The 72,089-nt window shown below is 39.5% G+C and overlaps 2 protein-coding genes across 3 annotated transcripts; one reads left to right on the top strand and one right to left on the bottom strand.

Annotated features, from left to right (window-relative positions):
• The first annotated feature begins 16,646 nt into the window (after window positions 1–16,646).
• On the top strand, window positions 16,647–22,436 carry LOC117809829. 2 transcript variants are annotated; one of them, XM_034679349.1, is made up of 5 exons: window positions 16,647–16,808; window positions 17,574–18,338; window positions 18,500–18,886; window positions 19,689–19,805; window positions 20,634–22,436. In XM_034679349.1, the coding sequence occupies exons 1-5, from the start codon at window positions 16,731–16,733 to the stop codon at window positions 21,708–21,710; spliced, it is 2,424 nt and encodes an 807-aa protein (XP_034535240.1). In that variant the 5' UTR covers window positions 16,647–16,730; the 3' UTR covers window positions 21,711–22,436. The 2 variants fall into 2 exon arrangements, with proteins under 2 accessions (XP_034535240.1, XP_034535248.1); XM_034679357.1 differs by lacking the exon at window positions 17,574–18,338 and having other exon boundaries at window positions 16,648–16,808.
• On the bottom strand, window positions 22,389–24,413 carry LOC117809843. Its single transcript, XM_034679367.1, has 2 exons — window positions 23,410–24,413; window positions 22,389–22,906 (listed from the first exon to the last, which is right to left on the bottom strand). Exons 1-2 carry the CDS (start codon window positions 24,244–24,246, stop codon window positions 22,580–22,582), a joined length of 1,164 nt encoding a protein of 387 aa, XP_034535258.1. The 5' UTR covers window positions 24,247–24,413; the 3' UTR covers window positions 22,389–22,579.
• Window positions 24,414–72,089: the final 47,676 nt, after the last annotated feature.

Here is a 72,089-nt window from a genome sequence, read left to right on the forward strand (position 1 = left end):
TGGCAATCAATACATAATGTGTTCTTAAAAAAGAGGTAAAAAAAGCTGCTATCTACAGCCAGAGTAAACCTGGGAAAACAACAACCAATCACTGTTTTTTGGGTGCCAAAATTTTAAACCATTCAAATCCCGTCCTGCCGTTCTGCCCGCCTCCTGCGTGTACATTTCCCCGGCGTGTACTCCTCGTCCCCGTCTCCTGCCTCTGCTTCCCCTGACTCTATTTACTGCCCCTCTCGCTCGACCTCGGGCCTGTCCCCTCTGACCCGATGAGGTGCTTTGCTCAGGACTGTAGTCCGGATCAGAGTCTAAAAAGCTCTCACCACGGGGGCTCTGACAAGCAGAAGAATGAATGACATTTAGTAAGTCCTACAGAAAATGTAGATGTTGTAGCGTCCGTCCGGAAGCTGTAGGGATGAAGAGCCGATTCGTGAACACGTTGAGTTTTACTAACCGGTCACTGTCGGCCGTGATCACGCCAACCAACAAAGCAACAATCAATGTTTGAATGACTGAAAAACTTCCCCTCTTGTCTCTTCTCTCCCCTGCTCGCACTCTCTACACCTCTCCTGATGCCTTCACTAACCGTCAACACTGTAGGAATTAAGAGCATCTACACTGAACACGTTTAACAAACAGTGGAGCTGTTACAGTATTATATGTGTTATAACTTTTCTCCTGATATCGTGTCACCGGTACAACTGGATAATGCTAGAATGACAGTTGTAAGTACTAACAGCAGCCATATTTGTTTGTGTTTTTAACTTTCACTATGATAATGTTTTGGTGAGGACCGGTTTTGAATCAGTCACCATCATATGGTCGCAAGTCAGTGGCGCTCATGCATGGGAGCGGGGGGGGGGGGCGTCATTTTGGAGGAGGTCCGAGGGAGGAGGGGAGGGGTTAGATGGAGTCATGAGGAAATGCTACATTAAAATTCATGCTAGTTTTCCGAGACTACCAACCCCAGCTTTAAAAGCTAATTAAAAAAGTAACACCGATAATTAACAATTAAAGGATTCAAAAATATGTACTCAACTTACAATTTTAGCTAGCATGTTGGCAAGTATAGTTTTTGGAAAAACTGCCGAACTGATCAAAATTGTAATGCTAGTTAGCAGATTGGTGATTGGGCTAAAACTTTAGTAAATGGTCAAATTAGCGAAGACATTTCCAAGTGTAGACATTGCTACTATGATAACATGATAAGGATTTTATTTGAAGCATGTTGCAAGTATAGCTAATGTCAAATGTAGGACTTAAGCAAGATTGTATCATGAGCTAGCAAATGTAGCTAAGGTTGCAATTTGCAACACAAATTGAATTGTAAAATTAGCTAGCATATTTGCAAATGAAGCTCACGTTACATTCTTGGTCATTGTTGGTTATATTCTCAAGTCTTTCTAACCAGATGAGGCTGGTAAATGTGTAGAGCCAAGCTTTCTTTTATTTTATTCAGTTGCCTACAAATATTGCACAAAATCTTTAGGAGAATGACATCCCTGGCAGGTTTAATTTGTGCAGATTTTCTCATGTAGTTAATCTACTACACCTTCTGCAGTGATTTAAAAAAAACATTGCTCTGACTCTCCCAGCTTTTTTCCCAGCTGGAGAAACAACTGTTTACAACAGTTACAGCAGACCTTTTTGACCTTTTTGCACACACATATGATGAGATGTGTGGGCGATCCAAAGGTCTGGAACCGAGCTAAATCATACCACCCTCTGGATGGACCCTCTTCTCCTCTTTGTCCATCTGTCCTTCTGTTTGTTCTCAAATTTGCTCACAGTGTCAGGGTGAAGGGTACTGTCATGTAGCTGAACAGCCAGATAAGTCCCACTGTCTGTGCACGATTCATTTAACAAATGGATCCTGCAGTCTGGCTCTGGGCTTACAGAGAGCTGGGAAAATAAGATATTTTCTGCAGTACAGGTGTAAAAAGTGTCAGGTGTGGATAGGTGAGGCAGACATTATTCTACTATTGTATGTAACTCAAAGAAGTCTTGTGTGTAATGGTAGGACATTATAACACAGTAAAAATAATTTACAGGTTTGAATAGGTCACATAACCTCTTTCAAACATAATCCTGCTCAGTCCAATTTATTCCGTCTGATAAAGCAGAAACGCAAGAAAAAAAATTTACATTTCTGAATAATGAGTCCTCCAATCTAGGCCTCTCAAATCTTTCCCATCTGTCTGCTTTCCTTTGCCCATCTTCCAACAGTGGATTGGCTTGGGCGATCTCCTCTGATCACATCTTTTTCTCCTTTTTCCGACCCGATATGCAGTCAGTATGAAGCTGTCGCCTGCTGCTTCTTCCCCAAATCTTCTTCTTCAAAAGCTGCATTGTTGCCATCTGTCTCTGGCACTCTTCTGCACCTTCACGTGCACACACACACACTGGCTTAGCACCAGATTCTGGTCTTATCTGTTCAAGTGTGTTTACCACTACAGCACACCTTGAGCTTACGCTGCAGGTGCCCAATATTTTGCTGAGAGATTATTTGAAGGATTTGTGCTGCAGGTATATTTTTTTCCAATTTGGTGAGCACATTGAGTATAAAGCAATTCCAATTTACTATCTGAGATGCTCTGTATTTTTTTCAGTGATTATCTAACCTGATATAAAAAAGACAAACAGAATTCAAGCTGTGACTTTGCGGTCATTTCTTCCAGAGTTGTCTATCTTTGGTGTCTCTGTTTGTCGGTTATCCTGGTACACATAAAAACACATGTACTGCTGTTTAAAAGCATATATGAAAACCAAAGGGCACATATAATGTACAAGAATATACATAATTATGTGTCTTTTCAGATGCTCTTTTACCTGAGGGATGGTGTCCATGATGATATCTTGAATGTTTCCACTCTCTATTTTCAGCAGCTGGTCAAGTTGCACATCTGCCTCCTAGAGAGTTCAGGGCCTCTGAGGATGCTCACAGACAAACATTTGCTGTTTATCTCAAAACAGTCAAAATAACAGACCTAAATATGCAGCTCAGCCAACATTTAATTAGACATGTAACATGAAAAAAGGAATTGAGCTCATGGGAGAGCTGCAGGGAAATGACAAGAGAGCATCTCAAAGATTCAAACTGATTTTCTCCTGGCTTTTGACCACTTTCTTAAATTAAATCATCTTATTGCTAAGTATCCTCATCAGTCATTTGCAGTGCAGCTGGTAAATCCTACTAATTCTGCTAAGATCTTAAATGTTACACCACCCTTTGTAAGAAATATGCAATACCAATAAAAGGGTCACTTCTACATTTATTCTTCCAACATCTTGAACTATTGATTAGGAACAAAGGGAACAGGGTATTATTCATTGAGACAACCCACCCAAGTTTTAATTCAACCATCTAAACTGCATTTTAAAAGTATTGTAATGATTAAAGCCATCTGAATATCATTCACTTCTACCACAGATTAATTTTGGGACTGATTTTAAACACAACTTCAATTCCATTTTCCAACAATGAAGTCTTCTAGCACCATGAAAGCAAAGTGAAAGTACAATTGTTTAATTTCACAGCACCCTTTCTTTGTTGTCACCTGAAATGAAACACCCATTTTCTTCACACATTACCTGATTGTGTTCCAACCTGTAAAAACATATCCTGTGAGTGAAACACAGCTTACCTCTGCAGGACTGTTTCAGAAACTCTAAAATCAAATCGTTTGTATCCATCTATGTCAAAGATAGATGTATTATCCTGACAAGGCAATATGAAGTGCAGCCAGCAGGGGCAGCTGTGGCTCAGTGGTAGGTAGTGGGAGGTCAAGGGGTCGATCTCAGGTCCTGCTGACCACATGCCGAAGTGTCCTGTGGCAAGACAGTTTACCCCTAGTGCTGTGCCATCGGTGTGGATGGAATTAGTTAACATTGATGGGTGCTTTACTGCCAGCAGTGTGATGTGAATGAATGTGAATTGTAATGTAAAAGCACTTTGAGTGGTTAGACTAGAGAAAGAGCAATATGGATTACCATTTACTTGTCCATTTAACTACACTCATAAAGGCCTGTAGTGAAAATTAAATACATTAAATGCAAATCATTAAATGTAAGTTATTTAAAAAAAGTCAGCAGCAGCAACAAGCAAGTTTTTAAGTTACCATCATCAAAGACTGGGTCTTCTGAAGGATCCTTGACTCATATAAGTGGGATACATTTCAAGGAAGCACCTGAAATTTACAGCCTACAATTTCAATACTTAATTACAAACTAAAACTTCTATGCTCAAATGTAGTAGACCATTAGTTTAAGCTGGCGCTTAAACTATTTAATGGCTACTGGCAGGTAACACTGGCAACAATAGTTAACTAGATTCTCTGAGAGAATGATAGTATAGTAATGATAAACTATTACTGATATTATTTAACTTGAGAAGTTTTATTTAACATTACTGTGTTATTGTCACAGTAACTACTAGTTTGTATGAGCTATTGTTGTTGTTATTGCTGTCATTGCTGTCATTGCTGTCGGTCTGTCCTAGCGCTCTGCATCTCCTTCTATCCTTCATTCCAAGCCCAACAGGTGTTTAGCAGAAAATTTTGAGTTTTCTTCTCAAAAATTCATTTTTTTTTTATCTCTCCATTGGCCCTAGTCCTATTCCATATTGGACTGCCCTTCCACTGGAGAAAACAGAAATCAGGGCCTTTAATGTGCCCTCCATCAGAGAAAATTATATTTTGGGCCCCAGTGATTCCCTTGAAATGAAGAAAAATAAATTAAAGACCACACATGATACCCCTTTTGTGATTAAATACTATTTTGCAGCCTCCAAGGGTGCACTTCCAGTAGAACAGATGTAATTCACAGCCATAAAGATTACCATCCAGTGGAGAAAATATAATTCAGAACTCAATACCGTCCAAGGGTACCCTTCCAGTGCAGCAATAGAGGTTTAAGCCCATCACTGTTGATCTTTTAATGCAGAAAAACTATTTTAAGACAATCAAGAAAATGGAAAATGGAGTTCAGGAGACTCCACTGTGCGAGTGGGCTCTATGGATGACTTTTTAATGGAGAAAACATGATGTTTGATTAAAATACTTCACACCATCATCCCCCGACAAAAACAGTCCAATATATTGAATCATGAAGCACTGAACCTAATTGAAAGTTTTCTTTTCCATTGAGACAGTTAAAAGTAGTGATAAAAAACTCTGTTACATTGTTACTCGTCTTACTTTGTTGTTGTCTAATCTAAGACCATCATGTTTATTATTAGGGTCAGTGCTCATGGGTCTGTTGATGTGCTGAAGTGAAACAGTGACGAGTCTGTGAAGATTGTTATTTCATTGCAAAATATATCTTTGAGATTGCACATTAGCACATCATGCATTTAAATAGGGAACCATCGGTAAATATCAATTGTTACATTTATTATTATTGATCACTGTACAGTGTCAAGAAATCCACTGGATTAGGAGGCTTCTGAAAGAGAGACAATCTCACTTGGGTCCTTGTTGGAATTACACAGTTGCCTGATTTACAGCACAAAAAGTAAGTAAGTAAGTCTCTGGAATGTGATGTTTCAAAGATGTCGAAGGAACAGTAGGCAGTTCCTTTAAATATTGTTAACACGTATAGACTGTTTAAAGAGATTTATATTTCTGAATGAGTCTTGTGTAATACAGGACATCACTCAGGGATGAACTAGCCTCATTGTTAAAATTCAAGAAAAGGACAGCACAAAGATTGATCGATTTTTATCGCTACCACAACTTGAACTACAAGAAAAATATGACAGGCCTCGGAGCTGAAAGTATGAAAATACCGTTTCTTACCAAAAAAAAAGTAATCACTCCACCAATGTGTCTGCATACAGAAACATAAAAGATTTGCATCTTGAACTGCCACTTGTGTAATGACTTGAGGTTTGACATGCCACACCCCAATGGACTCTTGTGATGCGATGGCAAATGAAGTAAGTGATAATTATATTGGAGACACCTGAGCTCAATCAGGCACTGTCGCATTTTATTACAAGTGATTGTCCCCAGACAGTGGTAAGATGCTGATAATGAAGGAGTAAAACTCTGGTTTAATCCCTTAGTTTTTTTTAAAGTTCTGTAAGTAAATCACCTGCACCAGCCACAACAGACACTAATGACTACGGTGGTCCTGAAGGGCAAAACACAACAACATTTCACAAAACACGACGTCATCTCACAAAACACAATGACATAAAGAAAACACAACAACATTTAACAGCACATGACGACATTTCACAAAACAGAAAAGGTAGGGACAACTCCTCTTGTTTCTGATTGGACAAAACCAACAGCTTGATGTCATTTCCTGTTTCTACAACTACCACTCAGCTGAGTCCCTGCACAAATTTAAACTGAGTTGGAGGGGATGGAAGAGATCAGTCTGATGGTTGTGTGTTCAAATCCCATTAAGGGCTTCCAATGTGAGATGAAATTGAAACAGTTTCCTCACAATGTTGTTGAGTTGTGCTTTTAAATCACAACAACAAAGTGATGGAATGAAAAGACAGAAAAAAGCAAGCACTTGTAAGCAGCTCTGTGGTGTGATAGACAGGGCTGAAAGAGGTCTACACCACGTCCAATGCAAAAGTTGTGATCTGTACAAACATTTGAACACTTGCAGAAACTCCAAACCATTAGTGTGAACATATTGGAGGCCATGTAGGGGACATTGAAAACACTGATTGAATTGAGATCAGATTGCATAACATGACGCTCATACAGTTTAATTATAAATTTTAATTATAAATCTATGCCATCATGGACTTAAACAGTGTTTACTTATCAAACTTCAAGTAATTTACCAGGATGGAGTATCACAGTATTTAAATATTGCAGGACTCAAAGTGTATAATGCTCATTGATGATGGATGCTCTGGCATTGTCCCAGTCCTATGCCAATATCAAGATTGAGAGTGAACAAGTGCTTAGCAGCTTAAGGTTATCTTGCCCAATGCTGTCTTGTTCATAGACTGTTTTTAAAACCATTCAGCAGTGCCCCTAGAACTTGAACTTAGAACGTACCCTGCTTACCGGGACAAATACAGGTATTATCCACTGTGGGGTTTCTGGCTACCGGCTGCTACCTGCAAAAATCAGCAGACAGGTATCTGTTGAAATGTTATTTAGTTTTCTGCCTTAAGTTTCTTTCGGGATTAGGGTTATTGTCTTGGTTGTTGCCCTGATTCTCCATAATGAAACAAAGAGCTGCAGACTAGTTGATATGCATCAACATCCATGAGCTTCTTTGTGTTCATTTAGTAGTTAAACGTAGGAATAAAGAGGGTGAAATAAAAGGCTGATCTACATATTCACATGTAATTTATAAAGGAAACAATACCTGCAAGTGCTTACACATCATTGTATGTACTTTTGGACACACATTTTTCAGATGTAATGTGCAGGATGTATTTTCTGTGTTCTAAAAGTGGAGGGGTTTTTCTGACTTGTTGTCAAAAATGCTGTATATTTGTTTTTTTAGATAGCTAGTTTGAGCTTGGACTGAAGTTCTGTCCAGGAAAAGCATTATCCATATGGAGTGATCCTAATGAATGACCCCGTTCTAAAAATAGCCTTTTAGGAAAGCTAGATCAAACTGTCCTCTCTTTTTCGGGATGAGGAAGAGCAAGCACTCTGCCCAAAAACCTGTTTTCCATTTATCTGTGCCATTCGTTTGAATGTCTGTTCAAGTTCCTGCAGCCTGCACATTTATAAAACAGCCATTCCCAACAAGAAATAACACTACATTTGCTTTCAATTGAGCTCCAGTCGAGAGCTGCCCAGATGGCCCAATCAGAAAAAAGTCTGGTAGTTGCATCTGGAGCCAGCAGGCCAGATGGAGAGCAGTGCAGATATGGGTTGAGTCATAAGACGAAGATAAAAAAAAACATCCAAGAGTGAAGGACAGACACTCCACCTTTTGTGATAGAGTTGCTTGTGTTTCCTTTTTGCTATGATGTTGACACCTGGCCAGATGGCAAGTTAAACTAAAGTAAGGAGAAGGTTTCAGCATTTCTTCTCTCCAAAAATCATGCCACTGAAATCTGGTTCGGCTTGAAATACCGTGATGTTCATTCTTGAGTTTTTATTATCACATCCAATGCATTGTGTTTTTAGTTGGGTACCATTATAATGCAGATTTATATTTTACTTTCCTTTACAAGCATCACAATACGACAGCCTCTGCACGGTATCTGCATGAGAACCCTAGGAAAAAAGTATCACCATCCCTGCATTTTAAACTAAACTAGGATTTGTAACAGAAATAATTAATATGTAAAGGCAATATTTTCATAGGGGGTCATGGATGTTCGCGATCATAGCAGTGATCTCTTAGGATATACAGAAGCCTATAGTGGTCGTCTCAGAGTGGGAGGCTGGCTAAGGATTGTACCGCAGGCTCAAGCTTGAGAGAACTTATAGAAAACTACTGAACTTTCTTTCTCAGTGCTGTTGAGATTGAAATTTAAGGTTTTTTTTTCTTTTGGAAAAGCAATGGCCAACAGCATTTAAGTGCTCGCAGACCTGAATGCAAGCTTGCGTGGCCTGCGAAAGGGTTTAAAGTGCAAGAGACTTAAAACATGACTTCTCCATCTATATACTGTGCTATAGCTACTGTTCTTCTCTATCTACACTACTGTTCAAAAGTTTGGGGTCACCCAGACAATTTTGTGTTTTTCATGAAAACTCACACTTTTATTTATCAAATGAGTTACAAAATGAATAGAAAATATAGTCAAGAAATTGAGAATGTTAGAAATAATGATTTTTAGTTGAAATAATAATTTTGTCCTTCAAACTTTGCTTTCATTAAAGAATGCTCCCTTCGCAGCAATTACAGCATTGCAGACCTTTGGCATTCTAGCTGTTAATTTGTTGAGGGAATCTGAAGACATTTCATCCCACGCTTCCTGAAGCACCTTCCACAAGTTGGATTGGCTTGATGGGCACTTCTTGCGTACCATACGGTCAAGCTGCTCCCACAACAGCTCAATGGGGTTGAGATCTGGTGACTGCGCTGTCCACTCCATTACAGACAGAATACCAGCTGCCTGCTTCTTCCCTAAATAGTTCTTGCATAATCTGGAAGTGTGCTTTGGGTCATTGTCCTGTTGTGGGAGGAAATTGGCTCCAATCAAGTGCTGTCCACAGGGTATGGCATGGCGTTGCAAAATTGAGTGATAGCCTTCATTATTCAAAATCCCTTTTATTTTTTTTACAAATCTCCCACTTTACCTGCACCAAAGCAGCCCCAGACCATCACATTACCTCTACCATGCTTGACATATGGCGTCAGGCACTCTTCCAGCATCTTTTCACTTGTTCTGCATCCCACTAATCTTCTTCTGTGTGATCCAAACACCTCAAACTTCGATTCGTTTGTCCAAAACACTTTTTTCCAATCTTCCTCTGTCCAATGTCTGTGTTCTTTTACCCATATTAATCTTTTCCTTTTATTGGCCAGTCTCAGATATGGCCTTTTCTTTGCCACTCTGCCTAGAAGGCCAGCATCCCGGAGTCGCCTCTTCACTGTAGACGTTGACACTGGCGTTTTGCGGGTACCATTTAATGAAACTGCCAGTTCAGGACCTGTGTGGTGTCTATTTCTCAAACTAGAGACTCTACTGTACTTGTCTTCTTGTACAGTTGTGCACCGCGGGCTCCCACTTCTCTTTCTACTCTGGTTAGAGCCTGTTTGTGCTGTTCTCTGAAGGGAGTAGTACACATCATTGTAGGAAATGTTCAGTTTCTTCGAAATTTCTCGTATGGAATAGCCTTCATTTCTAAGAACAAGAATAGACTGTGGAGTCTCATATGAAAGTTCTCTTTTTCTGGCCATTTTGAGAGTATAATCAAACCCACAAATGTGATGCTCCAGATACTCAACTAGGTCAAAGAAAGGCCAGTTTTACAGCTTCTTTAACCAGCAAAACCATTTTCAGCTGTGCTAACGTAACTGCACAAGGGTTTTAAAGATGTTTCTAATCATCCATTAGCTTTCTAACGCGATTAGCAAACACAATGTACCATTAGAACACTGGAGTGATGGTTGCTGGAAATGAGCCTCTATACACCTATGTAGATATTCCATAAAAAACCAGACGTTTGCAGCTAGAATAGTCATTTACCACATTAACAATGTATAGAGTGTATTTCTGATTAATTTAATGTTATCTTCATTGAAAAAAACAGTGCTTTTCTTTAAAAAATAAGGACATTTCTAAGTGACCCCAAACTTTTGAACGGTAGTGTACATACTGTACTGTATTATAGTTTCAACATCTATTCCAATGGCTGCATGAAGTTAAACAATGGGTCACTATCCACACAGCTTACACCAACTTTTGCTCATCCTGATAATATATGCAGTTAATAACAATAATGTAGCTTTGTATCTTGGTAGACAGCAATCTCAGTAGAAAATCATACAAAAAAAGAGGAGAAAGATAACCTGACAGTTGAGATCATGTTGCAATATATTTTGGTTGGTGAAATTTTCTGCTTGAGGCCTCCTTCAGTGTAGAAACTTTGACAAGTTGAAAAGAGATGCCCCCATTTTCACCATGATCATCTACAATAATCAAACAACACCAGTCACACACTTTCACAGAAGTCAGGATCGGTCAAACAAGGGATGATGTATAGTGAGTGGGTGGTTGTGTGGGTTTCTTATTTGCATAACCATTTGTTCACTTGACATTCTATGATTTATTACCCAGCTATAACTAAAGCTTTAAACCATTTGGCACAAAATGTGCATCCAGTTTCACAGTCGTTCAGCTTTAATGGCAATGGATTCTCAAGTTACCTGCTATAATTAAAATTGGACTGAACATTTTCATTGAGGGTAACTTCATTCCAGGCGAGCAGAAACTTGCGCAGGTATATTTATGTCAACATTTGTGTCCTCATTCAGCTCTCCTTCCTCTAAGAACTTGTCTTCAACTACTGCAGATGAAACATATTTCAACCTGAATGAGGCAAAAGTCCGAACTCTTAAATTGTTGTTATGACTACAGCTTATGGTTTAAGTGAATTAAGCAATCAACAGCTTAGAGATGCACTCAACAGCTTTTGCTGCCACTGCCTGAATTGCAGGACAGGATTTTGTTCCACTTTCTTATCAGAGATGGTTTGGGTCCAGTAGCTCCTCAGACTGCTCTCACATTTGTATCTGGTAACTAACATCACTAACTGAGTCTCAAGACCAGTCTGAGACAGAAACTTAAGTGTTCGCTGCAATTTAGAAAGATGAAAGAAGGAAAGTACTTTTTTGCCACAGTGTCAATAGGGAGAGGTGAAACGTGGCACACCCCTTTCCATGGATTAATTTGACATGACGTGTGATCAGGTTGTCCATAGCTTTGCTTATTGGCATTACAAGACATTTTAAATGCATTTTCAAACTTTCTGAAACCCCTCAGTCAGTTCATGTTCTTTCACTTAAAAACTATGAAACCATGTTCTGTCTATCTCCTTCCTCTCTGTATTCAGCAGAAGGAATATTTAAATACAACTTTGCAACACAGACAAACATCCACTTCATCTACTTTTGGTGCTATGAGATAAGGGAGCACAATACAAATTAGCGCTCGTTATTTGGGATCTTAGTAGATCAGGCCCGTTGTGTCTTATCATGTTGCAAAGCATGAAAAGCAAAAGTGAAGCAAATTTCACCTGAGTTACATACACAAGTTTCAGGGCCCCTGTACACTCTTGTTCTCTGGCTTGGCTTTCTGAAGCAATTCACAAGAACAAAGCCATAATCAGCATCATCATCTTTTTTAATACCACTTGTTCTTGAACTGTGATGACAAGTCGTCTGCAACAAAGAGGTCTATAGTGATCAGATCAATAGATCTCCTTCAACGGCTGCAGCTCATACAGAATGCTGCTGCTCGAGTCCTAACAAGGACCAAAAAAGTAGACCACATTACTCCAGTTCTTAGATCTCTACACTGGCTTCCTGTCTGTCAGAGAATAGACTTTAAAATCCTGCTGATGGTTTATAAAGCACTGAATGGTTTAGGCCCAAAATACATTGCTGATCTGCTACTACTTTATGAACCACCTCGACCTCTGAGGTCATCAGGTACTGGTCTGCTTTCAGTTCCTAGAGTCAGAAGGAAACATGGTGAAGCAGCGTTTAGTCATTATGCACCACATATCTGGAACAAGCTCCCTGAAAGCTGTAGGTCTGCTCAAACTCTCACCTCTTTTAAATCAAAGATTAAGACTTTTTTATTTACCTCTGCCTTCCTATCTTAGATTATTTTAACCCACTTTAAATTAAAATTTTAATGTAATTTTTAATATATTTCTAATTTTCCTTTTCTTTTCTGTTTTATCATATTTGTCATTTTAATTATGTTCTTTTATGCTTGTCTGAATGTCTCCAATGCTTTTAATGTGTTAATGTAAAGCACATTGAGTTGCCCTTGTGTATGAAATGCGCTATACAAATAAAGCTGCCTTGCCTTGCCTTGCCTTCAACATCTAAAGGCTGATTTATACTTCTGCGTTGAATCAACGGCCTACCCTACGCCGGGGGTCCGCGTAGCTCCCGTACCTACGCCGTGGCCTACGCACGTAGCTGACGTGCACCTCCTCCAAAATGTAACTCCCCGTAGAGCCGACGCGGACCGCAAGCTCTGGGATTGGTCCGCTCGGCGTCTTTGTCTTTCCTGCATTTACAACACTTCCGGGATCCCGGACATCGGCTGCACATCAGCCGTGTATTTCATCTCCTCCTCTCTATTCTTCATGTAATCATGTCTGTATGATAAACAGCAACATATATCAGCTGTAGATTAACATAACACGCTCTGAAACTCGGTGGAAAAGTAAACAGAGATCGTAGCGGGACCGGAAGCAGGCGGCCGGCTAATAGAGAGACCGCACTGCCCTCAGGCGTTTCAGCGGAGAATTGCTGCGCGACACGGACACATCGACGCACAAGTATGTGGGGCTCATGTCCGCGTCAGCCCCTGCTGCGTAGGGGAGACGCAGAAGTATAAATCAGCCTTTACGAGTGTTTTACAATGATTTGAACCACTTACTGCCTCATTACAACACCCTGAAACAGAGTGCACAAGCTGTATCCCGGCAATAACTAATGCCCCTAAAGCTCACTTATTAGCGCGCTATATTCAATTAGTTACTTTTGTAGCAAAGTTAAAGCCCAAAAGTTAAACTTCTGTGTTTTACAGGGGGAAATGTGCAGCTTGTAGCTTCCTAGCTGCTGATTGTTAATTATTGAGCAATCAGATGAGAGAAGTCATGGCTATCTTGCAAATTCAAAAATGAAAAGTAGAGTCAGACAGGTGTGTAACATGCACACTGTTACAGCAAACATGTCTAACAATTCATGTGTTACAAACAAAGTGAGCCAACTTGTCTACCACCGCACAAATAGCATCACACAGACCAAGAACACCTCACACACCGGAGCATTATATAACAAAGCAACACAGCTCATTCTCCATTCTCCTGGGAGAGGCCGACAGCATATAAAGAGACAGACATTTGTAGTGAACACCCCCCTCAGCAGGAACCAGCAACACATTCTCATTCTCCAAGGATCCCCTCATGATAACTGGTGTTTTTCTTTACCCCAGCTTAAAAAGGTCAGGGCCTGACTCCGTGCTTTACACGCCCACAGTCGTTGTATTTCCTGGAGCGTGGTGCACCACCAGCTAGCCCACAAGCTAATTAATCCAACCTGCCTTACAACCACCCGTCAAGCACTTCATCAGCCCCGGTCAGTAGCTGCGGTAAAGGGTCAGTGCTTCTCAAACGGCCAGGGTGCCGAAGCGTGAACAGACCACGGTGGAAACAAATCCAGACTAAGACGGAGGTGTCGGTTACGTGAGAGCTTATACATACTGTCATACATACACACTTGTCTGGTCTTTTGGTGATTTTATGTCGCAAATGTCTTTTATAAACCATTTTTTTCTTTCTGCTCTGCTTTCTTTAATGAATTTCATTTATTTCAAGAGTGAACTGATTACATTTAAACTGTAAATCATTCAATGTAACACCCTCAATTATTTCTCAGTGTTGGAGGCACAAACTCAGACTCACTGTGTTTGCTACATGCAGCTGCAGGGTTAATATTACATTGACCCTTCTATGGTCAATACAATTGAATAGATTAGCACTCTCATTTCTACAGGCTTAGTGGATGCAGGCTTCACTGATCACTCACAGATCATCCATATCTACCCAGATCACCCGCTGTTTCTTAGCTCAACCTCATCTGCCAGAGGGGAATCAATAAAACATTTATGATTAATTGATTTGGTCTGATGAAAAGATCAAATCCATGCTTAATTAAATATGCGAGGCTTGCTGCAGTGTGTCTTTTTAAGAAAAATGATGGGCAAATAGAAAAGTGGTGAAATTAAAAATGTAAGCCAAACATAAAAACAAAGTTTAATAAGCTGTCAGACTTCTGCAAGAATAACAACACAGCAGCAGATAATACATTAGAATCAGTACAGACTGTGTGTGTCTAAATATAATTTTAAATCTTTTTTCTTGTGATCAAAATTTTCAGCAAAAAATCAACAAGAGACTGATAAATAAAGGTGGACTATTTCCCCAGGTGTTTTATGGTTTAAAGAGCCGTTAAGGCCAACACAGGCTACATCAGTGGATGCCCCATGCTGAGGCTGGACTACCTTGATAAACGAGCTGGGGGATTATTGCAGGTGGTACTTTTCTGTGCCTTGCTTTTTGTGGCCTTATCGATTGTTGTCTCTTTCAAGCACTTGTTAACACTCTATAAGGCAATTTAATAGGCTTTAAAACGACGAGTTAAAAAGGCTGGATGCAATTTAATTTCACCGTCTTTAGATTTTTCATGATGATAATCATTTTTGCCTGATTCATCTAAAAAGTCAAGTTGTCGTCCCACAGAAAATATAAATGACATGCTAATTCCTATTGTGCTTTCATTAGTGTTCTTCAAAATTAAAGGAGGGATGGTTGTTAAAGCACTTGTGAGGAGTTTTAACTGGATATGTAACTTTCACAACCCATCTTAAACGATGACTCAAGACGCATCAGGTCTGTTATCACTAACTCTTATCCATTTCTGTCTGTCTGTCTGTCTGTCTCTCTCTCTCTCTATCTGTCCCTGTCACTGTGTCTTTCTCTTGTGTGTGCGCGTGTGTTTCCCAAATTTTACAGGTTTAATGTATGCATTTTTACTTGTGTGATATACTGATATGTTGGTCCATGTTTATTTGGTTCAACTCTGGACAAGTGGTGGGCGTATCGATTCTGTGTTTTTAAATTAACAGTATATGTCATGGGAACTGTCTTTCAAGGGTTGCATTTTATAAAAAAAAAAAAAAAAAACTGAAAGTATTGTATCGGGTATCGAATAAGTTTGGTAACGTATGGAATCATAAAAGTGTGGTATCGCCCAGCACTACTCCGTACATGTCTCTCTGTAAAGCTGAACGACACTTTAATGTGCTTACTTGCACTTTTGTATAACTTATATATGCTCTTGTGATGTATTGTTGTTTTCATTGTCATGTAATCATGTACTGTTTCCATCTGTTAGCCATCTTAATCATTTTTTATGAGCTCTGTTTTGACCAGCCGGGGAAGACAGGTGAAAATTTGCTTTATGGCTAACTCTAGCATATTTACATGGATGCAATGCTGAAATGTTCATTAATATGCACTATCCCTTTCAATAAATAAATAAATAGAAATAAAAAAAATGCTGGGCCAAAGGCACCCAAAGACTTACCATTTTTATACTGTAATTTTCAAAAATCAAGACAAACTTAAGACCTGTAAATTGTGAGTGAATGACAAGAAAAGAAGTTTATTTTTCAGGCTCATTCAACTGAATCAAGCCAGAGTGAGGCCTCTGTGTAACATACTGTTTACTACAAAACTGAAACCTACGTGAAACCAATGAATGGGCACCAACAGTAAGTTAAACCCCACATGTAAAAGAAAGTCATTGAACCTCTAACCACTGGCTACACCAGTATTACTGAAAAGTTGGCATCCAATCCCAGAGGTATGTATAACAACCCATGATTGCTGATGGGTTCCAAGATTAGAGCAAAAGCAAAGTACCCAAATGCAGACAACTGGTCAGTGAGGAATATTTCAGCGATGGTAAGAGATCAATTTAATGGTAGATTTAAGAGCCATCAGCTGCCTTTTGTGGACAAAGTTTTAACTAAATCAATTGGGAATCCAAAAGCAACAATATAGTGGAGAAAAAAACATTCAGTACAGGTTGAAGGGACAGGTTTCAGAACTCAATGTTTATGAAGGTTTGTTAAGAGAGTCTAAGGGGACAGTATGGGACACGTGATGTATGAAGCAAATGTACCCTTTGTGTTCCTGCTGCATATAATCTTCATCTGTTACTACATTTTATTTCCCAGCTCTAACTGCTGTAATAACACATGTTTTGGGCCTGAACCTACGGAGCCCCTAAGGGGACATGAAGAAAAAAAATAAAAAAATATTTTCCCGAGATCTTTTGCGAGACCCCGCAATAGTTTTACGAGATCTCGCAAAACTTTTGCGAGATCTCGCAATAGTTTTACGAGATCTCGCAAAACTTTTGCGAGATCTCGCAATAGTTTTTGCGGGGTCTCGCAAAACTATTGCGAGACCCCGCAAAAGTTGTCACGCGGGTTATAGGTCAGCGTATTACTTCCGGTTCAATTCCACCGTCAATTAACAGTCATGGAGGACGATTTAAAAGTATTCCTGCGGTCAAGAGACGTCCCAAACGGGGACATAATGCGGATGGAAAGAGACAAGGTGGGTAGAAAGGAGTTCAAACATGTTTTAACTAAAAATCTAGCTGCCGTTAATGTTACGCATGTTATGTCGAGCTCCTTTTTCTCCGCCAGAAGTGGTTACCGTGGTAGCACTGCAGACTACAAATACTAAAGAGAAATAATGTACATGTAATAATTCGCAGTCAATTGGATGAACCAGCAGAACACTGACAAAAGTACTGCATTTTGCTGAAGCATTTAAACAGGGTTCTTAAGTTGTGGTCCTGTAGAGCCATCTTCCTACAGGTTATAGGCATCTCACACCTGATTTGAGTGATCTGCTCGTTATCAATAATCTGAGACACGGCTGTAGAATGATAACAAGCAGATCACTCAAATCAGGTGTGAGATGCCTATAACCTGTAGGAAGATGGCTCTACAGGACCACAACTTAAGAACCCTGCATCAAAATGAACACATTTCTCCAGTAGCATATATTAAATGTGCACTGACTAGCAAGGTTGTTTACAATTACAGTACAAATTACACCCAGTTAAGTGAAAATAACCAAAATCATATTTCAGCAGAATAAATTTTGATATGGGTTTTGTGTGAAGCAAGCCAGCTTTCTACCTGATGTATTTGTGTACATCTTGATGTACCTGTATTTTGTATTGTTACAACATGAGCTGAGAAATTAAGACCAATTATGACCATTGTGTGTTTATGTTTGTGCATGTACATGTTAGTTTGTTTACCAGTCATGGTCAAAGTAAGTATTTCTTGTAATTTTTTATGTTTGCAGGTTGACAAGGCAGTACTTTCCATCATGACCGATGAACAAATGGCAAAATATATCACATCATATGGTGATCGAGTAGCCATTCTGTTTTTCTGTCAACAAACCAAAACCCACACTGATAAAGAGACTGTTCTACAGAATTTAAGGGATAAAATAGGGGCACGGAAAATGAAGTCAAAGACAAGAGGAGCACTGTGCGGCCCATCTGGTGTGTTCCATAAGGCAAATGAAGGTATGGCAAGACAGAGAAATAATGCAGGAGAAAAGACTTCCAGGAAAATCGAAATTGGATGGCTTCATTTTAGCTGTAATGAATATCATCAAGTTAGGACAAGAAATGGCGGAGGAACAAGACATGCAACGGTGGAAAAAACAACAACTGTTGCTCAGATTTTGGATTTAGGAAAGGAGCTTTTCTTCCAAGATGGACACTCGACAAAAGGGCGAGTGGAGGACTTCAACTTTAATGTCTGTGATTTTAAAGGGAACCAGATTCCTTTTGAAGACACTGTTGGCAAACTTTATGAGCAAACCAAACTGAAGCTGCTTAGATTTTATATTTGCACAAAAGAAGCATCTTCAACAAATCAATCCTCATCTGAAGCAGATGGCTGCAGTGATGATTCCCTGTCTGAGGAGTTATCCGTCAGCATCGCTGAGGGAGCAGATTTACAGTTAGCTGAGTATGGACCTCAAAGTGATGCAGATGTTTCGATTACAGATGTACTGGATCATGGACATTCATCTAACAGTGACATGAGTGAACAGGTTTGTGGCTGTAGGAATAATATTTTTAATAAACTAAGTAATGATGACAGGGACAGATAGAGAGATTATGCCCAAAGTTTAAACTTCTGGTAACTCAATGAAAAGAGAGCGACATGTATGACATGTATGTATCCTGAAAATTTTTTTTGTGTGTGTTGCAGAGTCGGCATTTCCAGAGGCAACCAAGATCCAAAAGGCAGAGAGCACCATCTGAGACTGTGACGGCACAAGCTCAAAGAGAACTGCATCCCTTTCATTCGACTCCAACAGACATGAAGAAAACTCACATTGGGCAGGGACCAGACACCAACTCAAGTGATGATGAAGATGAAAATGTTTGGAATGAGCTCCAGCCTTCAAGTGACATCCGTGACCCCGACTTTGAATTAATTGATCTGACCAGTGCAGGTCCTGTAAACCAAGATGCCCCAGATGGAGACGAAGCAGATACAGTTGAATGGGATCCAGAAGATGACCTTGCCAAAACAGATGATGATGACCCAGTTGTGATAACGTTGAATCACAACAACAATGATGATGTCATACAGGTAGTGTCAAAAGTTGAGGTGCATTTTTGTATGAGGATTTAGAAATACTAATACAGATATTAAAACCAGTAAAACAAAAAACACAATCAAGTATTGTACTTTTTTGTTGCTGCTCAACAAAGTACATAGTTAGATTTTAATGGTCTGTATATTTGTTTTATTAAAAAAAAAATCATTATGCATTCCTACTAAGGAAAAAAAATGACATCCTATATATTTTTTTTATTGCATGTATACTGTTCTGTTCAACCATTATTGTGTACAGACAAATTAAATAACATATGGTTCTGTGAAATACTTACTGTAATTAAATTTTCCCCTTATTATTCAGAGCTTACTTTAGCTTCAGAAATAATAAACCAACCGTTGGTTTTCATAACTTCAATTTTTTTCTAAAATCCTTATATATCAGATTCTTATACCAAGACTTTTTACTGTACTTCCACTTCTAGTGTATAGTGCTATAGCAAAGTTATGCACAGATTTTATGAAAAACAAAAAGGAATAGTGTAGTTAAGCAGGCTACATACTACCAGTGGAATACAGGTCTTTGACTTGATTCCTGGATTCCTTGCGCAGCAGTTTTGTAAACACTATTTTTGATTTTATTGCACTTAACTCTCTAAAATTATTTTTGCTCAATTTCTCAAAATTCAATCAGGTTTTTGTGAGTTTTCCTAGTTTTAACTAAAATATAGGCTGAAGAGGAGTTTGAAAAGAATCTTAAAAATGACCATCTGCTATCACAACTTCGACTTGTGTCAGCTGCCAATTAATACTGTATACTTAATTCATCTTTCAGAGTGCTGAGCTAATGGGAGTACCGACGCTGGATTTACAACTCCCATTGTCTTCAGCTAATGGCCTGCCTCCAGTACATGTGCAGTCAGGTGGTGAGGAGGCAGTGCAAACTGCACAGGTAAGAGGCATATCTGTAAGCAACTCTGAACACAACATGTAAACTACTGTAAGATTTTACATTACTGTACAGATAATGGTACTATTAAGCATACTTTTTGAAGACAGTTTGTGCATCATCGATTACAATTATATTTTTAATTGAAATGAGTCGTGTATACAATTTTGGAGGCCAGAATCTCTTTTTCAAATCAGTCATCATTTGAAAAGACATTCCCATGCCCATATTTATTTAAAATATATTTGGGAGGACTTTACATAACAAGTTTAACCCTTTTTGAACAGTGCTGTAAGTTTAAGTCTACTTGAAGAGACACTTTAATGAGAGAGATAACTGTGCACTGAACATCATGTCAATGGTTTTATAAAAACTTTAAAATCACACAGCAGTTCACAGTATCAATTTGGGTAAGAAAACATTTATAGGTAATAGGTGAAGCGATATACCTGTGGATGCTGCCAAATTTTCAGTATGGTTCTCCATATAGACACAGTGAAGACATCCCCCACTGACTAAGGCGATTCAGATCTTAAGTGCAGAAAGCCTACCTACAGATTCCTACAATTTTTTTCAGTCACAGCATTCTCTTGAATATTATATAGTGGTTTTCTGAATGGAACTGTACTTGGCGGAAATTTGATGCATTTACTTTAGATGCAAGGCCAAGAAGAGACTACTAGTTGTGAATGAAAATCCTGTGTTGAGTTGTTGCTTTTGATTAGCATCATGGAATTCAATATTATTTGACAAGATGTTTTGGCCTCTGCTTCAATTATTGACCTTGACAAGTTGTCTTTTTGTGTTTATGTGTATGTTTTGTTTTTATAGGAGGACAGCAGACTCTTCTCACCACAAGCTGCGCCAAGCAGCCAACTTTCCCCATTAACCTCAGCTGGCAACCCAATAAACCCAAGCCCAAAACATGCATCGATTTGCAGGGTAAAGGTTGTGGAAGATCTTTTGGCTGTGTTTATGGACAGCAGCATAATAGAACTGACTCTAAAGATGGACTTTGTAAATGAAAAAGCCATTGATGATGCTGGAGTGTCGAGGGATGTTTACACTGCATTCTGGGAGCAGTTTCTTGAACAGTGTGAAGGGGAAACAGAGCGAGTTCCAAGACTAAGACCAGATTTCAGTGAAGCTGAATGGCAAGCAGTTGGACGGATCTGGGTAAAAGGTTTCCTAGACCATGGTATCATACCAGTGAGGCTATCAAAGGCATTCATTTTAGCTTGCATTCATGGTATTGACTCAGTTAATGCTGACGTCCTGATGACATCATTTCAAAACTACCTTCCTCCCATTGAGAGATCAGCTGTTGAGAAGGCTCTCCAGGGTACAATGGAGGAAAGTGATGAGGAGGACCTGCTCGACCTTTTTACAAGGATGGGCTCCCATTTATTACCATCAAAGAGCAACATGGAGCCTGCCATCGAAACAATGGCTCATAAGTCCATTCTCCAAGAGCCAAAATTTATTGTTGATTGCTTCTCAACACCCATGGAACATGTAAAGCTTAAACTGCCAGACAAGGAAAGTTTAATGTCTCTGTATGAGTCAAAGAGGGCCACAGGTAGAAGAGTGTCACAGCTGTTTGAAACAACAAAGATGGTGCTGTCTCAGAGGGAACAGGCAACCTTTAACCATCTCCAACGGTATGCGAAAAATGCTGACCAAAGCAAAGCTGAAAAAATCCTGCGTTTCTGCTCTGGCTCTTCTGTCATTTGTGTTGAAAAAATTTTGGTTTGCTTCAATGCTGAAACTGGGCTCAACAGAAGGCCTGTTGCTCATACTTGTGGAGCTACCCTTGAACTACCGTGTACTTACAGTGCTTACCCAGAATTTCGCACTGAGTTTGACAACATACTGTCCAGCAACTACTTAGAAATGGACATCCTTTGAGCCAAGACATAGAGCAGTCCTGACCAAGCCTATTAGTAACAGGGTTTGTCTGTATGGTTTATTATCTTCTGTTTAGTATTACATTTTATGTAATATTTTTCTTTACTGTTTTGATTTTTTCATTGAAGGATCTGATGCACTTATTGTGTGGGAAGCAGTCATAGTCTATTTTGTGAAAGTGCAATAGTACATCATCATTGTTTTTATGAGGACAATTTTTTTATATTCTTTGAAAATGGCTGCTCCTTTCATTTCCTTCAGTTCTCATTCTAATCCAGCTTCAATGCTGAGCTTAATATTGTGTTCTGTTGCGAATAAGAAAGTGAAAAGTGCACTACTATTGTTCATTCATTGCTGATGTGAAAGTGTTCATACCTTTTTGATAATTCAGGTAAATACGTTTTAAAGTAATGTTGAAGATACTTGTTAGATCATGTTTGAATTTTACAAGCTGATGTGGTCTTTGTGAAATGTTATTATGTGCCCCATTATGCTCAATTGGCCTTCAAAAATGTAAAATTTCAAATATTTTACTTTATATTACTGTTATTTACTGTTTATTTTTCTCAGCACTAGGTTGTGTGCAATTATACACATATGTCCTGTCTACGGTATATGAAAGTATAAATGGTATGATTTAATTTTAAGTTTCATTCGGACTTAATAAACAAACCAAGCTGTTTACACAAAATTTAATAATTAATAAACAGATTGTCACACTGTTAACAAGATTAAGCATTTGTGCAGCTTTTTTCCCCCTCCAACAATATAAAAAATAATTACATGAAAACTTGAGGTAAAAACAGCTCCCCCCACTTCATGGCTCCACTCACTGACCCCTTCAGGACACCACCAAATACTTTAGCTAGTTACAAAGATGCACTTATGGCCACTCTTAGGTGCATGTACAAGTTCACAGCCTGATATGGATCCGTTGGTATAGTCAAATGGGACTCAGTCATAAGCATATTGCATAGTTCATAAACATCTGGATCGCAGGGTATGGTCAGGCGAAATACACATTCATCTTTGCACATTTGAACATTTTCACCCCTTACTGGGGAAAGGAAGTCTCTTGTCCCGTAGAGTTCAGGTAATGTGTACATCACGTTGGGCCGACCGCTGGGGACGTTCCTGTTTTTTGATGGCCTGATTGTGTGTGCGTTCCACACCTGTGCAGTGTCATCCAACTCATCCTGTTAAAAGTAAACAAATAGATTACGGAAGAGCGTACATTTCGAGTACATACTGTATGTATCAGTTTAAATACAGAGTTAAATCCTGTCTTTCTTTCCCTCTACTCCCCACCTTTCTTTCTCTGCCCTTTCCCACCTTTCCTCCTGTCTGTCCTTCCTCTCTTCCCCTCTATCCTTATTTCTCCTTCTCCTCTCTCCCCCTCCCTTTTCACTTCCTCTCTCCTCTTTCTTCTTTTCCCTCTCTCTCCCTCTCCTCTTTCCCTCCCTCCCTCCTTTCTTATTTTCCCTCTCTCTCCCTCTCCTCTATCCATCCCTCCCTCCTTTCTTATTTTCCCTCTCTCTCCCTCTCCTGTTTTCCTCCCTCCCTCCTTATTTCTCCCTCTCCTCTTTTCCTTCATCCCTCCTTCTTTATTCCTCTCCTCTTTCCCTCCCTCCTCCTTCCTTCTCCCTCACTCAGGCACACACAGACGTATAGATGACAACAGTACAATTCAGTAACTCACCTGGATGAGTCCCATGCAACAAAACTGAAGGAGGCTTTTGTCCAAAAAGCCACCATCAAAGAATCCGTTGTCTCTCAGGTCTGCAAACAAGGATAGCCAGAACTCGACACACTCCTTGCGAAGAAAACTCCACCAATATTCGATTCTTTGATTGGCGGTGCTTGCTCCCTCCAAGTAGCTATCAAGGGTGCTGTTTGGGTCAGTAGGAACAAGGAAGCGCTGAAAGCCTCGAACATAGCCATTTTCGGTTCCGAGATCGCCTCTCATGACTCTAGGGCAGCCTCCCAAACGCTGCACTGTTTCTATGTAATACCCTCCGATCAATTTCGGGTCACTGTTTGTTGTGTAGGCGTTAAGCCAGATTATTTTCCTCGAAAAGCCGTCAATACTCCCATTTACACAAATACCATATGGCTTCAGTTTATCATATGAGTCCAGGTGCCAGATGAAGTTCGGCCCTCTTGAGAAGTAGTTCCGTCGTCTAAGACGTCTTGCCTGCCTTAGTGACACCCCTCTGGGATCCAGCTCCTTCAGCACCAAGCGCACATCCTCTTTCTTCACACGTAGTCCATGTTCCCTGCACTTCGCATACATCCACCTGTACCCGTGAAGCTGCCCAGAATACTGCAGTTGGTTGCTAATGAATTCAACCATAACCGCCAGGTCAGAGTAAGCTCTGCGACGGGATAGTCCCCTTGCTTTAAGTATTCTTTTCAGATGTCTCTCGCTTAAATGAAAACCGTGCCTACGTCCAAGAACTGTTTTAATATCTTTATATTTGAGGCCAATCTGAAAATAAAATTCTATGAACCTCTCCCACGGATGCGTGCGTTCCATTGTTTTGGTTGAATTGAACCGGAAGAAAAACACTGACCTATAACCCCTGTGACAGCATTTGCGAGATCTCGCAAAAAGTTTTGCAGGATCTCGCAAAAAGTTTTGCAGGATCTCGCAAAAGTTTTGCAGGATCTCGCAAAAAGTTTTGCAGGATCTCGCAAAAAGTTTTGCGAGATCCTGCAAAAGATCTCGGGAAAATCCTTTTTTTATTTTTTTTCTCCATGTCCCCTTAGGGGCTCCGTATGAACCACCTCAGAAGACTGCTTTATTCTGCTCTGTGTTGTAAATCCAGTAATGACAAGACTGGTGCATGCACGCTGACAAGGCATTATACAGCCTGGGGTACCTGGCCTTCTATATGAAACCATTATGCAGGATTTCTGCCTCCTGCTGAATGCAGGTGGGATGCAGGACCTACTTATTACAGCCCAGATGTGCCTGTAATCCATCACTGTCTCCCCTGCCCCCGTCTTACTCTGGAGGATGTCTGGAGCACAGCCCCCAAGTGTGTGTGCGTGTCTGTCTGTGTGTGTGTTTGCATGCACGCTTGTAAGTTTGTCCGTCTATCCCGTTTCTTTTAGCGCCTGACTGGTAATTCTCTTTCCATATTATGTGTATTTGTGTGTACACTGCTCCATAATTCTTCAGTCTGTCTCTGTTACTCACCTACTTTTTGTCTTAGAGCCATTGGTTTATACAATATTAATTAAAGTCATTAAAGTTCCCCCAAATGTAATGTGAATATTAATAATAACTGTTCATATCGAGCATCTTCACTCCACCTATTTTTGCCAGGCTGTTTAAAACCTGGTGAATTATTTATGTGTGAGTTGTAGATGTGAGTTAAACAGCCTTGCCTCTGCTGTGGTGCAGATGGCGTGGTAGTGGTGGTGCACTCATTATTCCTGCTGCTCATTATATGCTCATTATATGTGTCACTCTTCTTCCCCTACAACAAAATTAATGATTTGTTGTGGTCCATGTATTTGGGTTCTTGTTACCAAAAACAAGTGATTTCTCTGTACTGGTATGAATACTGACCACATAAATCCATGTAGACACAGTGTCTCAAATTAGGATGAACTTGTCAGGGTAAAACTACAGAAATATACTGTGCAGCATTCTGGTATCTTTTACACTGAAGGTTTTGTATCAATATTCTCAGGTTTCACTGTACACAAGAGGACGGTACTCCCTCCATTTTCATCGATTTACTTTCTAAAAGCCTTAATCCTGTCCTCAAATGCCGCTCGTTCAGCTCGAGTGTTGCTAAAGCACAACAGGCAATTAGAGCATCAAGTTAAGACTGCTTTTATAGCTGCTGCAGTCCCTCTACTAAAGGCCTCTGGAGGGTTGACAGTGAGTAGGGCAGCTACATGATGGTTGCTGAGTGTTTGTGTGGCTGCTGCCCACACACCTCGCTCTGACACATTGCTAACATTTAAGAGACCATTTACAGTAATCTTTAAGAGACCATTTAAAGCAATCTTTGAGAGACCATTTACTGCGATCTTTGCCCTTACAGCTGGGGTGGAGCTTTCCCTTGCATGTTATGCCATGCAGCCTGTTTAGATGCAGCTTGAAGTTGACATCTGTTAAATCAAATGGAAACTGAACTGCATGTCAGACTTTTTAGCGCAGTGAGACAAACTATTTTCTCCCAACATAAAACAATTGAACCCTCAGTAGGTTACTCCCTCTTGTTGGTTTACCTTGTTCCTCACTAAGCAAGGCTTACATACATACTAAAGTCCAAATCAATACTCAGATGTAGCAATAGATTGCTTTCTGCTGCCGCCCGCACTAATGAACAAGCAGCTGAGGTGCACAGAAGCGAGGATCAATTCTATCATGTTCCCAGTAAACCCGCTAGGTTGCTGATGTTCCAGTGTTATCCTAGGGAGGGCATGTGTTCCCCATCTGATTAAGCCTCTGTGTAAAAGCAGTAGCTGTGCTCTGTCAATATGGAATGATTTTTGCGCAGTTACAACAACACATGTACACACGCTCATCCTACTCCGACCCCCTCTGACCTGAGCTGTCTCAAGAGCTGCAATAATTGCCCAATCAATACTCTCTATGTCAATTGCATCATGCCAAGAAAGCAGGAAGCAAAAACAAGTAACAGACCCAATCTTACGTTTCCACTTCCCCTGGGGCTAATCCGTCACTGAATCAATACAAACGATGACACCAGATGACAACCGACCGGGTGATATCATCTTTCATCTACAGCCACCAAAGGAGTCTCGGTGTATGATATGTGGTGGCTACATAGGAGTGCCGTTGCATCTTCTGCCACCATTCCTCAATGTGTCGAGCTAACAAGAGTGTGAGTGGAGTGGAGACCTCTGAGGAACTCTTGTTCATTCTGAAAGCGCTGTGAGCAGCAGATTGGGTCTCTGGTGTGAAGGGGTTAAGTGAAGCAGTGCTGATGTTGGACAAAGTCCCAGCATCTCAAAAGAGATACCGCCTCACATTTCATACCAGGAATTCAGAAATTTTCAAAAAGGTAAAAATGTGCTCAGTGAAAGTAAGTGGTGCAAACAGACTGAAGCTATTGCATTTTTTCAACTACAAAATGGCATCCTTCCTCTCAATCATGCGGCTCCTTAAACCGACTGTTGTGTAGCTCTACTGGTATTAATTTGGTTATTTGATTTGGTTAAAAACAAAGCAAAATTAAGCCACTAAATATGTTAATCAATAATTCATAGGAGTAAGTATATTATTAGTTGACTTTTTTTAATCAAAATGAAATACCTCTCAGAAGTTGTATCTTAAAGCTCCTGTGAAGATTATTTAACTGGTTATAAAACAAACTGAAAGTTATGCTGATGCATCCTTCATGAATGTATGTCTGAGACATCTGGCAGAGACTAGTTGTCAGACCATGTGATTAACTGTAAATAGCTGATTCTGCTTTTTTCACATATTCCCCGACAAAGATTCTTGATGGGTTATCATTTTGCCTGTTAGAGGAGATCAGGATGCTACTGTTTTTATCAGGAAACACTGACTACACATGACACAAGACAAAACCAGCAGAGACTGCTTTGTTCACAGGGGATGCCAATATTAACGCAAACCAAGAGTTCCTCACTGGAGCTTTAAGGACCCTTTCAAAGAAGTACCAAAAATAGCCACAGCTTGATGCTGCATTTAATAATACAGTAATTCCTGTTAAGATTAAATTATTTAAAGCAGTGAAACATGTCTTTCAGATTATTCATAAAATGTCAGACACTGTAATACTGTGATGACTAATTTACACTTTGTGTTGTATGAAACAGTGATGAAACAATACAGTCACCATATGGTTTTGTTAAAAACTATTTTGTGGTCAGAAAAATTCAATATAGTTTAATTTCAATGGTTATTTGACTTAAAGGGTAATATCTGCATTTTATTATGCTCCCAAAAATATTTAAATTCCAGCCACGCCTGTCTATCAAAGTTGTTCATTCTTTAGGACTACAGCTGAATCTCAGTGTCTTGTTAGCTCACATCACTGTGTGGATTTTGCTTTAGGCAAGCAGAAAAACTCTTTCCCTTGCCTTCTGAACTGGTTTCTTTTTAAATAGATGTTGGCAATCATTGCATTTGCTATACGTTCTCAGTTTCATTCATATATTTTATATTCAAAACCTTTTAAAAGTTCATGACTTTGGAAGTCCTTCATCTGGCATCATCCGACAGTCCCTCTTAAAATGTGTCTTATTAGAGACAAAAAAGGTCAGAACTAAACTGAAATTGAGGATTTTTGGCTGGACATTACCAAGTAAGGCATATTGTGTATGCTGAAGCGCTTTGATATCTATGTTTCATAGACTACAGCCTGACAGTCAGTTAAGGTCCTGTGAGTTAAGATCAAGCCTCCCAGCACATACCTCCGTAGATCAGATAGTGTAGAGGGAACCCCTCACCCATCTTTGTCAATATTTTCTTGCAAACTCAGCACACGTGGCAGATCAGGGGAGAATCTGGAAGATCTCTGGAAAGAAAGAAAGAAAGAAAGTGAGACAATGAAGACATGGAGAGAAAACTTCCCTTTTATCATTCTCAAATTATCTTGTCATCCACTGATGCCTCATTTAGCTAAAATGCTAGTGGTGTGCATGAACTGAAAATACAACCCCAGTTACAAATTGTTAAGTAATCCAGATGACAAAGTGAATCAAATCAGGAGCTCTGCTTTGCCATTTGCACAGCCAAAAGATAAGGAGAGAGAGAGAGAGAGAGAGAGAGAGAGAGAGAGAGAGAGAGAGAGAGAGAGAGAGAGAGAGAGAGATACTAAGTAAGGCAGACCAGTGCAGTGCAGCAGGCTTGATTATTCTTGAATGAGTTGAATGGATAATGGCAGAGAGAGACATTCAATTTGTCATACTCTGGTTGGACGACTGACTAGCTGCCTGATGGATTGATTGACTGACTTACTGGTTGGCGGGCTAGTTTCTTTTAAGCATCTGAATGAGTTATATGTCTCATGCGTGAATTATATTCGTATAGTAAAGCTTTCAAAATTAAATTAAATTACACAAGACTGTGGTTAATAGCACTGCTATGTCTCTGCTTATTATGGTGCAATAAAAACATGGATTGAAAAGATGAACTGTGTGTTCGACACTTCAGCTGCTTTGTGTAAACCCATAAAATCTGTCATGAGTGAAGAAAGGAGGGGGAGGACCCAGGTGCAGATTCCAAAATATAAATGATTTAATAAACTTAAACTGAGATAAAACAAAAACTTACTGCAAACACAACAAAAACTCAGGAAACACTAGAACCCGGGAAACAACACTGCAAAACACAGACAAACACACGTCACAAGCACAATGAACAGACCCAGAAGGGAGGAAACACAAGGAATAAATAGACACACTGTGTAATGAGTAGGGACACACAAGTGAGGACAACTAGGCACAGGTGAAGACAATCACAAAGGCGGGGAAACCCAGGGAGTAAAAGTAAACTTAACACACGAGACTATTCTACAAAATAAAACACTGAAAAACCAACTCAAGACCATAGGAAAACACAGGGAGTAACAAGACAAAACACTAAACACACAAGAACACAAAAAATGTAACAGGTAAAACACAGAACATGTATCACTGAAACATAACACCCAGAAGACATAAGGATAACTATGGGGTGAAACCAGAAATCAAAGTCAGGACATTATAAAATAAATACAAAACAAAGGTAACCCATGGCAAAATCATGTTTCTGCAGTGAGCTTGATGCTTGTCTGTAAAGGCAATTTGGAACCTTATGTTATTGAGCTTGATCACTGGTGTCCTATAGGACTTTGTCTTTGTTATTTTGTATGGCACAAAGTCTGTCACAATGTCTCATTCTACCTTCAGCATTCACATTTAAAGCAACATGTTATAATGTGCAAGTAAATTCAAAGGCTTTTGCCGTCAACATCATATTCAGGAAAGATCTTTTAGCTCCCCATAAAAGACTAAATTCAGAAATGGTACTAATTATCAGTGAAGACATCTTCAGACAACCATAGATCAGCCCCATACCAAAAGGAGTATCATGATGTAAGGAGACAAGGGAACATAGCATATGCAATAATATCAAAAAATCCTTAAATCAAGGAAACGTTCACTATTACCTTACTTGAATTTTTTCTCCACTGATGTTTAGTGTGGAAATATCAAGGTCTGTCTTAATCGAAGGTGTTTCAGTCCATTAACCACATCTGAGAGGAAATTAGGGAGGATGCTTCCTGAGATGTATGCTATGTTTTTGTCAAAGGGGAACACCTGCTCTGTTTTATCGATTTGTCTTCACAGCTGGTATGGCTAAGCTATAAAAGAAGCAGACTGCTATTAATAGAGCATCACAATATCACCTGTTATGCAAAACCACCTGTAGCAGTACAACAGATAAGATCAATACACAGGTGTTGCATTCAAATTAAAGTTGTCAGGTTAAAGTTACACTGAATCACATAAAAGTACAGTTATTAAGGTAGCCTGATATTATCCTACTATTGTACATACATGGAAAGAGGTTCAGGGGATTAGATTGGTGATATATTTGGAAACTAATTTGAGAAATCATAAATGAAAAACACTCATAATAAGTTACATCTGTTTAGTATGTTGAAGTGGTGTGACCAAGCAGGTGTTTTGTCCATTATTTTCTGGACCCTGCTGTACAACATAAAAGGCTTATGATTGTTTGAGGTTAAAGCTCAAAAGCTGAATAATGTCATATTATATGAAAAATGAGGGAAAATCATAGAATGTTTGAGCTTTACCTGGGTTAGTCTATTTTGCCCAATTATTATTATTATTATTATTATTATTATTATTATTAGTAGTAGTAGTAGTAGTAGGAGTAGTAGGAGTATTAATAATAGAAGTAGTATTAGTATTTTATTAGTATTCATATTATTATAATCACTGTTATTATTATTATTGTTATTGTTGTTATTATTATTATTATTAGTAGTAGTAGTATTGTTGTGGAGATGAATTTTGAACTTCAAAGCTGAAAAAAAAGGTACAATTTAATAAAAGTAAAAATTGTTTTTCTATTTACACTTTTGAAAATAAAAATGTGTCTGTATATATACCTATATACCTGTAATATACCTTTTTTTCAGTGACACATTATTTTTTTCTCATTTTCCACTTTTTACAGTGTATTGTGCTTGACTACAATTACATTACCAGAATTGAATCAAATAGGAAACACCACTTTTCTCTTTGTTTCTCTAGACATTAATTTTCCTGCAGTTTCTCTGGTTCTGAACCTTCTCTAGCTCGCTTTAAATCAAACCAAATCATCATGGCAAAACATCTGTATTATAAAGCATGCTAAAAAAATGCAATTAAAAGTGGAGAAGAACAGAGGTTTTCAAAAATCAAACCTAATACACATAGGGCCTGATCTACAAAGATCCCAAATAGCGAGCACTAATTTGTGTGTGCAAATAATAATTTTGCACGTGTTATTTCTGGGCGTGTTGCGGGTGATCTACTAAGACTGCGTGCGCAAATGATAACGAGTGCAAAAGTGGTGCGGACCGCCCAATTTTACGAGGATTTTGCGTGTGCTATCGGCTGTCACCATGTAGAGTTTGAGAGAAAAGAGTGGCCTTAAGCGACAAATGTAGTTTGAAGACATGGAGTTGGAGGTTTTAGTGGAGGAGGGAAATAAACACATCGATGAACTCCAGCAGAGACATCTCAGCGTTAGAAACGCGATTTGGGAGGACATCTGTGAAAAGGTGAATGATGTGAGAAAAAACAGAAGATCTGCCAATGAAATAAACGCATCTACTCTTCTCCAAAACGCAATCAGTGTTTTGATGGAGTTTAGAGAGCGATTTGATGAGGCTAAGTCTCCCACTCTTGTTCTAGAAAAGTTAGGAGTCACTTGGATGAAGACAGTCGCCTCACTGATGCAGAGAGCAACTTTCGGGTGAACGTTTTTAATGCCTGATATCATCATCTAGCAACTGTCCCAAAGATTCACCAGCTTAAATGGAACTGGGAACATGTTTGAGTCAATTCGCCCCAACACACTGCTGCAAGCACGAGATGAGGAGTTACGCAGAGCTGCCTGGCGCAGCTCAGTGAGCGCTCATTCACATTAAAACTAACTAAAAACCCCTTGATGAGCACGATGGGACAGGAGAGACTGAGTGGACATGTCATGTTATTTATTGAGAATGACAGATCAAAGAAAATGGACATACAGCGCATCGTGGACAAGTCCGCGGAGCTTAAGGCTCGTCCAAACAGTGCTGAGTAGGCCAAGTACTTCATATTGATTTTTTGTTTGTATGTAAAGATGTGGGCCGCTGTGCCAATTTTAATAAAGTTTATAGCTGTTGATACAGTGACCTACTGTGCGCGCTATCTGCTTCAGGTTTGATAGATCACATTGCATGTGCTAAATGTTTACATTTGCATCTCCTCCTCCCAGTATTTTGCGCGTTCTGATGATCTAAATGATTTGCGAGTGCTATTTTGCTCATTTGACAGACGCAATCCTCGGTGCTCCCGGTTAGTACGTCAGCTTTGTGCGCGCTATCAAGTTTGCACGTGTTTTTATACACGCAAACCTTTAGTAGATCGGGCCCATAGTAGAACACTAAACAGGTCCAATTGACTGTCACAGGGAGTATCAATCAACCAGTTGAACTTTGCCATACATTTTCTCACCAGGTACTCAACAAAAAAAGTTATATTATTATGAAATGTTAAAACAGAAAAAAAACTGTCATTTCCTCCTCCTGCTGCTGCTGTGAAAAAAACAAACTTAAGTTTACTCACTCACCTGCTGAGCCTGACACTGATCACACTTCACTCCTGCGCACAATGGACACACACACAACTATTAAGTAGTAGTAGCAGTCTTTGAAGACACAAACAACAGATGAAGATAGTAACCTGTTAATGTTTAGAGCAAGAGGATAAAAAAAATGCCAAAAATACAATATGCTGCAAACAACCTGAAGATGAGTGGTATTACAATGCTTCACTATTCTTACTTCCACTTGGACAGGTGCTATTTGACATATCATCAAGAGAGGGCAGTTTGTGGTGTGTAGTTGAATGGGATTATGTGTGTATGTGTGTGTTACTCAGTGCACAGGGATGCCAGTAACAGTGTGGTTCAGACAGAAGAGCACTGGCTGCTTGATCCCATTGATCTCTCCATGCTGGTTCAAAGATGTGGAGCCAGCAAGATATTGGATGACAGCCTGTGCAGCACACACTAACATGAGAGACTTTGCCCAATGTATCAGTTTGCTCACATCCTCCGTTAATTGGAGAGAATCAATCTAGATCATTCCTGATAACATGGCTTTGTGTTAAGGGGGTGCTGATGCTGCTTACAAAATTTTATTTGTGCTGTTTGTTGAGTTACCCACTCCTTCCAGCTCTTCTTGAGGAACGTCATGAGGTGTTCCGATGCCAGATGGGGTATACAATGTCTCCACAGGGAGGCGCTCAGAGGGTATCTTGATCAGATACCGTTGCATCTTGGGTTCTTTCTTGCAGTGTGAAGGAGCTCTTCATTCTTTCTCAGTGGGTGGGTTTTGACATGCTGTGAGGAAGGCTTATTTAGCCTCTAATGTCATATTTGAGGGTCAACCACCTAGACTTTTTTGACTGGGGTGGCCCAATTGGGACGCTGACTTGTACAAGGTCAACATGAAGTATGTGTATAGATTCAAACACACAAATGAATGTTGTTACATTTATATACGGACTGTTCAGTCTGCATTTACGAACTGTTTGTAATTTGTGAACCTCACTGCATTTGTGAATGGAATTTTTGAGACTGCAGGGCAATGTCTGTAACCAATCAGATGTCTCACTCCTATGCAGCCAATCGTAGTGTAGATTCCAGGGTATGTGGTTGTGAAGCGATCCCTTTAGCCATGCCCGAGACCAGAGCGCACCGAGACCAAGACTAGTCGATATCATCCCGCATTTAGGCAGTTATTTAATGAGGACTATGTTTGATCCTTTGTTACAATGGGTAGCCTATCTGCAAACGTTTTATCCTCAGCCCGTTACTGTATTATTGATCAGTCTGACGTTTGTTTACCTGCATATGAAAAGTGCTTTAATTCCTTTAATTTGAACATTATACTGAAGAACTGATTTAGCTTTGGTAGTCTTTGGTAGTCTTTGGCAAATCAAAGTGCACTTATTTTTATTGATCAGATATTATCTGTGGTAATAATACTGTTAAATGTGGTCACTAGATGGCGCCCTTGCTCTTTGTATTGTACTGTTCTGTCAAAGGTTACACTGTGCGTGCAGATGTGACATCATCACACAGTATTTGCGCCCTGTTATGTTAATGAAGAGGAGAGCAGGAGATTATGTTTTATGCCAGGATATTAATGATGAAACCTCCTGTACGGCCTCAATAAATATGTCAAAGTCTAAAGAGTAGAGACTGACTCAAGCTTTGCTTATTCTCCACAGCAAGAACACACCTGCGCACTCCAGTGCTTTACAAATACATTGAGCAATTTCCTAATCAGTGTTCTATTAGCTTTGATATACCAGCAGTGTAAAACGGACTTCAGCAAATCTGGACCAAGCATAAAACATCATCATGGTGTTAACATAATGGGTTAAAGGAATTAAAGCACTTTTCATATGCAGGTCAACGAACGTCAGACTGATCAATAATACAGTAACAGGGTGAGGATAAAACGTTTGCAGATAGGCTACCCATTGTAACAAAGGATCAAACATAGTCCTCATTCAATAACTGCCTAAATGCGGGATGATATCGACTAGTCTTGGTCTCGGTGTGCTCTGGTCTCGGTGCGTTCTGGTCTCGGTGCGTTCTGGTCTCGGTGCGCTCTGGTCTCGGTGCGTTCTGGTCTCGGTGCGTTCTGGTCTCGGGCATGGCTAAAGGGATCGCTTCACAACCACATACCCTGGAATCTACACTATGATTGGCTGATACTTTCTCGTGAGCACCAGATACTTTCTTGTGCTCACGAGAAAGTATCTGGTGCTCACGAGAAAGTATCTCGTGTGCACGAGAAAGTATCTCGTGCACACGAGATACTTTCCAAAAAAAAAAATCTGCACGTCACTTTAGGGGCTCCGTAATTTTGATTTACTTTACCTGAGTTTTTAAATTTCTGACAACTTTTACTTTTACTTCACTAGATTTCCAAAATAAAATGTGTTCTTTTTTCCAATACATTTTCTTGTGAATCTCCGTAACTTGTTACAGTTGTTACTGTCATGAGTTACTTTTTGTCAATATTTGTTTTTTTGTTCTCTCTGTGTTAATTATGATCTTTTTCCCTGTGTTTAATGTCTTGTGTATTTATTTTCGTTTGTGTTTCTTAATTCGGTCTCCTGTGTTTCCAGTTTTATTTTGTAGTTATTGCTCCCTGTATGTCTGGTTTAGTTTTACTTCCTGTGGTTTGTGATTGTCTACACCTTGTGCCTTGTTGGTCTCACCTGTGTGTCATTACTCGTTACCCAGTGTCTATATACTCTCTGTGTTTCCTCCCTTCTGTGTTGGTTCATTCTGTGTAATGCGTGGTCTGTGGTGTGTATTCCTGTGTTCCCAGTGTTTTTTGTTTGAAGTAACTTTTTCTTTTTCTTTTGTTTATTATTTTTTTATTTCAAACTGCACTTGGGTCCTCCTCCTTTTTGGTTTTCTGGCACGTGTCAGTTGCCACTCTATTCAGCAAGACTTTGCCTCTCTCTCTTTCACTTGCCTAACCACTGACTCACTATGTACCCCCGACATAAGTTCCAGCATGCAGGAGGGGAGAAGATGTTCCAGCATCCAAGTCATAACTGGAAAAACACAACTCAGTTTCCTCTGATTGCTTGAGAAAAGGTTATTCCTCACAATTATTTTTGCTATTATTGTGTGTTCCTACAGCATACTTCTTTGTGATTAAATTGCCATTGAGATTCAAGAAGGGCCCGTGCCACCCTTCTAGACGCGCCCCTGCTCATGACAATACGTAGAGGGTTAAACAAAGTACAGTAGAGCAGGGTAATTTGAGAGCTCCACTGTCCCCATGCAGTCCTCAACAACACATGCATAATTACACAAACTTCACAATGCACTGCTTGTACTCACATATGTTGCCAATACCCTGATGTGCTTTCCTCTTACAGTAACAACTCTCACTCTCCCAACCCATCATATGTTCTCATTAAAACTTTAAATAACTCATGACGATGGAATATAACAGTTAACTGCACAGGCTCCATTAAAGTAATGTCTGTAAGGAATTTAAGGGACATTAATATGCAGCTAATTATTAATAATTAAGGTCAACCAGCTTCTTGCTTGCAGGCTGATTCACAACTCTTCACAGGCCCAGATTCAGTCTGATAATGACTTATCTGAGCAACAGTATCTTTCAGCAAAATTATGAGCCCATCCCATCCTCATAAGTGGGTCCACAGGGAGTAAGTTCCAAAATCGAATCCATGTTTTAACAAGCAAAACTTTCAATCTGCGAAGCTCATAATTGAGCAGACCTTATTTAAAGTTTTTTTTCCAAAATCTAAGTGACAGCTGACCAAGTCCTTCATGATACTTCTGTCACATTTCTCCCCTCAGTCCTGGAGTACACACACACACACACACACACACACACACACACACACATACACACGCACACACACACATACACACACACACACACACACACACACACACACACACACACACACACACACACACACACAGTCTCACAAACATGGCTGCAGCAGTGGCATTACACACAGAAATTGCTCTCAGAGAGAGCAAACACAACTCAATGAAGCTGCGCAGTCTTGTTAGGCAAACACACATGGCGACCAGTTGATACATCCGCTCGTTCCACTCTCTGTCTCTGCAAACACTCCATGAGACTTAATCAAACTCAAACAGTGTTAAGCTCCTTGTCAACCTCTCATCCTCAGACAAGGAGGACGACAGACATAAAGAATCTAATTTATTAACTGACCAGAATACATTATAATACTGGATATATTTTTATATTCTTCTTTATATACTTCCCTTCTCTCTCTTATTAAACCACTTAATCAACCACCTTGTTCTTTTATATATTTTGTGTTTTTATTCAAAGAGAAACATATGTAAAGAACAAGGCCAAAAAAAAATCACAAGAAGAAAGATTAAGCCAAATGAAGTGTGACGCATATTTGTTGGTTGCCAGAGGTGATAGTAAAACAAATATCACAACCGGGGTGACAAACCTGAGACAACACAGTAGACAAAAGGAAACCCAGCCTGATGGGAGCAAAAAGAGAGCAAAGTAAGTGGGTGTAAGGAGCAAAGACTCAACATGGGAGGGGATTTAGGAGAAAGTGGGAAAGCAGGGGAGGGTGACAGTCGCTGAAATGATGACCACCCATGCGCCCCTCTAATATGAGGCGTAAATGGATCTGCCTTTTATCCCAGCAATGCACACACCATCCATAAAGTCCTGTCAAACCAAAGGGGCGAGCTCATTTATGCAGCAAACACACACACACACCTACACACACACGTGCGCGCACGCACACACACACACACACACACACACACACACACACACACACACACGTGCATGCAGACACGGGTAGCAAGCTCATTTATGCTGCTGTTTATTACCATTATCACCAGATGAGAGAATGTGAGCAATAGCCGGGCTGCATTTCGCCCCTTGACGCCCATCATCATCGTCTGAGTCTCAGGTGTTTATCGAGCTGTCACTTCGCAGGAGGCCCAGCAGGCGCCCCGCACTCCTCCCCTCATCTTACCCTCTCTTTTTTCCCACTGTGTCCGTTGCACTACATTGTTGTTCTCATCACATTCTGCATTCACTCCTCTTGTATAATTTTTTTCTTTTGTTCCATATATCTGACTGTCGCCTCTTCTTTTCCTGTTTTCCATTTAATTTCTTTATCTTTCTGTTTTGTTACTTTGGTGACCACAACCTTCTCACTTTGCTCTTATCTTTGTTTACAGATCTGTCTATTTCAATGGCTTACTCATATGGATTCAAAGGGGACACGTAGCTGTTTAAGCTTTTAATGATCTCATAAAATGTTTTTTCAATCACTCCCCCATGCATTTTTATCACTCAGGTAAAACATCATGGGCCTAATTTAAGTGTTTGGCTTATCAAAATTCAGCTACTGGGCCATTTTTTCACCCATTACTTTGAAAGGCAATTACTGCGTGTGATAATTACGTTAATGGACAATTAAAAGCGTCTAACTTTATCATGGTATAATTGGGGATCGACTAAGCTTTCTGCATCTGCTGCTATTAGGAGAAAAGCCTGTGCTTGAGGCGATAAACTGTGACTTCATTTTATTTGAAACGCTGCTTCAAAGGGTTTGACTGTTTTAGATTACTGATACTTCCACAAAGACATTTGAGGATAAAATATCTACCAAAAGTTTTTGTTTTTGTGGAACTTTCTATAGTCAGTTTGGGAAAAATGTAACTCTGCATCTTGAATGTATGAAAACATGGGCAAAGGTGCAGAAATAGTCACTAGATTCACTGGAGAACGAGATCATAAAATGACACGTCAAATGGATAAACTGCTGTATGCTTATTTGCATGGTGACGCCAAGTGTATTTACTCCATTTTCCAAGAAGCTCTACTCATTTGGATGGACATTAAGACCTTTAAAAAGTTGTTAATTAGATTTTCCTGTAATACATGACAGTTTTAGTTTGCTGACAAGATAGATTGAATCCAATTACACTCAATTAACACAGAATCTAAACATTTTATTTTTATCTCTGTGAGTTAAATCACATGTTAATGCAACACCAGCATTGTAGAGATGGGATCAGAACTTACTCAGCAAGGTTAAGAGTCCTATAACAGCCTCCTTCTGCTAGCTTAAGCAAACCCAGAACAACTAGAAGCAGTAACTAGCATGTTGTGTCCAGTAAGACATGAATGTCTCTCCATGGCAGACTATGTTAGTTTACCATATTAATCTGCATACAAGTATTTAATTACAATGCATGCCAGTAGGCGGTAATGAGAACATGTGTTAATAGCTCATGTAAATGCAAAGTCCCAAGGTTCACGTGTCATTACACAGAAAATATATCCAGATTGGGAGTGGGAATTGTGTGACTCACCATGTCATGTTGATCCACTTCAATGATGACATCATGATACAGTGATACTCGGATTATTGATATGTCACATGACAATCATAAAAAAGTCCTTAAAAAGGCAAAGTAGGTGATCATTTGTTTATTTACTGTACTTTGGTTTGGTTTCACTGAGATGAAAAAATGCTCATGTTTTAGGTCTGCAAATCAAATTAACATGACTGTAGAAGGACAGTCTAATTATTATAAAAATATGAATTTCCTACTTTTGAAAATAAAAACCCATTTTATTGATTTAACAAACCTCACCAGCTTTGTGTATGTGAACATGTTAACATTTTATGCTTACGCTTCAAAACATAACAACTTTGCTCCCTGTATCCTGTCTCAGTATACCTGTAACAGCTGCAGTCATATCCACCATAATGTCAATAACTACAGCTAGGTCTCCTTCAGACAGTCTCCATTCCTCTGTAGCCTTCAATCAAACTTTTGCCATATGAGCATCTTATCAAGTATTGTGTATCAAGCTAGTTTGCAGCATGTAGGAATTCTTTTTTCACTCGTTAGTAAAATGGGTAGTGACTGCCACATGGAACCCTCTGGCACGTAAAGACCATCTGCCCTCTGTGAGTGAAACTCTCTGCCGACTGGAGTTCATCTTTCACCTTTCCTTTCATCTCAGAAAAAAGAGCTGGTAAAGCTTTACTCTTCTTTATTTTGGTTTCACAAGTGGCGAGCGCATCTTTTAACTGTTTACCACATAGGACTGTTGCAATACTTATTGTTCCATTGCTCCTCCTCTTTCTTACTTAAACTATTTTTTCTGTCTTTTCCTCCTCAGTCATTTTCTCATTTCAATTGCGTCCCACAAGGTACACAGTTGATCTCATCATCTGTTTTACCCTCTCTACATCCTGCTATCCTTCTCCCATCCTCTAATCCTCTTCTTTTACACCTCCCTGTCTCCATCTGTTCCGTCCTCTTGTTTCCTTTCTTGTTTCCGTCTCTGTGGGTCCCAAGGAGCCCACGTGGGGAAGAAGTATTTGCTGCCAGTACCTCTCTTTTGCTTGTCCCACACTCTCTCAAGTCCCTGGAGTTTAACAATCTTGTCTCCCTCCTTCCATCTCCGTCCTCCTGTCTCTGTCCCTCCCTCACCCATCCCTTTCCATCCTTCCTCCCCTTCTCTTCTACTCTCCTTCTCTCCTCGTTCTTGTGCTCCCATGGGTGCAGGTGGTGGAGGATGACGCTCTGCTTTGATTGCTGCATGGCTGCAGGCATTCCCGGGGCAGAGTAACTGTGGAGCTTCAGTCTGCTGGATGTAGCGGTAAATAATCCCGACTGGGGAGAGAGGAACAGAGAGACACTCTTGAGGGGAAGAAGGAAGGAAGGGAGTGGATGTGTGTGCATTGGTGGGAACTGAATGTGTGTGTGTGTGTGTGTGTGTGTGTGTGTGTGTGTGTGTGTGTGTGTTCATGTCTTTGGATCAAGATTTTGGGCTAGAAGAAAAGTGTGATCACAAATCTACTTTTTGGATTGAGAGCAAGCATTTTTGATTGCACTTCAGTGGATGAAACAGTGATAATCACAAAACACTTATACAACTAACGCATGTATTAACAATGGAATTATGTAATTAACTTCATTATTTAAGTGACTTGACTATAATTTTCTTTGACAGTAATGACAGTGGTTGCCTAAAGCACACATGTGAGTATTATTATCTATGACAGACCTGAAACCTTTTTCTTCATACGCAAGCTGGAGAGTATGGACCTTAAAAATGCTAATGAATTTTCTTCAAACTGTGACTTTGTCGTGCTGATTTACATTCACGCTGCTGCTGTTAGGGACCTGCAAACAAATGTTTTATTCATCACTTACTCGCCAGCAAAGTCATCTTCACGCTAATCAAATGGCAGAAGAGAAAATACTTAAAGGTGACAACATTTCTATTAGATTAATAGAATATTCACAGGTGAATGTCCTTTTTTTGTTGTTGTGAGGTTAACTTTATGTTCTTAAACATGAAAGAATATGAGATGTAAAGAATATTTTTACATCAATACAACTGTCAGTCAAGTATCTAGTTACTGCAGTAGCAAAAAGATGCAGTCTCCATAATCAGAAGTTATAGAGAAGGACTCCATAACTTCTGATTTATTTTTTGCAACTAGTGGAGCCTTTCCTTCTGGCTCTTAGGCAGATTGCTGATAAAAACAGGCATTTTCATGTTCACTGTCCTCTTAAACCAAAAGGTTACTTTAACCTCTGATACACAGTATGCCACAAACCACCCTAACCCCTTCTAAAATATTGACCAAAAATGAATCCAAATTGTTATGTTTTTCCTCACAGCTATTCAAAACAATACTAAGACTGTAACACTGATACACACTTGCAGGTTTCTTCCCGACAAAAACTATACAAATAATTATCAGAGGGGTTTACATATTATTCTGATATGTTATCAATCATGACCAATAAGGAACATTAAAACATCCGTTAGGGTTAGGGTTACACACACACACACACACACACACACACCCTTGCATACTCCTTACAATAATCCAAACTCACACATAAGTTCTGCAAAAAATATGCGGATCAAAAAACAGAAAGGCAGCCTTCATGAATTTAAGACCTTCTTAATATTTAAATCATTCTTCTGCTTAGATGCTCTGTTCTTAAATACTTAATATTGTTATCCACTTAATTTGGCAAAGAGCTCTTTCAGAGTAATACCCTTTCTGTGTGTCACTTTGAATTCAAAAGCTAAGCACGACTACAATAAGAAGAACAATTGCAGCTACATCTTGAGTACTTCAAAGATGTAAGAAATGTATCCTGTCCTTAAAATTAAACACTTTGATAGAGCATCAGCGAAAGTATTTATCAGAAGAGACTGATGCATTATTGGCCATTAACAATCCCATGGTGTGTTTATTTCTGTAAACATCAAGGACGGAGTGGTAAACTATACAGTGGCTTAAATGTCAGAAGAACCCGATCTTGGAATGATGAAACGGACAGCTCACTCGACAGCTCTGTGGCTCTATCAGTGTGAGGAAGGAGTCGAGGGGTTTCAAGAGGATTTTGGAGAGCAAAACAAACTGCCAGCTCAATCTCCTTCAAAATTTGCTGAAGCTGTTAAGGTGAAAAGGGATTTCAGTGGCTCTCAGTCTTAAAAGAAAACTCTCTTTATTTTTTGGCATTTCTTCAAAAGGTTCAACAATTCTGAGGGAGGTATCTATGCAAAATGAAATGTAAGGATAGGTGTCATATTGTGTATCTCAAAAAGGATGTGTTGTCGATTCCTATTTGATGAGCGTGAATTCTTTTACTGTTAAACAACACATGACAGAAGGATCTCTATAAAAAACAACAGTGGCTTAAAGCGATGGCTTGACATTTGGAACCTTGGTTTGAGATGTGGCACACACGGTTTTGTCACAACATGCAAGAAAAGTGACAGCTCAAGCACTTGCCAGGCTTTGTTAGTTTTATGTAGGAGGTTAAGCTTTGTTTTTGAAACTTGAAATATTGAGGGTTGCAAAATTATTGATGAGGTTTTTTTGTTCAATGATGAATTGGTTCCTCAACTGTTTGAAAAAGAGTAAATAAAGTGCTGCTGTCTGTCCACAGACTAAAGCCTGATTTATACTTCTGCGTCGAATCGATGCCATAGCCTACGCCGGTGGTCTGCGTAGCTCTCCTACCTATGCAGAGGCCTATGCACGTTGCTGACGTACACCTCCTCCATAATGTAACTACCGTAGAATCGACGCGGACCGCAAGCCCTGTGATTGTTCCTCTCGGCAGCATTGTATTTCCAGCATTTATAGCACTTCCAGGATCCCCGCTCATCAGCCGTGTATTTTATCACCTCCTCTCTGTTCTTCATGTAATCATGTCTGTATGATAAACAGCTACATGTGTCAGCTGTAGATTAACATAACACACTGTGAATCACTGAGGAAAAGTAAACAGAAATCGTTGCGGGGCTGGAAGCTGGTGACTGGCTATCAGAGAGACCACACCGCCCTCAAGGGTTTCAGCAGAGAATTGCTGCACGACACGGACACATCGACACACAAGTATGTTGGGCTCATGTCTGCGTCAGCTCCTGCTGTGGAGGGGCGACGCAGAAGTATAAACCAGCCTTAAAGACAGACATTCTCATTTGACTTTATTAAACCACTATTCAATCACAATTTCTTGAATTTCTTAAAACCCAGCACACATAGGATTTCTACACCATTAGGTCAGGCTAGCATTGGCATAATAAACTGTAACAGGAAAACAAAGAGCACAGTACAACCCATAGACCGTTAGAAGACTCACTGCACCATACTGCTTCAGTTTGAGTGTTTAGGGAGAAAAAAAGAAAATAGATACTTTGTAACTGTTCATTCTACACAACATGACCGCTGACACATTAGTTTTTTTCTCTGTTTTGCTCAAAGTAGCCATTCCATGGAGCTTTTTGCACTTACAGGAAATGATAGCCTAACTGTTTGCTCCCTAAATGCACAGATTTCAGTGAGTCACAGTGTATGGGCTGTTTGAAAGGAGTCCATAAATCATCTACTGGAACCCTTATGCAGTCTGAAGGGCATATACCATGTAAAAGCTTTCTAAGTGTGAACATTAAGTTCTACTTGTGCTAAGATACAACGTATTAGAAAGACTAGATCAGCTGAAACTAAAGACATTAAAACATTTTTATTCAGACTCTGTCTTGATTGCATCACTTTTTCATTCAATTAGGTTTATCAAAACTGTTGACATTTCCAAAAGTTAAAAGCAACTGATTGATTGACAGTGTATTCTCTAACAAACCCTGATTACTCATACTCATCTACCAAAATAATACTGGCAAGATTTAGTAGTTGTCACTGTTCTTTAATAAATAATTTCATAAGCAAAGTTTTTGCAGTTTTAGTAAAGCCAGAGTCGTTCTCTCTGTGCCGAAGCTTGTTTGCCATTTGATATTTTCAAAGAAAAACAATGTCTGTGTCCCCTAACCAAAGCAACCAACAAGTTATCTCCATTTTTAGATATCAGATCTCACTTGAAATTTGATTTTGACCAGCAAAACGAATTAACATAAGATCAAAACATATTAATTATTTAGGAAGACGAAACAATTGGCAGATAAAGAATAAATAAAACAAAACACTTATCTCACTACTGTTCAGACACAAGATACTGTGTCAGCTGCTTGCATTTTTGGTATTTTTTAAAAAATGTCATGCTATAATTTCTCATCATGGCAATGATTGGTACAACACATAATCCCAAATTCCCCCTCACTGACTGAGATTCAAAGAAACCTGGGAGCCACAAATGGAATGAAGGGTCATCAGCTGAGCTGCAGCTGCCATCTCACCAGCTCACACAAACATCCACTCTGCTTCATCAGAGAGAGAAAAGGGTCACTGGAAACAGCACCAGAGGCTTCTCTATGCAACACATCCACTCCCATGTTTCTTACACTTCTCTGCTTTCGTTTGATTTTGACTTTAAAAAACCTGCACGCTTACCTTGTGACTGTTTGAAGCCATCTGTCTATTACTCACTCACCCCGAGATCTCCCCAGGCAGATTTTTTTGATCCTGGGACATCACCCCTTCTCCCCTGTATACTAATTTTTTTTTTTTTCACTTTTGCTTTTTGTTCATTATTTAGTTCATCTTGGTACCCTGGTTCCCCACAGGCATTTTTTTAATCATCACATGTTTTTACAAACAATATTAATAGCAACAGACTTGTCAATTAAACACTCAGTACAACTTTTGAGTTGATATAACTGGTGAAACTCCTGTAACGCTTTTCTCCCATATTAGATTATAATCACTCCTTAAAATAAATCAGTGGTTTACTACTAAGTATGTGTAAAGTAACATTGTAGTTTCATTGAAAAGACTCTGATTTAGGACAAGTAACCATTAGAGAGATTGGAGTGAGTCTCTGTGAGTGGGTTGCAGGCAGTGGGTTTATCCCCACATCAAAATTATCAATGCTACCATAGACTGAGCTCAACTGCTGCACTACTGTGGTAGCTAGCAGGATGGTTATAACAGATGACATTAGAAAGAGCTACACATCTGCATAGAAACAGCAAGCTGCTCATTACAATGAAAGTCTTATGGAGTAGTATGATTTATATTCTGGATTTAATGTTAAGTATGAGGTAGTTCTGTATTTGGCCTGCACTAGCAAGACAGTATTGGGCTCTATTTGAGTGTATAGATAAAGACAAGGTAAAAACAACGAGAGTAAAGGATCTGAATAATTTGCTTCACTAAGTATTACAATTTTAGTTATTGTTACGTTAATGGGGGGATGTTAGATGTCGGATGGATTGACAGAAATGATTTAATTTATGTTTATGTTTGGGTTTGGCATCACTTATCATACTGCCTATATCTCTACATTTTGATTGTGCATGCTGAATAAAAAAACAGGGGCCAATTCCTCAAATTAGTTTGATATTTTATTCAACTGTTCTTCAACATTTACAGTATGTTAAATCTAAAGTTGGAGTTAAGCCCCTAAGAGGCTCCACCCATCATCCATCCATCCATCCATCCATCCATCCATCCATCCATCCATCATCCATCCATTCATCCACCCATTGATCCATCCACCCTCCATCTATGCATCCATCCACCCTCATCTATGCATGGATCACCCATGCATCCTCCATCATCCAGCCATTCATCCACCATCCATGCATTCATCCATCCACCATCCATCCATCCATCCATCCGTCATCCATGCAACCATTCTTCAATATACATTCAAGTGATACGATTTGAATCCATTGTGAACACTTTATTGGACAACACCTTCCACCAACTTCTTCCAAACCAGGTTTCCCTGGCCCTTTGGTGCCTCACATCATAAACCTGTCGTTCTGAAGCCACTGGGGAGGAGGTGTAACTTTAGCCAATGGAGCTCCATCTACAATTTGCTGATGAAGCTGTGCAGTGCATACACTCTCTCCGCCCTGAGGGTGTAAAAATTAATATGAGCTACAGTATAACTAGATTACCTCTTGGCTGAGGAAAATCTTCCTGCTTCCTTCTGAAAAAAAAGGAATGATATTATTTTTCATTTCATCGTATAGTTCCTGGAGTTGTAACACAATAATGTTATTCTCTATCAATTGGGAACTTCTACTCTAAGCTGAAACTCTAAAAGAAGCTTCATAAATAAAGCTCAAGTCCAACTAGATTCTGAAGGGTTCAGAGACACTTGATAAATATGCATCCATTCTTATTGCATGTGCATATTTGAATACATTTCTGCATAATATCTGCATATTCTAGGTCAGGATTTAACTGTAGGCCTCTTCCACCTTAAGATGTGAGCAGAATAAATTGCCAATGTGCATACGTCTACACATAAACCGTGTTCCTCAATCTTTCAAACAAGTCACAACTGTGAGGAAGTACATCCACCTCTGTCTTGCTGATAAAACATTCCCATGTTGAAACAACTTGCTCTCTTAGTCCGTATTCTTGCTGCTCTGTATTCTGTGTCAGTAAGCTCCCTTCCACTGCTGTCACAAGCCATTTTCCCCGTAGGGACTATTAATGTGTGAATGTTATTTTCTTGGCTTCTGTTCAGCTCTTCCATTCACAGCTGCCTGTGCCACCTGATGATCAAGAAATCTGCAAACAGTGGTTTTACAGGCAACCATAAAGGTAGTACATTTATCATGCCTGAGGCAGTTCTAATTCAGGGCAGATGTGATTGACACTGTAAAGTTGCTGCAGTTCAACCTGGTGTGGAAATTACAGACATGTTTATCTTTTCTTGAACACAACTTCAGTACATCTCATTACTACACAGTTCAGTGTAATTTGTGAAGGCTGAAATGAGTTGTGATCCATTATACGATACAATATGGAGTATCCAATGCACTTCAGGTGTACATAAAGGCTTACAGAAAAAATGTTATGCTGCATGCAAACCAGGTGTAGCCATTGTCAATGACATTTAGGCTGATGTTGAAAGTGCAATCCCATATTTATTAGAACATTTGGCATCAAATAGTGTCCAAAAAGAAACAGAAACAGCACTTTGGCAATGCAAGAAGCCTAGCCATACACCAATCCTTGAAAACATTGATTCTGCTCTCCAGACAAGCAGAGATAGACCTCTTTGTCATTTTTGACAGCTCCAATTTGAGAAAGTTATTTCTTTTTTGCCTGTGTTTGCCATTTCGAGCCACAAAGTCTAGTAACACAAAACAAGAATGGTAACTTGTAAAGCTGCTATCTTGAAGAGGTCCACTTTACATGATACGAGAGGGTATTTTAGCTTAATGGTGCAACTGCACAAGAGGGCTAGGTTATACTGTATCACATTAGCACCCATGTTAGTCATTAACTAACCTTGAATACTGCCTGCAAAAATTCAGCTAGGAATGTATGCTACTTTTAACTCAGACAAGTTTTTCATGAACCTATGTATATTTTTGTCTGTCATAGTACAAGGCCGACATTCCTTTTTTTCCCCTCTTCTATTGGTATAAGATTAACTTAAATGATCTCTTGTCATGGTTTGGTTCCTCTCTGATCTGTCACTTCACCAGAGTTGATAGGTTTCTATTCTAGTCAATGTGTTAACTCCCACTGGATCCGCTGCGTTGCGTTGAAGTTGCGTCTCTGATCCGGAATGCCGGAGCCCTCGGAGCCAGATACGCAAGGTTTATTTTTTAGCCAGATGCTACAGCACAACGCATCGATCTCAGCAGACAAGATTGAGCTGCACAGGAAGTCAGGCACCAAAACAAAATGAAAACATCCGATTCATTTTCAGAATAAAACACTATGTGTTATCGCCAGGTTGTTTTGGCCTGGAGTCATCAGGTCAGAGGTTTTCAGAGGCCAATAAAGACAACATGGATGAGGGGAGGGGTGGGATATTCATTAATGCAGTAATTGCTGTGGGAAAACCTCGGTCACATGACCCCAGCTGTCTGGCGGTCCTGCTCCATGCTGCATTCTGATAACGCAACCGGTGGGTTTTGACGGATGAAAGAGCAAGGAACGAGACCGCAGCAGATCGGAGACGGACCAGACAAAGATCCGGTGGAAGTCCCGGGTCATTCTCAGCCCCTCACAGCTAGTCACTTGCAGAACCAGACACATGCTCATGAGGTAGTTAAAGAGTAAGAAAGAGAGTGTACTGTAAGTTGTTTCTGTTAAAGCATGGATTGAAGTTTTATGTCAAATATATATCATAAACCTTTTCAAACCAACATTTAAAAGGTTATGTGCAGCTGATTGCTGGCAATATCATTCTGCATTTGTGCTGTTGATTTATGCTCAGAAGATTAGACTACAAAATACAACATGGAAAAAGTGAAATCTTAAACAACATGTGATATTTGGCTTACATGCTGTGAACTACTGAGTCTAAATGTTTGCTTTCTCTGCAGCATTGGTTCCTGGTATGGGAGCTATTTGCAAAAGCTTTAAACAAACGAGCACATGTTTATAATTAATATTAGTTTGGCACATAGGAAAACGCTTACGAACTGGAACACACTTCCTATGTCAGCAGGCTCCCTTCTCTCCCTTGTAAAAATATTCTGTCAAACAGCTTGTCCTGGAATAAGCCACCGAGGAGCACGAAACGTGATGATGTTCGATTTTTACTTTCTATTACAACCAACTCAACGTCATAACAACCGCTCAGACTGACCGGGACCCAGACTCAAACATAAAATTACATAAAAACTGGCCCAGGAGGAACCGTGAATCTAAAATGGAGTTTTTATGGTGTAATGTGGCTTTATTGTCGTGAGCTGCCATTAATTTTCATTGCCAACAACCATTTGAAGTCACTTAAGCTTTCAAATTTTACATGCCAGTGGCCTGGGTGGGATGTGTGGGCAGGTTGCAGGTTCGAAGGAATTTGACCACTTTGAGCCGCTCAGTCATTAATTCAATGTGGTGACATGCTCTTGCACCGGCAAATTGTAAATGGAAGATTGAGAAGGAGGAAATAATCTTGTCATGTTGGAGCTCTATTACGTTCAAAATGCCATCAAAGCAATGTATATGTCAATTAGGGCCAGCAGAATCTTCTTTTGTACATTTCAGAAACTCCTAAATGTACACTGCTCATAATTTACACTAAAAATGGAGTTATACTTTTCATTTACATCTTTGTACACAATGAGACCTGTCGCTGTAAAGCCCACAGCAGGGCCAGAACGATTTACGAGGCAGCAGCGAGCTGTAGAGCTGCTTTATTAGCTGGCATCTCTCTTTTGTGGGCAGGTGCTCAGCCATGTTTTTACTGCCATTGCTCTCCTCCTCCTGCTCCTCCTCCCTCATCCCTCATCATTCTGGCAAACCCTTGAGTTCTCATCAAGGACAATGTTAGGCTTTCTCTATTACTACTGTGTTCGCTTCTACGTATGCACACAGCCATGAAAAATATTTAAAACGATATGCGTTGAGCTTTGTCGGAAGGAAGCATCTGGCCTTTCTCTGTTGTGAGGAAACAAAACCAGCAACTAGAACCTTTTTAGAAAAAAAAACAACCCTCAGACATCTTCCTGTGGCCTCCTCTTGGCTGCAAATTGATCTTTTTTTAATAAAACAGCACAAACATTTTGAGATTTTCCAAACAGTCCAAGTATTTCTTAAAAATGAAATTTTCTCTTCCCTCTAACCTGCATTAAAAATGACTGTTTAGGATCCACAGTTAATGTACAGTTAATAAAGCACATTAAACAACAGTACAACAGTAGAAACACACATATTTATGAACTTCCAGTCTGGGTAAGTTGAGGTAAAAAGATTCTCACAACGATGATTTAATATCACTGTCATAGAAAAATCTTTACAGACTTGGCAAAGGCATGCTTTAATTGAAATCATATATATTATATAATAATGAATGACAACGATACATTATACGTTGTCTTCAGCAGTGGTTATTTAATCAAATGGGACACATTTAAGAGGAGATTAACATGAGATAAAGTATTAATAGTAAATCATGGAGCATAAACTTCATACCCAGGAAAGGAGTATGGCCACTCATCACCCCATTAGTTTATTACCTTATATGGAGGATAATTTAAAACAATTGCTTCAGGTCCAACATTATGAACCTCTGAGGGGTGGATGTGCTTGCCAAATGTGATGGTAGGTGTTTCTCAATTGTCTGTGGATGAGCAGCATTACAGGAGTTATTACTCCACACGGCAGATCAGGCTCTTAGTGTGAGTTAGCTGGTATATTTATAGTCCTAAAGAGACTTTGTGTTACACTTATGAAGAGAGCATAAGAAATGAACACGACTCAATAGTAAATAGTAACAGACTAACTAACCATTAGTAATAACACTTTGATCACATTTGACATATTTTTCATGGAGGTCAGCTTGCAATGATAGATGCATAGTGTCCCACATCCTTGAGAGAGAGAGGTAAATATGTTGTACTTGGATCTTTTTCTCCCACCAGTGTTGCTGTGCTCGAGTCCAGGACTTGAACTCGACTCCAACTCAAGATCAGACTTTCAGGACTCTTGACTTATTTATTTAGAAAAATTGTTTAAATGTTTTTGATATTTTTTTTCTACAAGTCCATGAACATTAAAAGAGTTTAGAGCAAGGCTTTGTACATTCTCTGGCATGAATGAATATTCATGTGTTATCTTGTTCAGTAACAGTCACAGCCAGGATGCTGAAAGAGATACCACAAATTGTGCATCTAGATATCGTGCAGATATGTAAAAAAAAAAAAAAAAAGATCTGAGGGAATATAGAGACAAGCTTAAACATTTTTACAGACCCAAGAAAAGTGAATGAGATGCAAAAGTTACTTAACCTATTGATAACGTTACGGTTAGCAAACTGCTAGCTAATTCTAACAGTCCAAGATGTTTGGCTTGTTAAAATTATGATTAACAGCAGGTGGGTTGCAGGTTGCAGGACACCTGAAGTAACAAGCAATGAGTGCATCTCTGCATTAAGAGTGGAGCAGTTTGTTTTATGCGCAACTCACTGCAAAGTAACTTCAGCAATCATTTGAATCTCCAAGAAACACCAACAGAGTCTATCAGAATCTAATGATAATATAGGGAATGGGTTTTCTGCTCATCTTAAAGGTTTTATACAGTCAGTGAAGGGTCATACAGTGAATATATTGGTTGGAGAGTGGTATTTTTTATAAAGCTTCATAGACTCATACTCAGGTAAAGTTAACTCAGTTTTAAGCTGCTTTTGCAAGTAGACAGTGGAGATTTAATCAAGTTTGACATTGGACATGTGTTCTTATTACTTGGCTTAAAAAGATATTAGTTAAATTACTTTTCATTTAACATCTCATGCTGGCTACCCTCGGACCAATTTCCTTTCAATTAATAATGCTATGAGATGTAGTTTGTGGTGTTAAGCTGGGGTGCATACATCACTGGCTGTAGCCCCCCTTGGGCCAACAGTTTTTCATGAAATTTAGCTGATGTATAAGGTGCATCAAAGTTGTTGATTTTTAGATTTAAACACTTAAGTGTTTGCAAGACGTTCACAACAAACAACAATGTTCCATGTGTCTGTCTGAGACCAACTCAAAATTATAGTAATAGTTCCACCCTCTGTCATTCTGTGACCTTGCCTGACCAAGGAATATACATATTGCTTTCTTGATACGTTTCTATTTTTAAATGAGTAGCTGAAAAGGTCAACCGTCTGGACCCTTAACTTTAGTGTACACTGTGCTGAAGAGTAAAGTGTCTCATATTCCCCTGTGCAAAGGCAGAACTCTTAGAAAGCATCATTGCTTAAAGATGTGTTGGGTACAAACACTCACTTTGTTCTTTTTGGTCAATAAAAAAAGCTAATAGCCTGACTAGAGAATTCAGTAACACACAAACAGCCTGTAGAAGAGCAGAGCATACAGAGATGACAACAAACGACTGCTCTCACAGAGAGGCCTCCTGCAGCCTGGCACACATGGCACAGAACAAGGATTACTTCTATATACAGTTAGTCCTCTGTTTGAGACACAACAAGAGGACATCTTTACTCAAGTAAAGGTCTTGAAGATGATCCAAAATGTGTGCTACACAGCTAGTAGCCTCTTGATTTGAGACTTTAAGACACTTTCTTTGCTCAAGGACATGGTTTTTCTGTTAACTGGTGAGATGTGTGAGAGGGGGAAGGTTTAAATTCAGACAACTTTCCACCTTTATCTATTGAAAGTACCTGAAAGCACCCTGCTGGGCCTGTACGAGGAGCCGGTAAGACATGACAAGACACGACTTCTTGTGTTACCTTCCTCTGTCTGTTAGCCAAATGGGCCCCGTCGGCTGTCTCCGGGGGGTCAGTTTGCTAAGTAGTAAACCTGTGTTCTGTCAGGTGTCATTAAGGTCCAGCGGGACTCTGAGGGGACCTGTCACGGATTGGAGTAATGGATGTCTTCTTCACTGATTGCTAGCAGGGATGGAGTCAGCACAAACAGCAAATTAGAAGTGACATCTTGATAGAGGCTGAGGCGAGGCACAGCTGGTCACACAAGTTAGATGGAGGAAGGGGACGCTGGGAAGGCAGGAGAATATAAAAGGAGAGGAGATGAAAGGAGAGGCGAGGTGTATCCAAACAGAGACAGAGGACATCAGAGACTCTTTCAATGAAGGAAATATAAAACATCATGTTTTTTTATATACGCTCTTAAAGCTAAATTAGGATTCAAACTATGGTGTGAAAATGTGAAATCCCTGACAAAATAATTGTGAAAACAGACAAGATCCACGCACAAGAAGTGGAACCCAAATGCAAATCATAGAGACCATGCAGAAAAATCTTCCTTGTGAGCACTCCCTCACATGCAACATTTCTCTGCTCAAAAAAGCAAATGTTCAGCCTGTGAGAGGAAAACTACCTTTAGAGCGCGTGCAGAAGTAAACTGAGCCCTTACAGGTTTAATCTGCGTGCGCAGCTGTTTCCCCTGCGCGCTATGCCCCTCATGCTTGCAAGTTATAGATCTACACCATCAAAGACCACAAGGAGAATATAATCATTTATTCTATGAATGTTGATCAGTATCCAAACAATGGTCTAAGTTATAGGACACCACAGTACAATAACTGTTACATAGAGGTCTAGCTAGTACCAATCTAACACAATGTAACAGAGACACTTCATAGCTGTGGTCCAAGCTGTGGATGATAGAGTTTTGTCCCTATTCCAGATTTGGGTGGACTGAAGGGGAAAAGGTCTCCACTTTAGAGAATTTCATGCAAAGATGTTGATCTTGGAAGATTAGCAAAGGAGCTTGGAAGTAGCAGCGCCTCATGTTCATGTGCATGAGACGGACGATAACAACACACACGGTGAAAAGAAAAAAAACCTGTCCAATCAGAAAACACAAGGACTCTGTCCCTGCAGCCAATCACACTCAGACACCATAGTGACTGTGCGCGAGCAGCTCTGTTACAGGAGGGGCACAGCGCGCAGGGGAATCAGCTGCACGCACAGATTAAATCTGTAAACGCTCAGATTAAATCTGTAAGCGCTCAGTTCAATTCTGCATGTGCTCTAAAGGAAGTTTTCCTCTCACAGAATGAAAATCTGCTCTCTTGAGCAGATAAATGTTGTATGTGAGGGATGTGTAAGCGCTCACAAGGACAATGTTTCGCCATGGTCTCCATGATTTGCGTGTGGGTTCCACTTCTCCCCGTGCAAGGATCTCGCCTGTTTGCGCAATAATTTTGTCAGCGATTTCACGCCATATCAAACACTGACACCAGAGACCTGTGCAGTGCTGTCTCTGATGGATTGGCTCTTCAGGTTAGAGTCTTTTGTTCTGGGTTCATGGATCTACTGGAGTGTCTATGTGTGTTTTGAACGCTTGACCTTTGAGGCTCAAGGGTTCAAAACAACAGGTGGTAGGGATATGAATAATGGCAAGAAAATCAGAAGGCACTTGGTCTATGGTCTATGGAGCAAAATGGAATCAAAACAACACACCCCCAACTTGACACTGAGAAATTAGTTTATTTTGAAAGGGTTTGCAATCAAAGTTTAGAAGAACAAAAGATAGCCCACAATTTGAACTTAACTCAGGTACTTTGAGAAAGTAAAAAAAAGTTTGGATGGGGCAATAACACTCACTTGCAAGAAAATTGTGATTACTTTTAGTCCTGATGGAAACTCACAGTTATCATCCATAAAATATTACTCTTCATACCAATGTGAGAAAGTCAATTATTTTTCCTGCAGCACTCTAGAAAGTTATGTATATCTACGTTATGTATATAGCATGCTCTGCTTTTGTGAGTGGAGAGGGCCCTATCATACGCCTGGCGCAAAATGTTTTGGCATGCAGCGCAAGTGTCATTGCCAGTGCACGTTGTAAATTGGCAATATACAAGAACTGGTGCCCATCTTAACGCCCGTGGGTGTGTTGCCCCAGAGAGCAACAACAAATACCTGATATGAAGCCTGGAGTCAATGGTGCAGTACTTTTTTGATATTTACAGGGTGCATAAGTGAGATAGTAAGATGGGCATAAGAGTTGACACCATGGCTTTTCACACACAGAGACACAGCCATGCTCCCACTACAAAGCACTCTCCATGAGTGCTCTCTGGAATACATGCACACACATGCTCACAAACAACTAAGCATTTGTTTTTATTTAAAGATATAACTCTCTGACCATGGTCCCTCTATAAATTGATAGACTGAAACATCAGTCATGTGATGCAGCTGCAAACACAAGTAAATAACATCCTACCATTATTTGATGTAATGTATGCAGTATGTTAGAGTTATCAATACATCCTGTCCAATACTGTCAGTGTGTCCTCAGCATGTAATGAAGTTGCTGCTGTGCCTCGTGAGTAAATGTACACTTCTGTTGTCCCTGGTTGTTTCTGCTGTGTAGAGAGATTGTTTCAGTGGATATTACATCAATCAGTACTTTGGCATTGTGTGTGTTTTATGCATTTTTAGGGACACAATAGAAGAAAAGGAATTAAACATGCCATCTTGAGCCTGGTGTATTTGAGTAGAAAGGCTGGCATTTATCACATTGCAATATGCCTGTCTACAGGCTCACCTGGCTCTCTAAGGAAATAAGAGCAGACACTAGCAATTCTAGTTGCTTAACCAGCAATAAGCAGACAGACACTGCCCATTTCAATTTGTGCCATGGGCTTTAGACCGTGCATTTTAGATTGTTTAAATGGGGCTCAAAGTCTCTGGTCGCCTTTGTTTCAGTCCTTTGCATACGATAGTGTTTCTCTTTCTATTGGATTGTAGCTTACCATCAAGCCTACATCTGTGACCAGGCTCAAACTCCAGAAATGTTCCTAAAAATTGACCATGTGGTTCCATCTATCCATTCATTATCTATAACACTTTGACAGCAAAATTGCAACAGATCTGTGTCCGGTCCGTCTCCGATCCATCACGCCACCGGATCTGATAGGTTTCTATTGTAGTCAATGTTGCATTCCTGCTGCGTCCCTGCTCCGGCTGCGTCTCTGATCCGGCTGCGTCTCTGATCCGGCAGGTCGGAACACAACGGATCAGAGACGTAAGACTTCTATTTTTGCAGAATGCCGGAGCACGACGCATCAATATACACAGAGCAAATGGAGCGGGACAGGAAGTCAGGCACCAAAAACAAAATTAAAACATCCGGTTAATTTTCAGAATAAAACACTCTGTGTTATTGTTAGATCGTTTTTAACTTAACTATGACAACAAAATGTCATTTTGAGCGGAGGCAGGCCTGGAGTCATCAAATCAGAGGTTTTCAACCTGACAACATGGATTGGGAAAGGAGCATTCCTTGATTCAGTGTTAGCCGCAGAAAAAGCTGTCCTGCTCTGTGCTGCATTCTGAAAATGGTGGGTGTCGACGGATGAGAGTGCACGGAGCCGATCGCAACGGATTGGAGAAGGACTGGACATGGATCTGGTAGAAGTCCTGTGTAAGGGTCACTGGGAGACTGAAGTCTATCCCAGCTGTCACTTAGCAACAGGCAGAGTACAACCTGGACAGGTCGCCAGTATCACAGGGCTGACATAGAGAGACAAATAACCATCCACGTGCACACTCTCACCAAGAAGCAATTTAGAGTCACACACATTAACATAATGAGCTTGTCTTTGGACTTGGGAGGAAGCCTGACTGCCTGAAGAGAACCCATACACGGGAAAATAGTTCCTCAGCCACGAGGTTTGATTAAGTATATTTGCTTATTTTTTACCAACTTTTTATGGGTTTCTTTTTCAAAGTTAGTCCTCCACTTCTTTGTGATGGCTCATGAGAAAACAATCTGTATACGCTAATGACACAATTTTGGGTATCTGAACAGTTCTGGTTTCCTTTCGTAGTCTAAGTGTAATTGTCCACCTAGGATTATGAGGAGTATGACATTATGCAGGAAAACAGTCCGGTGGAGAGCCAAAATGGCATAACACAATCTACCATAAAGCAATCCAGGTACCAGTCTACAATCATCTAACCACATACGTTCATACTTAAAAAGAACAACAAAGGCAAGGAATACAATGGCCTATCTTTTCAGGTAAATAAGGACAATAAATTTAACTATTTAAACTTTTTGGGGAGAATCTTTTTCTCACTATGTAACTTTTGGATTTCTTTTTAATCTCCAATTTGCTTAATATAACAGATTCATTTTTATATAGTCTCTCCAACATATTGATCACATTTCTGCTAAAAATCCTGTCCTTCCTCAGGTAACAGGAGGAAGACAATGGCATTTCAATTCACTTTTCTTGCCCAGATTTTTCGATCTATTATTGAAATGGATGGTAATCAAAAATAATGAATATTTGACTGTATTTATGTCAGTCTTGCAATGATAGGTTTGCTGTGACGCTCTTGGGAGAACCTTCAGACATGAGTAATATCTTTATCAGGTTCATTATTCATCATTGTCATCATCAGTGTTGGAGGGCGGCAAAAGAGCTGCGGTGGGCAAAGGATTACTGTACCATCACTGTCATCATCAACAACAAACAACCCAGCGACCATCACAGCAACATCCTCCATCACTTCAGGCTATGTCACAACACACAGAGAGAACAACATCAAGGGAATCACTCTGTGTCACTCAACAGCCTCGGGGCGAGATGAGCACACAAGCTGACATTATGAAATGGATTAGATTTGAGACCAATTAAAAATGAATTGCTTGAAATGAGCGCTGACCCTCACCGAATTGGATGCCAGTGATCTCATTAGGCGGGTCTCTCTCTGAGTGCGAGCCAGCAGCTGGAGAACAGGCCCGCATGTCACACTGTCAAGGAGGGAGAAAACCCAGAGGGCCACTGCCTCTAACCAGCTGAGAGTCATAGCTCCTCATAATAAGCGTGCTACATACTGTATGTGGTTATTTTTATATGAATGTTTGGAAGGATGTTGTATGATTGCACGAGTTTGAGTGTGTAAAGAATTGCATATTGTGTGTGTCGCACTGCACACCGTCTGTATCAGGTAACCATGCATTTATCAGAATTTCTCATTTGCTTAACTTTAATAGGAATTAATTATCGTCTGCATTAGATACATTTATCTACTTGTCTGTAAATCTGTGTATATGGTCAATCAATTTAACCCAATTCTTCTTTTCAGAAATTAGATAATGACTCTGTGTTCTGTTATCTGTTACTGTTTTCTAACCCCTAAGCTATAAGTTCAACTGCCCATAAATCCCTATCATACTTAACTCTTCATATATCTGAATTCATTCAGTAATACAGCATGCTTTGTATCTTAACCATAGACTGTATATATAATCGACAGCGTCGCTCTGCCTTTTCCCATTGTACAGCCTTGAAGCCAAAATATCCCGTTCCAGAAGGCAGACATCTTGTACATTTTCTGCAGCCAGAGTCTGCGCAGTAGGGAATTTGTGTGCTTCCATGGTAACAAGCTCGGCCCTACAGCGTAGCGTCCCAAGGTCCTACGGAGTTTCTCTCTACAGCAGCTTTCAATCAAAGCAGACCCGGATGTAAAACCCTGTTTTTAACCTCAGATAACTAACGAAAAAGAAACTTTTCAGAAAAAAGAGGCCTTGAACACAAAACAGTCAAATAATAACAGATGTGAGAAACAATCGTACGACTTATAGATTTTTTTAAGTTTGACAGAGTTTTTGACCTATACTGCAGCCAGCCACTAGGGGGAGCAGTTTTTGTGGCAGCCTCACTTCGAGCTGATGCCCATATTATATACAGTCTATTATTTTAACCCAACCTCAAATAATCATTTAAAAAAATGATGAAGTGACACATTAAAAAATAATGTTTGACCAGGGTTGGGCGGAAACAAAAAAAAGACCCTGAAACCTTTGTATGTATTGGCTGCTTCTGTCTTATGTATGTTTGATGCTGACAGACTGTAAATGTTATCACTGCGGCTAGCTTTTGTTCAGTTCTACCTGTAACAAATTTTCAAAACCATGTGTCATTTGCAGTGTTGAGCAAGTTTCTGAAATAACTAATTAGCACTATTAATTGAATAATTGAAATATCTGAATTCTGGCATTGTAAAAGTTATTTGTTGCTTGTGAAAGTTACTTTTGCCTCAATAGTCTTATTGACTTCTGGTTGATCTTGTGTAGTTGTTGGCTGTTTGATGTAAAGTATCAAGTCCTTTTAAAATTATGTAATTCTAACTGCTGTTTTGAAACTGAAAGTAACTAAATACAATACTAGTTACCACAAATAGTAGTGGAGTTACAGAGATTCCTTTTTTAGTAAAGCATTACTCATAAAACTGATCATTTGAAACCACTCAGTCGGATTATCATCAATATGTCTGTCCTCTCTGACTCTGAACCATCTTTTTGTGTTTTGGCCTTTTTAGAAACACTTTTTTTATTTTAATTCAAAATCTTTCTGTCTTGTTATATTTCATTGTGCCCTACACATTACCTCTGACATTACATTAAAGGATCCTCTTGAAGCAGTTGGGTAGATGATAATAGTCTTTGCTCTTGCACCTGCCTTGCAGAATGACGGACTACCAACAATTGAAACGATACAACCCCTAATGGTGCCTGTTTCAACATCAATTAGCCTGCACCCAGCAGGTTGATTATTTTTTCCTAGAACTTTTTGTTGGTAGCCTTGCCAGGATTGCCATATTGCCAGTTCACCCTGTGTGTGAGTGCAAAGTTGAAAGTGAAGGAGATTTCTCTAGGTGGAAATGAGGAAGTCAATGCTGTTTATAAAAGTGTTTACAAAATGAGACACAGCATGAGAAGGCAAATTTCATTAAAAGAGAGTCAGATAATCAATATAAAGTAAACACCAGCTAACATATACTATGTATGAGCTCAACACACAGCAATAAAAGCATGGCCAATTCCTGGAATAGAGCACAGTGGCAGAGATCTCCTAAATAGTTTCTCTGTTCCTCATCCATGTCCTTATCTTTATCACCACCCAGCTTATCCCTTCCCCATATCCTCACTCTGCATCGTGAGCAATTAGCTGCTCTCCATCTCTGCAGACAGTGTTTTGATTGGTCATTAAGCACCTGAGGCCTTCATTAGCGACAGTGTCTTTATCACACGGAGGAAATTAGTTGATGTACTGAGAGAACAGAAGACACCAAAAAGAGGATCAAAGGATGAGAACAGTCTAGACTGTAAGGATAGAAATAGAGCAAAAGTCAAGTGAGTGATGGATGAATGATGCAGGAGGTCTGCTATTCAACCCGTCTCTCTTCTTATACCCAAGAGCCGCTCTGTGATCTTGAGGTCTTGGGTGCACTGCATGGCTCCCTTCTTAATGGATACCCTTTCTTAAAGAGAACACACTGTGAAAGTTTGATTAATCTCTGAGTGACAGTTTTTCTCTTACAGTAAAAATCCACCTAAAATCAAGAGAAAAAGTGCGTTGTCAAGGCAATTTAATTCAATTTTAAGAGTCAATCTATCAGATTAAGACAGGGAAGACAATAAATACCTAATAGGTAAAATTTAGCATTGGTGTTACATTTCATAATTCAATAGGATATATATTTTGTCTGGACTGAAAACCAGAAATGATTAAAAAAAAAAAAATAAGATTCTAATTTGATTTACGAATGGATTTCTCCCAAAGGATTTTTCCAGCTAAGACCATCAGGGATTATTTGTGGATCTCTTATGTGGACCTGGGGACTGATGGACATGTCTGAGTCCCTGAGGAGCACTCCTAATGCACTTCCAAGGTCGCCTCCTCATGCTCTAAGTAGCACAGAGTGGCAACAGACCATGACAGCATCACTGGCCCAGCGGAACCCACATAAGACTGTTGCTGCTCCAGGAAGCATGGGGCCATTAAAAATGGATAGATCAATACATAAGAATACACACACCTCCGGCAGGCTGTCTATGCTAATACAGAGAGCAAGGAGAGCCACAAAGGATAAAAGAGAGGAGACAAGACCAAAGGACAGGGCATGGAGAGAGAAGTGGAGGAGCTTACAAGGAGAGAGGTAAAAGGCAGGAAACAAGGAAGAAGAAGAGGTGGCAAATGAGTTAAAAGGTGCAAACATATCTACAAATGCAACTCTGAATGTTACATCGCCACACACCTCTATGGAGAATTTAAAATTGTGCATTTGGAGTTCAAGTTAGATTTGTCATTTGTCAAACTTAAAAAAATGAATCACAATAGTTTTTTTAAACAGCAGATGGCCCTATCTGTCTTGACCATGCTTGTTTGACTTCATTTCCTCTGCTATGTCTGCAGCTGACCAGAATCGTACAAACACATTGGTAGCAATGAAGGTATTGCTGTTGAGTAATCACTGCCAGTTTTCTTGACGATAGCAATACCTAGATGGTTCACTAAAGTATTGATGTTACTGCTATTATTTATGATCATTTATGGGATCTTTGCCCTTTTTTATAGAGAACAGCTCAAGAGAGACAGAGATATAGGGAGAAAGATATCAGGACCAAAAATCAATTCTACAACCAGTGTGACAAGGACAATAGCCTCTGTACATGGGGCACCTGTTCTTCCAATGAAGCCAAACCAGTTCCCTAAACCGATTTCTGTCACTTTTATTGTCATCCACACTAGATTCTCTTTTGCTATCAATAAATTAGTATATGGTCTTTCCCTTTTCTCTCTCTGTCTCTTTCTCTCTCTTGTTCTTGCAAGTGTACACACACTTCTTCTGCAGGTAGAGACTATAACAGACAATATAACAGCTCATGTAACACAATGTTACGAAAACGTAACCCCCTTTTTAGTGTGTTTTTGATATTTATTCTTTTTTAACTACTATTTGTTTCAACTGGTTGTGTTTTTACGCTTGTACAGCACATTGACCATGCTGCGGTTGTTTTAAAATGTGCTATATAAATAAAGTTGACTTGACTTGACTTGGTGCTAATATGTTGGGCACTTTTTACTTGTGATTGTTTACTCTTATCTGTTTTACTTAGTCCCATTTTTTATGATCTAGCTAAAGTAGCGTCCTGTAAAAATAAAACACACAAACAGGAAATAAAATTGCCTAAATAGGAGGCAGTAAAGAGGAAAATGAAAGCTGCACTTCAGTGAGGCAATCACTTCTGTGAAGTGCATAGAACTATGAGTTAAGGGTTTTACATATCTAATCTAAAGCTGTTTAGATTAAGCAAAAATATTAAGTTTTTTACTTAAAAGTCAGCAGATTTAACAGTTTTTTTTCTCTCTTTGCTCCTGGTTCCTATTATCAGCTATGGTTTATTAAAACTATAAACTCTCTGTCCTGATCTGCCCACACAACCGCTCTAAATTTCTCAAAACAAGGGACACATGTTGGTATTAACTAAAAGGTCATGTTACCTGATATCATATTGTTCACTGGGAAAATCAGGTTACTTGTGGCTTACATTCTTACATACAGAGTATGTTTTAAAGTGAGATATCTCTCTGTGACATGGAGTTAAGGCTTAGCTTTTATTGTTCCTTAAAAACAGCTCTTGGTTCATAAATTCAGAGTGTAAATGTGACTTTTTTAAAGTGGGTTTACTGCTGCAGCAATTAACCATCTGGAGGACGCACTCCCACAACAAACATACTGACATAAACATCATCTAAGCTTCATCATACCTGAGATCTTATTTGTTTGGCTTTGGACTGATCCCGATGAAGATCTTGTTTAACTTGCTCAGATATTCTTCACTTTAATGTTTTCAATGGTCTAAATTAGAATCATTTAAACATTCAAAATTAAACATGAAGGATGCTTGGTTCGTCTGTGACAGTAACGACTTAAGTGTGAGTGTTTAACTACAGAGAAAGAGTGAAACATTAAAGTTTGTGTTCTGTTTGAGTCTCAGTGTGTGTAGAATTTTGCATTCTTTTTGGAAATGGTGGATGCCGCATCTGCTCTGAGGAGGAAAGGGAACTACCAGCTTGTTATCAGCGCACAGTTCAGAAGACAGAATCTGTGATGGTATGGGAATGCATAGTGCTATAGGATTGGTAGCTTAAACAATTGAAATCACCTTTAATGTTATATATATATACACACACACATATATATATATATATATATATATATATATATATATATATATATATATATACATATAATAATAATACATGTAGGTTTTGGAGCTACTTTAGCTGCCATCCAGATGCTGACTTTTCAGAGAAAATACCTTTATATATCAACAAACCATGCTACACTAATATGTAAAAGATGTCCTCTGAGGGGTGTCTTAGCTAAATGTATGGCAATTTGCCAATCCAATTTCATATGTATACATCTCTGCCTCATGACGATGATGGAGAAACTATCATAGGGTTGAAGGAAACTAAATATATCCTCTTAAGGTTATGACATTCTCATCTCAAGTGTTAGGCAAACAAACAGAGCTTCTCTAAAGTTCTGCAGCTAATTGAAAAAGAGGAAAAACTTTGAATGGCGCAAAATCAAACAAAACAAAAAACTACAACAAAGGAATATTTCAGGTTTCAGTTTTCATGTATTGAACACCTTTTGACAGAACAAAGCACAGACAGGAGTTTTATCTTCTTTTGATCAGTGTTTTTTTTTTTAATTTCCTCATTATTCTACAAAGTTGTGACATGTTTGTGAGTAACCAAAAAGATTTCACTGAGTCACAATATTTATCCTCCAAATTCAGATGCTGTCACATATGCAAAACATGGAGAGACATACCGACAATATCAGATGAAGCTTCTGAGTGTAAGCCTTTCATCACAAAGATGTCAGCTGTATTCATAATATATTTATGTGTTTTTGTGTATAAACTGAAATATTTTGTTTCCAGCTTTAGACGAGCTTACCTCTCAGTGTCATTAGGGGACTAATTCAACACATCCACTTTTGTTGAACAATGAAGTTGTACCACTTTGTCTCATTTAGCATTGCGTTTTCAAATCTTTTTTAATGTAAATTTCAAAGTATAGGAAAAGCTCAATAGGTCTGTATTATCATGCAATTTTTAGAATATGGTAAGAATATGAGTCTGGACTCTCCCATGCTAGTCATTGGCTGAGGCTAAAAGTTATTTTACATTTTTATTGCTTCATAATTATTCTTTGCACAGTTCATGAATATCTTGCCCTGTATTAATAGTCGGTATGAGATCAATTAACATGTCAGTCAGGGGGCCTGTGAGACTTTGACTAGCACATGATGTCCAAGTGTCCCAGGATTTAAAAAAACCCTCATTCATTTATTTTCTCTCAGTTGCAATCTCTTCTTGATGATCTTGTCCAATTCTCTGTTTGCTCTCCTGGTCTGAACTTTGACAATTTGGGTCAGCTCATATGTAAATCATCAAATGTGGGCCTCAGAAAGTTTAATTCCATGACAAAGGCCAAGTGGTATTAAACGGAAATCACAAACCCCGATCAGACAGAAATTTGGTTCTTTCGTGAGGCAGACAGACCAAGATGAGCACAATGAGATAAAACCCTGGACTATACCCGGAGGAACTGTTGTGTTTTAGAATTTGCTACAGGCAGATTTAAGGCTAAAGCTTATCCGTCTGTGCAATGATAGCAAATGAACAAAGTCTGTGTGAAACCCCTGGTGGCTTTGTAAATGTCATCCTTAAGTATCCAACTGTAGCTTATATGGTGTATTTTTTAAGGTCGGCAATTCAAGACTTAGTCAACGGTATGCTCAGGTCATGCACTGTGCCAGAAAAGTTGTATTTTATAGCAATGTGAACATTACAATAGTTAAGTCTTAAATGGCATGCATTGTCTTGGGGTCATCAAAATCGCAAAATTTAAAAAAAAATACCAGTTAGTCTCTTTTAAAAACAGACATTCATTGCAGTCATTTGTAGAAACAGAGCAGTGTTGATGTGACTGGAAGTGACACTAGGCCGAGCATCTGATGCTCCTGAACCTTGCTGAAACATTACATTCATGGGCCATCTCCTTTCTATTTAACAAGTCATCTGCCTCCCTCCAGAACCAGAATAAATAACTGCATTGTCTTTTTCAAACCCTCTGAGAATCAGTTATTGCTAAACTGCTTTAATCCTCTCATATATTTTACTGTCTGAACCCTGAAAATCAATGATATTAAAGTGGATAGTTTAAATTGATTTGGCCTGCTGTAAGAAGGTTCATGAAACACTTTTAAAAGAAGCATAAGACCTATGTGAATGCTTGGTGTAAAGTTTGAGATGTTTTTTATGTCAAAGTAGAGCACAAACAAAGCAATGACTTCACACCTGCTGTTCTCTAAAGCTTGTTAATACAGTTCAATCAGGAGAGACTTTTTTCACAAGTTCAGAATAATTTATTTCAATGTTTTTATGCATTGACTGTTCAATGTGTTTGTTGATTAGAGGCCATCATGATGTCTTCATATCTTCCAAGGGTTGATTAGGTTGACTATAAGATAGGATAACTGCCAGTGGAGGCCAGAAACTGGTGGTGGTGGTGATAGAAGGATGCAGGATTGTGATAAAGGATAGACATCTTCAGAAGTAGTGGTACGAAGGAGGGCTGCATTGATCCGTCCTTAAACAGCAAACGGACAGAGCAGAGAACAGGTGTAAAATTTGGCAGCAGCAGGATTATAGGTTGATTAGGTTATGGCTGAACCTGGTTGGGTAATACTTTAAACAGTCAATGCTCTTGATCAGGTGACGAGAGCAGAAGGAAGAGATAGACAGGGAGATAGTGAGGTTCAGAGTGATATGAATGAATATGCAACAGTCTTTCTGCTTCATTCACTTGGTTAAAGGAATGCTTTCTTTTCATGGCAGAAACTCCTATAGTGATATGCCTGCAGGCTGAAAATCTTACTTTTGAAATATCTTTTTATTTTCACCTCACCTGCTGTGGCTTTTATGAACAGTCAGTAATTGACTTTGATGATGCCAACACAAAGGCCTTTCCCTCCGAGCACAGTCTGATTTATCTGGGCTTAAAACAAACTCATTTTTTGATATCTTCTGGTTACATAAAGGTGACGGTGATGATGATGATGTTGATGATGATTGTGGCTGTGTGTGTAACCTTGGCAAGGGGGAACCTCTAACCTCTAATCATCATCATCGTTGTCATCGTCATCGCCATCATCCTGACCTTCCCAGGGAGAAAATACAGTATAATAGCCTTGATTCTGTGCACACTCCCATGCAATCAAAGCAGATGATCTGTTTTGAGTGACATTTCGTTCATACTGGAGTGTCAATGAGCAGGTTGTGGGTGATGCAAACAACCTGCAAGAAATGCTTCTCATCTCTTGTTTTGGCTGAAGAGGTAAAAATAAAAGAAGTACTCCATTGTGATTCACTGTTTGTGCCCCTATTGTGATGTTCAACTTTAACATTGAGCTTAAAAGCATGTTCGCTGAGTGACTCCTTAAAAACAATGAAAACAATGGAAGCCAGTTCAATCAGTTTATGATTGTAGATGCTAAAAGCAGAGGTCAATAGATGTGCTTTTCTGACATAACCTAAAAAGGCTAAGTGTACTTTTAGGAGCACTAGATAGTATTGATTGAGATCTGACCTCAACAAACATCCTGCTCTATTTTGTTTACATAGTGATTTTTACGTTATTTTGGGCTCAAATAAACAGATATTATCAAAAGAGCTGTCGTATTTTGTATATTGCTTTAACATTCATTTTTGATATTTACAATCACAAGAAATATTCCCTTCACATATTGTTAAAGACTGCCCAGAGAGGTATGAATTGAAGCAAAAGCCAGCCCTATCATGAAGAGTGAACCATAGAAAAAAAGGATATAAAGATTGGATGGAAGGGACTGGTTCTCAGGAATGGAAAACAGGAGACTGGGTCAGCTCACCTGCATGCTGGCCTGTCAGGTTGCTGTGGATGACGCGCAGGTGAGTGGTGAGCCCAAGACTCCTCTATGAGCCCCAGATTCTTTTTTTCTTTGCTTGGGTTGGATTTAAAAGATAAGGACTGGTTCTCCGGAGTTCATGGGTTTCAATGGTTGGTGCTTTTTGTAGTACTATTCAAGTTGGTGTCCTCATCGCATCACTGCTGCAGCCCATTGCCTCAGTCTTGTGACGTCATTTTAAGGAGACCAAGCACCTTTTCTGTGCACACCTCATGAAAAGGTACGTTTAAACTATTGGACAAACCAGACACAACTGACCCCATTTTTTTATTCCCCACATCAGAATCAGTCCAAGTAAACAGAAAAAACAGGAAAAGAAGAGGAGGCCTTCACTGATGTGTTTCATGTTAACTGAGACATTGAAACATAAGAAGGTGCTGTAAAATAAATATGTGGCTCTAGGTGCTATGTTAACAAGACTAAATACTTATATCTAGGGTAATTTGTCTGAAACCTCTCCAACAAATAATATTAATTGTTTTAATTAGACAAAACATTTTCAGTAGGTGTTGTTTTCTCAACCATCCCAAAGTCCACAGGCATGCCCAGGGCAAACACCTGAATGATTCAGAGGGCCTTAAACTGTCGGGGGACCTCTTATGCGATCATACACATTTATGACCCTGCTGTGTTAATTTCTTGATTCAGATTATTAAAAACTCCATAACAACAGTGATGAATTCTCAACAATAAAAGCCACACCAGGGAAAAAACAATCACTCACATCATGTCAAATGAATCCAGTGAAAGAGTTAGGCCAATTTCCCCTCTGCTTGTTGACACTGTGGCAAAAAGCTTACACATTAAAAGTTATATATCAGTCTTATTACTGATGATCTAGTTTGTGTTTGTAGTTCAGAAAGAGGAATCAGTTTTAACTTGAATCTGTTTCATAACCAGGTACAAACTCATCAAAAGCGCATCAAATAATATTTCTTTAGTCAAGTTAATGTGAACTTAACAGGCTGGAGATGATTAGAGTAAAGGTTTGTGTCAAGAAACTGGTCGCCAAATGTTACTAACAAACTAGTCAGGAAAGAATATGTATTAGTGTACAGAGACAATGTTCATTTCCACAGTATATATCATTTTTTAACTTTCCAAGGAGGCATATTTTTGGATATCCATGCACTTTTTTTTATTAAGAACAAGCTAAATGTATAGTGTGTACTTTAATCAGCTTATGAACTTTGTGCAAACCCTGATAATGATAATGAGGTCAATTCAGCACTTTTTAACTCAAAGAGCAACTGATTGGCATCACAACACATGGATTACGTTTTTTTTTTCTCATTTGGAACAGAAAAACACGATTCCCCATGGAGATACATTTTCACAGATACTCACTTCTATTGTTTTTGGAAAAGGCTGACCCAAAGCTGTGCAAGCCAACTTGCCGGCCCACCCAGCAGGAAGGTTCATGTCTCCAAACCCCAGCCTCTCTCTAATCTCCCGGTAATACAGCTTGAGTCATGATAAAACAGCTCTGATGGAAGCAAATCCTTTTATCCAAGGTGGGGGGTCAAGCTGGTGCTGGTGGAGGGAGTGGCAGCCTTTGTTAAAGTTGGTGGATGAGTTCAAGGAAAATACCCAGAGTGTGGATTTTAGGATTAAACACACCAAAACAGCATCTAAGAGGTAACACAAGTATCTCTGTGTGTCTTTTTCTCACATAAGAGACAAACTTTTTCCTATTTCCTACTCTCTTCCTCCCAGTGCTGCCTCTTTTTCATACACACACCTCACACACGAAAACCCTCAACACACTAGACCCACATTTTGAGGCCAAGCAGGTTGGCTCCTAATGGAAATGCATTTCAGCTGCTGCCACACCTCATCTTCTATATTGCTTTTTCATTGAAAAGAAGGGCTCTTTGACGAGAGGAGTCCAGTTTTTGTGCGTCTTTGTTCCAACACACTCATCTCTTAGAAGGACACATTAGCCATTTATCTTCTACAGAAATGCTGGCACATTATTTTCCTTTATCCCATTTCATATTGGTCCTCGCATTCAGATCCAGTCAAAAGACATGAGGGAAGCTTTATGTGATCCCCTTTTTGTGTAACTCCCTCTCTGATTGGTGGAAAATGTACCTGGAACAGACCATCATTTCCCTCATTTTGTGTTTCTTTTCTCACCAGTGTTACCGTTGATTTAAAAATTGCACTGGAGTACATTAGGTGTGGAGAAAATATCTCCTCTTACTTGGGATTTCTGAAAACCTCTGGCATATCTCTGAATAGCTTACAGCATACAGGTGAACACGAGTATTTCTTTTTTTTTTTTAGCTGATAGATTGATATGTTGATGGTTTTTAGTCTGGAAAGCTTGAACAATATTGACTTATTTTTAAGGACTTTACAATTTTTAAATTGAGGTATGGGCTTTTTAAAGTGAGTGTGTGCATATGCAATACAGTGTGAGAGTTACGGAAAGAGTGTTGTGTCATACAACTTGCATCACTTGTCATCTTATTGTTGACATCACTTGCTACTTTCTTTATGTCTATGTTTTTTTTAACCCTTATATTTAACTTACTGGACCTACAAGGAGTTCTTCAAAGAAAATACTGTAGAAAGGGACCAAAGTTGAGATAATCTACCATTCATGCAAGAAATTGGCCCCAAAAATGAATTCTGACCACTTGTTTGAACTTGAGCAGGTTTCAAAGCTGTTCTGGCACAAACAAATGATTCTTGGTGCTTAGTGTGGCTGTGCTTGGTGTTCGTGTAATGCCATAATTTTAGCATTATGTTGATGACTAGAATAACACTGAATGTTAAATTTAAAAAGTTTAATAGAGGAGTCACCAAACCTTGAGTCCAATTCAAGAGTTGAGTCCCCAGTGTTCAAGTTGAGCCTGAGACTGAGTCTGAGTCACCACTTGACCCGACAAATGATGGGGGATTTCATCATTAATCATTAATATGAATTTGCCTAAATAAAGTAGAGATCTCTGATATACATTTTATGAAGACAACTGGACCGTTTTTTTGATTACCTTATTCTGAATAAAATATGAATTATGATTTTTTATTTTTGTGTTATTATTTTCGGGCCCCTGTCATTCATGGGCCCTTAGAATCATCCTAACTTTTCCCCCCTATACGGCGCCACTGCTGGTGACCAATGACAATGTTGACTCCAGTTTCTTGAGCTTGGTGGAAATGTGAACCAGAGGACTTATGTGGCGACACGTTAACAAGGTTTTACATGCATATAAAGGTGAGAGGCGGCTGCCTCAGCCTTCTTTTACTGTTCTTTGGCTTGTCAGCCATTGATGGTTGTTTTTCATGAGGGACATCGTTTTCAGAGGCATCTGTTAAGATGCAGCCAAAACTGCCTGCAAAGAAGAAAAGTGGGAAATTTTCCATGGAGTACTTCTGACTTTATTTTCACATTTAACAAGTTCTCTGAGAACAAGTGGCATTAAAGGAGAACTTGGGTTTTTGGGAGCTTGTCTCTCTAAATGTTTTTAAAAGCAGATTGAAGGGATAGAGGAAGATGCATCTGCTTGTAGATGATTAATTTTGTTATGAAATCCATGATATGTTGTGATGTTTTAGAATTCTGTGTTGTTTGTCTGTAACACTGTTGAAACTTGCTGCTGCTGTACTTGGCCAGGACACTCTTGTAAAAGAGATTCATAATCTCAATGAGGTTTCCCATAAAATTTAAATAAAATAAAAGTAAAGACCATCTATTGTCAGAGTTGTCATATACTCAGTCAAATATGATAAAACAACACAAACATAAGACAGAATGTGGATAAGGTTGGTTTAAATTGAGGTGTTACAACTGTGACAAGTTCTAATTTAAAAAATATATTTCATTAGCTATTAGCGGAGATGATAGATGATGAAAATCAATGTGAGATAGACACAGAGTCAGAGACCCAAAAAACTTGGAAAGTATAGATAAATCATTCTTTTCTAAATCAGTCTGATTGCGTTGGATCAATTGGCTCAGTTTCAGTGGTTGAAGGCGTTTGATAGCCGATGATTATCCACACGCCCTGCCATTCATTGACACAGGCTGAAGGCCAACCAATTAGCCTTTGGCCTGCAGAGAGCTTTGCTCCGGCTGGTTTTGTTGTTGTGTGGTTATCTCGGATAGCTAGCAGCAAAACCCCCACTTATGGTGTCAAGAGGCTGTTTGCTTCTTTTATACAGCCTGACACCGCTGATGAGCGATGACTGCTGCAGACCGATGATTATGCTGAGCAAACCAGATGATAATATGCTTTGTCATTCAGTTGGCCCTCCTGTCAGTCAGATTGATAGTACAGAGAACATAGAATTTTAAATCATTCATAGGGAATCTTGTAAAGTGAATGGATTGACACATTTTCTTGTATTCAGTGAGGATGGCTGAGTTTGAGAAAGGGAGAAGGGCTGAATTTCAATAGTGAAGCATGTTTAGATGAATCAGTGAGAAAATGGTTTATCACCTTAATCCAGTTGTGGAGCAAAAATGAAAAGCAGCTTACATCAAAAACACAATTGTTTGTATCATTTGTATTTTTTCTTTTTTACAGTAATCCTAGATCAAATATTGATGCATTCTGTGTTTGGATCCATCCTATTTGAGGGAGTGAGCTAGAAATGAAAATGTGTCACCTGTTCAGTAATCCCTGACAAGAGAGAATATTAAATGTTAATCCCTCGCTATTAGAACTGGTGACAATACAAAAGAGGGGAGCTAGAAGATGGAGGCAGGAAGGGGATAATGAAAGCTAGAGGAGAATGAAATGAAGTATTTCACATCATATGACTGAATTCTGCAGTAATAATAACCCAAGGATTGGACTATTCCACTGTTTAATTTTTCCTCCTCAAACTTATCCACACCACCACAAGTGTCATGTTTTAAGCCTTCTCTTTTGACTCCGGAGAATGTCTGAGATTAGTCCTGGATCGGTGCTCAATGTTGCTCTCACTCGACAGCAGTCTTAACGGCACAGAAGAAACAATTAGAGCCATAAGAGATGATAGCTCGGGGCTCTGCAGACCAGCTCTACCATTACAGAGTTATTAGACGGTGAGAGTTGGGAGGGGGGGATTAAAATGAGGGTTGGGAAGACGAGATAGAGATGAGGATTGTAAAGTAATACAAAGAGTGAGAAGGGCAAAGGCAAGAGTTGGTAAAAATGGAAAACAGAGGAGACATAAGAGGAAAGATTGGGAGAGATGAAGAAAAAAGGGAGGAAGAAGTGAAGCAGTGCATGTCTAACAGTGGGATAAAGTGGGAATATAAGGCGGGCAAGGGATGAGGATAACATGACAGATCAAGGGATGAACTAAAGCATCCCACTGAGGCAGCACACGAGTGACTGCAGACTATGAGGAACAGCTGTTAAGCAACTTGTTTCACATGAGAAAGCTGAGAGGAAAGAGGACAGGAGGAGGGGAGAGTTTAGAGCAGGATAACCAGAGAGGGAAGACATTAGCTGAACCTTTGAAATCCATGCTTATGGTGCAATGGTGCACTGATATCGGTTTGGCATTTGGAGCGCTTTTCTGGCTTGGATGGACATGAAACGTACTGTAAGTCATAAGCCTAGAAGATCGACATTTACGTAAAAAAACCCAACTGATTCCTCAATGATTTCTTGAAAATGTTAGCTGAGGTATGAAAACATCAAGCCAAAGTTAATCCTGACTATGACAAGAAACTTGCACCAACACAGCTCAATTCTGTGACGTGGGTTTCTATATTTGTTGTTACTCTTTTGACCATGCTTCATTGATGACACAATCCTACTGTGGCACTATATGGGCAATAATAACTCCATAACTCTGCCCAGTTTCAGCCTCAGAATGTGTCTTAATTGGCCACCATAATT

Source organism: Notolabrus celidotus, chromosome 3, assembly GCF_009762535.1.
Source record: "Notolabrus celidotus isolate fNotCel1 chromosome 3, fNotCel1.pri, whole genome shotgun sequence".
Taxonomy (NCBI): domain Eukaryota; kingdom Metazoa; phylum Chordata; class Actinopteri; order Labriformes; family Labridae; genus Notolabrus; species Notolabrus celidotus.

What these genes read in the sequence shown, in the direction of transcription:
- LOC117809829 (XM_034679349.1), top strand. Translation starts at nt 16,731, where the DNA reads ATGGAGGACGATTTAAAAGTATTCCTGCGGTCAAGAGACGTCCCAAAC. An exon ending in ACAGTGACATGAGTGAACAG is followed by an intron (nt 18,339 to 18,499) that starts GTTTGTGGCTGT and finishes TGTGTGTTGCAG; the next exon opens with AGTCGGCATTTCCAGAGGCA. An exon ending in ACAATGATGATGTCATACAG is followed by an intron (nt 18,887 to 19,688) that starts GTAGTGTCAAAA and finishes TTCATCTTTCAG; the next exon opens with AGTGCTGAGCTAATGGGAGT.
- LOC117809843 (XM_034679367.1), bottom strand. Translation starts at nt 24,246, where the DNA reads ATGGAACGCACGCATCCGTGGGAGAGGTTCATAGAATTTTATTTTCAG. An exon ending in GTTGCATGGGACTCATCCAG is followed by an intron (nt 22,907 to 23,409) that starts GTGAGTTACTGA and finishes TACTTTTAACAG; the next exon opens with GATGAGTTGGATGACACTGC.